The sequence below is a fragment of the Falco peregrinus genome, chromosome 2, assembly GCF_023634155.1.
Source record: "Falco peregrinus isolate bFalPer1 chromosome 2, bFalPer1.pri, whole genome shotgun sequence".
In the NCBI taxonomy this organism is placed as follows: Eukaryota; Metazoa; Chordata; class Aves; order Falconiformes; family Falconidae; genus Falco; species Falco peregrinus.
Window position 1 is genome coordinate 89,411,312 of NC_073722.1, and position 63,182 is coordinate 89,474,493.

The 63,182-nt window shown below is 40.1% G+C and overlaps 3 protein-coding genes across 4 annotated transcripts in view; 1 reads left to right on the plus strand and 2 right to left on the minus strand.

Moving 5' to 3' along the window:
- GNAZ (G protein subunit alpha z) overlaps window positions 1-3,370 on the minus strand; it is a 71,935-nt gene extending 68,565 nt beyond the window's left edge. Inside the window, exon 1 of the mRNA XM_055797463.1 lies at window positions 1-3,370. This exon is cut by the window's left edge and continues 3,320 nt beyond it. The gene's annotated coding sequence lies outside the window, so the exon portion shown is untranslated.
- Window positions 1-15,242, plus strand: part of RSPH14 (radial spoke head 14 homolog) — a 94,087-nt gene extending 78,845 nt beyond the window's left edge. Inside the window, exons 4-6 of the mRNA XM_005233249.2 lie at window positions 10,324-10,549; window positions 11,839-11,972; window positions 12,925-15,242. Coding sequence (XP_005233306.1) covers window positions 10,324-10,549; window positions 11,839-11,972; window positions 12,925-13,166 — 602 coding nt within the window. The 3' untranslated portion in view covers window positions 13,167-15,242. The remainder of the gene's footprint in view (window positions 1-10,323; window positions 10,550-11,838; window positions 11,973-12,924) is intronic.
- Window positions 15,243-21,280: 6,038 nt separating this feature from the next.
- On the minus strand, window positions 21,281-52,971 carry SLC5A1 (solute carrier family 5 member 1). 2 transcript variants are annotated; one of them, XM_055797715.1, is made up of 16 exons: window positions 52,812-52,971; window positions 52,196-52,320; window positions 48,389-48,460; window positions 40,293-40,397; window positions 37,849-37,908; window positions 37,389-37,493; window positions 32,439-32,544; window positions 32,130-32,210; window positions 30,783-31,003; window positions 29,684-29,819; window positions 28,800-28,907; window positions 27,577-27,727; window positions 26,806-26,974; window positions 24,554-24,769; window positions 24,142-24,244; window positions 21,281-23,286 (listed from the first exon to the last, which is right to left on the minus strand). In XM_055797715.1, the coding sequence occupies exons 3-16, from the start codon at window positions 48,455-48,457 to the stop codon at window positions 23,063-23,065; spliced, it is 1,854 nt and encodes a 617-aa protein (XP_055653690.1). In that variant the 5' UTR covers window positions 48,458-48,460; window positions 52,196-52,320; window positions 52,812-52,971; the 3' UTR covers window positions 21,281-23,062. The 2 variants fall into 2 exon arrangements, with proteins under 2 accessions (XP_055653690.1, XP_005233304.1); XM_005233247.3 differs by lacking the exons at window positions 52,196-52,320; window positions 52,812-52,971 and adding an exon at window positions 50,625-51,483.
- Window positions 52,972-63,182: the final 10,211 nt, after the last annotated feature.

Genomic DNA, 63,182 nt, shown 5'->3' on the forward strand with positions numbered 1-63,182 from the left:
CAGACCCCAGCTCCTTCAGAGTTCCCATGGGAAGAAAGCTACAGAGATACCATGAAATAAGATAAAGGAATGTAGTTCTTTGTAAAAGACCCATGCTTCAGGACCACATTATTATTAAAAAAAAATTTTAAAAAGGAGAATTAAAGTATTCTTTCCTCATTCTTCAATATTAAGGGCAAAGGAATGGGGAAAACAAAACAAAACAAAACCCCGCTCATAACCCAAAATGAAAGCAGGGATCATTTAGTAAAGCATACAGCAAAAGACCTATGAAGTGTGAACAACTGACAAAATCACTTGAGATCAAAATACACAGATTCTTTTGGAATTATACCCAAGGAGATGCAATTGAACAGACCCAGGAAATTTTTGAAATCCAAGTTAAAAACAAAAAGTATCAGCTTCAGATCTCCTAGTAAAGTGGTCTGAGCAACAGCGGCTATTGGTTACTCTTGGGATGCCCTCTTCCCTCCTACAGTCTTCTTGTTTGAAGGTTTTCCACTTTGCAAGAAGGATTAAATATTCATTGAAGCAGTGAGCTGAAAGTAGGTCTCTCCCACTTGAGGATACAGGTAGGCATTTAGGTTTTGTTTAATTTTTGCAGTAACAAACAAACAAAAAGAAGAAATGTATTTATTTTAAGTATTTTTTGGTTTTGTTATTGATGTTCTTGCCAGCCGAAGAAGTATCAAATTGGGGCCTCAAAAGAATTATAAATATTTTTAACAGGTACTGAGAAAAAGATGTTATAATAAGATTTCACATTTCCTTGTATCCTTTACGCATGATAATTCTGCTTCATGTAAGAACCATGAGATACAGCTACAGTTTCAGCAGGCACTATTATTTGTCCCTTTTATTACCCTGTAGTGTCTAATTAACAGGAATAAGAAATCGATAGTTTAAAAAAAAAGACTGAAAAGTTTGTTTGAGGACACAAAGGTAATTCTGGGAAGCTATGGAAGACAAGCTGGGGACATTCAGGTAGTTTTATTATGGAGGCTTTAGATGCCAGAGCAGTTCTGTAAAAAATTGGAATACTAAGGTCAGGTCTAAGTAATTAGTTCAGATAATTGTACACCCATTCCATGTCAGGCCTGTGGCTAATTTTGTATCTACGTAATGTAAACTACATACATACATCTACCAACTAGTCATCATTTATGAAGTAAAAAATAGGTATACAAAGTGGTAGCTTTAGCCATTGTAACTGATCACTGCCTCTTTTGTGAAGCATTTTTAGACAGAGGGCTGAAAAATCATACTGTGTGGTCTGTGACTACATTAGTGATAAACTAATAGAAAACTACATAAATGTGACTGCTGGTCGTGATCTACCACTCCTCTTTTTTTAAAGTTTTTGCTCTGTCAATGACATGCACAAGATCAAATAACAAATGGAAGTGACTTAGGAAGCAATTCAGCCTCCAGACAAAAAGTCTTTAAGACAAAAAAAGTCTTTAAGACCTTTTTCAGCTTCCAAGGGTACCCCATCTGGCCTCCAGCTGCACCCTAGAAATGTCCAAGTGTCCTGTAAATCATACCTGACAGCCCCAAGCACACCTGAGATACTAAAATGACATTAGAAACCTACATTTAGCCATCTGAATCACTGTTTTACTAACTGGGTGATGGAATCAACAAAATGGGCAAAGTACATTATGCTAACTTTGCCTAACAAATGTACTGATTAAATTGATAAACACTTTATCAGATTTTTCAATTAATGTAGTTTTCAGACTTACTTATAACAATGTTATTTTTAAAAGCATCTTCAAACGGCAGTAATTTCTATCAGCTGATTAAATAGTTTCTGGTATCTGTTAGAATTGTTGCAAATATGTTTCTTCGTTTCTGTTTAACAATGTTTTTGAATACTCTGTATATAATGTTCTTAAAGATAAGCACATTAGTAGCACTGTTGAAATACCAATGTTTAATCTGGCATGTTTACAGAAGCTAGACCTAATATTTTAGTCTAATATTTAGGTTAAGTAACAGTTTTATTTCACTGTTGCCGTGCCTTAGGTCCTACTGCACTAGGTGTTTTCCAAATAAATGATACAACAGGTCTTTTTGCAAGAACACCTTCATTTATTCAGGAATGCACCTCTAATCAGAAAATATGTATGCTGTTAAGACCTATGCCTATTTGCAATAGACTCCTTTCAGGCAGCATCTGTGCTTTACAGCTTACTGGAGGAATAAGGCTGTCAACCCAGGAGTAACACTTATTGGGGAGGCACTTCAAAAATCATCCTCAGAGCAGCCCACAACTTTGCAGTCTTGTATTCAATGAAGATTTAGGAACTTTTCACTGCTAGAAATAAAATATAGGCTAAAACATACTGGAAAGCACTATTGGAGAGCCTCTTTCAGATCGGAATGCAATTTTCATTTGGTAGTATAAGTACTTTTATTTAAGAACATGGCTTCCCATGGAGAACGTGGAATCTGCAAAGTAGCAGGTCTGAGTGGAAAGTGGAGAATCGGTCTGCCTTTCTGTACAGCTCCACTCATGTTGTGCAGCCATCTGGGCCTGTGGTTCTAATCAAGATGTGTTTCTTCTAATCTCATTTCAAACAAAATTGCCAAGCCAGACCATCTGAAGCAGAGAAGGATTTCACCCGCCTATAGTACTGTATTCTTCTTTTCCTAGAGGTTTTATCAGTTCTGACCATTCAGTTGTGCTCGTCCTGGCACCAGTGTAAGCTGTGTGAACTGTAGGATAAAATTGACTTACTGCAGCTTTGCCAGCATACTAGACCAGCAAGCGTGAGTAGTGGATTTGTCAACACTACAATTTCTCCAGTTTCTTCCTCTTTGAAATTTCTATTAGGTCACTTTTTAAAGTAGCAAGAAAAATAAATCTCCCACCAAAAGGAAGTGCTCATACAATTAATTAATGAATTAATGTTCCCTTTAACCTCCCCCTGTTGTCTTCTACCACTATTTGCAGTCTGTTCCATTCTGTCTGTGCAATGATTCATATATTCAAAGCAAGTTTATGCTAATTTTAAAGATTAAATTCCTCGGTATCTGACACATAATTGATTCTAGATATTTTGTTCGTTTAAGCCTTTCATTTTTATTTATTGTTTGACAGGTCTATAATCAAATCTATACAGGAAACTTTCTCTTTCATATAAATCTCTTTCTGATTGATTGTAGTTCTGTTATACTATAGAAGTTCAGATTTCACCATCTCAATTATATATTTCTTCAAAGGAACAAAAGTGAAGAAATGACTGCTCTTTTATGTCTGAGCACGTGTGAGGTTAATTCACTAATTGCAAAAAGTAAATGTTAAAGCTAGCCAAAATGTTATAATAGCCATTTTGCTATGTAATGCCATTATGTAATACAGGATTCATTTCCACAGATAGAGCTTCCAGATATAGAAAATTAAGATATTTAACAAACTATTTCTTGAATTTGCTTCACGTTGCTTTAATTTTTTGGCCTTCTACTCAAAAAAAAAAAAAAAAAAATCTGTTCTTCCAGCAGTTCTGAAAACTGAAAATTTGCAATTATACATTTCTTTCACATTAAGGGCTTGTAAGGCAGTTTAACTTACAGGTTTCAAACTTTTTATTAGTGTAAAATATTGCCATAGTCCCCTGAAGGCTATCTCTCCAAATGGTCAGGCATTTTTAGACACCATAGTAATATAAGAGCAAGACATATCCATGCCTCTGAGGAAGCTGTCTGCTCTCATACGGCTTCCCACAGAGGAAGCTTCCCTCATCCCACCGAGCCTCCAGCCTGGCCCACCTCTCTGTTCCTCTCTCCTGTGAAAGCAGGGCAGAGGCCATGGGTGTGCAGGGGGCAGGAGGGTTAACAGCCTCAGCCTTCCCTTCTGAGCATGGTAGTCTTGCCACTACGGCCACCAGCTGAGAGCAACAGCACCTGGGGATGTGGTGGTGAACTGGCTCTTAATGATTTCTCAACTGTTCAGCTGACCTGAAGAATTACTTCACACAATATTTTGCCTCTTTCCTTCCCATCCAACCCTAAAGCCCCATCCATCTAGACAATAATCTCTGTAGGAAGTGAGCTGTCTCTCACACATCTTTACAAGAAGCCTCTGTGACAGAGCACACCTTCTTTCTCCATAGGAATCTTTACGATTTACTACAATGTCAGTAATAATCACATGAACTTTTGTCAAACTGGTAACGTGTTCACCTTACAGTATCAATTTCTCTGTGACTGAAACTTGCTATAGTAATTGTTAATATTTTCTGCACTCTAAATGTACATGCTTGGTATAAAGTATAAAATCCAATACTTAAGTTAATGTTTGCAAATGTGCTGGCCCAGGTTCTTTTTTGAACGTATTCTTTGTGTTATGCACGTTAAATTCGCTGTTTTCTGTGAATGCTGTATGTCACAACAAGTGCTCGTGAAAGCAGAATGTCAGCAGAGTCCCATATGGTTAAGGGTACACTAGTCCCTTTTAGTCTCATCTTATAACTACAAGTCTCCATTGATGACCAGCAGAAAAAAAGGACAAATTCTGACCTGGAAAATCTGAAGTGGGGGTAGCAACTCAGCGGCTCAGCTTTTTGGAAGTAGTTGTTTCAAGGCTTTAATTTTCTCTACAGTAATTGATCTGAGGACTTTGGCACAACTAGTACATATGTCAGATTGTTTTCCTTCCTTCATGCATTTTGGCAAAGTCTTCCCTGTAGAGGAAATTAATAAATTTCAGGATGACATTTCCTTCTTCATCCAAAAGAACAAGAAAAAAACCCCCAACAACCTCTGGGTTATTTTCAGTCTTTAATTTTCACGTTTAAAAAAAAAAATTCTCTGAATAAAGGAGAGGTACTTCGTCAGAGAAATAAAAGCCAAGAAATTTCCTAATTTGTGTGACCAATATGCACGCAAGATCAGTTCAATGCACATTATACATATGCATTCACACACTTAGGTATATAGGATGATCGTGAGTACACCTATACATTAAGTTACAAATTGAGAAAATGTAAAGAATATTCATTACATGGGAGGTGCAAGCAGCTAGAATTCTGAAGGGCAAAATAAAAACATTGCAAAAGATATCAGTGCTTATACTTCAATGTGCAAGCAGACTATCAACAATTACAGCCAAGAAAAAATTTATAAGCTAACATTACTTCTATTTCACCTTCATTTTGATTGTTTCCTTTCTTGTATATGATAATAAAACTGTATTCATACATTAAAAGAAGGAAAAATTGCTTTCATTTTGGAGACTATCTTCCGATGCCATATGAACGACCATCAATCCACAGTTCATAGATTACGCACTACTACAACAGAGAGCATATTCCATTATTTCCACTATAATGTTTTTGGTGATTTTACACTAAAGGATCTGACACTGACATCAATGAGAACTAAGGTACTTGTCTTGGTCAATTATTGATCTTACACTGCAGATAATTCTTGTACAAAAACAGAACCCAAAATTTATTTTTCATGTTGGAAACTGACTCTATGTGAAACACAGGTCTACTCTAATTCATCCCCAGAGTTGCTAGAGATGCTATGATAAAAGATATTCTGCAGCCCAGAATATTTAAGTTTTTTAAATACTACTCTTTTCATAGGGCATAAATGATTTAGACAGATAGACCCATTGCTTTCAAGCAGAGGGTCACAGGCAGTCTTATTTACTACCAAAATGACATTGGGGTTTTTTTTAAATTAATCTGTTTCTTGCGTTTCTAAATTATACTAGAGAAGCTAATGCAGATATATCAGATGTAGTTTCTCTAGTTAATTATTTTCAGAGGGGCTTTGATATTACAATGGCACACATGCTAAAGCGAAGTTTCTATAAACAAAATCAAGATATGTAGGAGTCTCAGTCTTTACTGAGGATTAGGAACATCTTGTTTATTAAAACAATCTTTCCTGTTCCTTGTTAATGCTGGAAACATTTTTGATTTTTAAAGGATCCCCAGAGGCAGCCACATTGTGTGTTTCTCCAGTGTACTGCTGACTTTTAATATTTTCATAACCTTAATTTCTGTTATGTCTTTCATTCAGATAACATCCCAAAATCCTCAGTACTGGAAAAATTCTCAGTGGCTTCAAAAGCAGATCCCATAATGCTTTTATAAAGTTTATAGCTACTGTATTTTTAGTGAGGATATGACAGACACCACTCTTGAGGTTGTGATTTTATACCTGGTAAATCCCTAGGGTTATCATAAGATAAATGCATTTAGCATTTATGCACAGATTTGAAATGGTTTGAAATAGAGTTGTTTAAGATTTCTAGTCTGATACCAGTGTTTGCAGTGTTTTCCTGAATTCTTTTAATATCCCAGTAGCTCTTCAGTTCCTTTAAACAGAGACTTTCCACCTCTCAGTCCTTTAAGATAAGAGATGCTCTTTGTCTCTAGCATAGACATCCTTTGGGACACTACCGTTTATTCCTGTTAAATTATCATTGAAAGACAGAGATGTATTGTTGCAAAGAAGAAAAAAATATTCTGTCTTTCAAAGATGTCAGCAGAATTTTCCTCTTCAGTTAGAGGACTTGATAAAGCTGACAGGGTATAGACCATTTAACGTGGTCTACGTCCTGCCCCAAACTTACCAGAAAGAAATTTCAGCCCAGTTTTATAGCAGTATATTTAATCTACTCTCTGACACAGCCTTAATGCTGGAAGCACTGAGATTCAAAATGCTGAATCTTAATGTTAAATTAGCTGCTATGGGGTTCTCAAATTGTGCTCTTGTGATTGGTGACTCAGAAACCTTCTCAGTGAGTCTAAAGAACAAATTTTTTTTTCCCCAATTTAAACAGTAGTGAGCAAGGAGTTACTAAGGAATGTGTGCCGGGGAAGGATCTTCTGCAGTCATCTTGTCAACTCAGAAAGGAAACCTTATACGAGCACTGCATTTTTAAATGCATATAATAGATGCTAGCACTCATCAGTTTGATAAACACTTTGTTACCTCTGAAATGGTGCTAATCTATTGCAGTGCTAGCAAGAAAGCTGCTAGGTCTAGAAATTTTGTCAGGATCATTTGGCTATTCACAGTTAGTGAGCTCCCACGCTGGGATTTCACAGCTGCTCTGTACTGGATGTGTTGGTAGCACACCATGATGCTAGGCAGCATTTTTCCCTCTGATTGTGTCTGCGTCTGCTCCTCTTTTCCTTGTGTGCCCCTTCCTAAATAGATATGCTGTTACTAAGCATCTCAAATAGTTGTGTGAACTTCACAGAGAGACATCTGAGGTGTTAACAAAACATTCATATTATATAGAATCTGTGTTTACATATTATTTTACTATGTTATACTACACTGTACCTCACTTCGTGGCCATGCTTGAGGCACATGCTCCATACCAAAACAAACATTCAAATGGCTTTGAGTTGGAAACCGACATCTGTAAGGAAAAGGAATTGTAATGTGATTTAATTGATTTATGTAATTGAAAACCAAAACAAACCACCACTGTTATGTACTATAAATGACTCCTTTTGTCTGCTACAAAATTTAATTTGTTTACATGCCCTGCAGCCATACTGAGAGAATAGAATAAATGACAACTCCTCTTTGGGCCTATTTGAGAAAGAGTCAGGAAAGGGAGGATGAGAGTGGCCAGAGGGTTATGAGAAGGAAGAGATGAGTGCTGAGATATAAAGCAGCCCAAGGGAAGATTACAAGTTCTCAGAAAAACAGATCAATAATGATATTAACTATGCAGCTGCAAATGCAACTATTTGCATTTTGAAAACATTTTTCCTACTACTGCACTATGCCCAGGGTCTAGAACACTCTCTGAAGTACATAAATCACCTTTGAAAGGGCAGTATTTTAATGAAAAGTCTAGATCCAAAGTATGCTGCTGTATTTTTCAGTATAGGACTACTAGAAACACCAGCTTACCTTCCCTCCTATTGATGGCTCAAGTAAGATGCAAGGATCTGAGACTGCTCCAGTTTACAAGTAACTCTCAAACAACTTCCCACTGATTCTGTCTCCTCCCTTTTCCCTTTTACCTCCCTAGACCTTTCACCCTTTGGTTCCCTTGGGAAAACCATGACGAATTTCCACCTGGAAATTTCAGTCTCAAGGTTAGGTAGTCCCGTTTTGTTGTTGTTTGATGGCCTTTCCTCTCCACCCTCTTTCTCTTCACCACATTGAGACTTTTGACAAGGTCAAACAATTAATCTTTGTTTCTATATTTATATCTGGGAAGCTCCCTTTATTAGCACGATAGCTTTTCAGATAGGACAGCTTGACAAAATCAGTAGATAAGAAAGCTCCTGCTAACAGAGACCTGGCCTGGTAAAATAAAACATATTTAAAAAAAAAAAATTAAAACATCCTGAGATGTTAATACAAAATAAGCACCCACTACACAGGTTTTTCTAACCATAGAATAAATGCTACTTAATGACTCCACAAAATAAAAGCTATCCTAGACAATGCTCTGTACATTATCTTGCCAGCTTATGAAACAGAAAGACACAAAGTGGCTGTGTTGTGTATTTTGCACTCAGGACTGCAGCGCAATTGTAAAGGCTAGCACCAAAGGAAGACACGAAGTGCAAACGCAATGAATGAGGGATGACTGAGTCAAAGAAATTCAATAAACATTAACTGGAAGGAATAAACTCAAGGGCCAATGAAAGCAGTCCTGTCTAGTTGAATACATTGGTTGAACATATTAGAAGATAAGTGAAAGACACAGACACAAAGAAAGGAAACCTGAATGCTTATAGTACTTACTGGCAATAAGATAATAAAGCGATCAAGCAGTAAGTTAGCAAGGAAATCCTGAAAAAGAGGGAGTTGCTGGAAACTAAAAATGGAAGTGAAGATGATGGGTTAAAAAATGGCTATTAAGTATTTGAAAGCAAGTACAAAAAATAGTAATGAAAATCTGTTCAGAAGGAAAAAAATACATCTACCAGCATGAGAGAGATAGAAAGCTATAGCAAGCTTTTTGTTCCTCCAAAGGACATATTTGTATGGTTGGGCTGTTGTTTTTTCTTTACTAAGAAGCCACAGCTTCAAAGGTAACTTTTTTTCCCCCTCTTTTCCTGCTTCGCCTTTCTGGCACAAGGAGAAATCTTTGCTTTCAAAATGCTGTTAGCCTTCAAGGGTGAATTGTCTCAATCTGTTTTTCCTTATTATTTATTTGAATTCTCACAGCAACTGACCTCCAAATGTAGTACAGGTAATAAAAGCTGTAATAACATCACCCATAAGCGTTTCTTTGCATTTGCATTAGTAAAGTGGATCCTAATAAGTTAGTAACATAAGAAGTTACTCCATGTCAGCCTCACGAAAAAAACTCAGAAATATGTACAACACAATAACCTCTAGATTAGAATCATGGTTTTGATCTGGTTGTCAAGTTGAGGGATTTCTCCTGTGCGCTACCAAGGGCCATTAAAATCTCTTTCCCACTTGTCCTTTTATCCCTGTGGAGATTCATTTGAAAATACCTTGATGACTCTTATCCACAAAACTTCCTTATCTAAGCATATATATGAATCACTTTGAAAGGAGCCACATTTCTCTTAGCAACCAAAGAATCAGTCTTAGCAACAAGACAGCTGGATAATTTTGTTTTCACATAGTTACTCGTGGACAGTACGTTCTGCTTTCTGCTTTCCCATGGCATTGCTGTTTCAGTATTAACTTAGTAAAGTGTAAGAAATGGTACAAATCAAACACTTGCTCATAGCAAAGACATCACTTGCAGGGCAAATGACGATCTTTCTACCTTTGATTCTATTTCCTTTAGGAGATAGTGCAAGAATAATGACTGCTGGAAAGCTCAAAATTCAAGTTTTCCCCATGACAGAACTACTACAAAGAAATGTGTGCAGACAGTTTGCAAAATCTTTATTTCCTTCACAGAAAGCACAGTGGAGAATCAAAGTATTAACTCTAAAGGCTCACATGTCAGCCTCTCTTAGCATCTGTTCATGTTGAGAACAGTTAGAAAGACTGGATATAAAGTGACTTTTAGATATATTTCCTATATTTTTTTAGCAAGGATAATTTTGGGAGAAATATTATAGTGGGGAAAACTGGGAACATCGGGGCAATCGCCATTTCGGTTATTACCTGGGATGATGTCTTTAGAGGACTGTTGGGGAAGCTTCCCAAGGAAGCAATGCTAAGATAGCATTTATGAACAGAGTAATGTTGTAGTAGTTTCCATCTCTCAATCCTGCATCTGTATGAGGAAATGAGTTACCATATGTATTTTGGTCATATTAAGAAATTCAAAGTACAGGTAGAAATAGTAAATGCCCTCGCATCTCACCCATGTTCCTTCTCTGTCTCCTCCTGTAGGGGCTGTTGGCATACTACATGCCGGTTTGATTCCCTTACTTGTATTCAAACTGAAGACTGAGTCTGATGAAATCCAGGAGCTAATCCTTGATACACTCTCCAACTGTCTGCATGTGGAGGCTTCTGAAGCTCTGGCAACTAGTGCCATCACTATCCTGAAGGAAAAGCTCACACACTCATCAGCAGCCATCAGAAGCAAAGCAGCTTGCGTCCTGTCAGAAATTAGGTAGAGATCTGTCTATAATACTTAAGCCCAAGAAAATACTCATTTCAGGAGTAAATCAATGTCATTAGTTTACAGTTCTGTTCCACTACACATTGAAGCTGTCACATTTCACATGTAAAGCAATATCAGCCTGAACACACACATAGGTAGAAGACTTCTAAAAATTGTAACTGCTATAAACCACTCAAGAAGATGTTGATCAGGAAATGTCATTCCTTCTATTTGTCTCTGGTATTGGCAGTGAAATCAGGATTTGTTCCTGGTACAGCACTGCTGAGAAAAAATTATTGCATAAGAAATCGTGCAAAAACAAGATTATGACCACTATTGCAGGTAGGGAGAAGCTCCCTCATTTTTTTGGACAACTGCTGCCTCTCAAAAAATTAAAAGGTCCTGGGAAATTTTCAGTGTGATTGAGGACAGAAATAGTTTTCTGACACAGGCTGCTGCATACGTCAGTGATGAATCAGAAAAAGCAATCTTTATATTAAATTTGTGTATCAAACACTGGATGAAAGGAACAGCTTAAGTCCACTGTCCTGCAATCACAAAATGTAATAACAGTGCTCAACAGATGTCTAGTTCAAGAAGGTCTGCAGATCATGCAGTTTACTTACCTATTAGCACAAAACATTTCCTCATGTCCTATAATAAAGCGAGGTCATATGGGAAAAGAAGGAGAGTATAGATAACATAAGTCATAGAAAGAAAGCAGAAATGCAATTAGAGTACGGACATCAGCTACATTCTAGGTCCCTGCAGTAGGCTGGGCCATGTTAAATACTCCCCTTGTTAGAGAGGCTAGAAAGAGAGAAAATTGACCTGGGAGAAGAACTAATTGCAGACCCCTAATTTAGCAGGTTTTAAAATCTGTATAGGGTTCAACAGACCACCAGCACACTTAATCCTACATCCTGTTACATGCTGCTGCCCATCAATCTCCAGTATACCACAGAAAGTAAAAAAAAATCCAAACATCACCTAAAAAAAGTTGTTAAGTCCTCACACATAGGTTAATATGATATCATCAGCATTGTACCAGCAAGGAGATTTAATAGACACGAGGCACAAACAGACATCCCCTTTCTTTCCTTTGTGGCTGGACAGTGGTGCTTGCCATCTGTCTAACAGTCAGAACATTGTGACTCCAAAGAGAACAGAGAGGACTGTGTCAGCACTGTTGTCATGAAATGAAGGAAGGCTGCAGGCGTCCAGGCATGGGGAGAAGCTGTGGGTAGCTGCATGGTTAGCAGACACATGAAAGCAACTTAGCCATCTTTTCTGCACAGTACTCATCCAGAGGGAAAAAGCGTGGTATGCGAAGAGATTATTCCTGTGCTGGTGAGCCTGCTGGAAGATACAGATCCTGAAGTCCAAGCTAGTGCAACAGGAGCACTGATGTTCGCTACTGTTAAACCTGCGGGTAAGAGAGGCAGTTAGGTTAGGATACTTTCTGAAAATCCTGTTCTAAGGCAATGCGGTAACAAAACTTTTGCCCCCACAAATCCTCAGTTTCTGATAGTGTTAAAGCTCTTCAAGAAACTGTAAGATGGGGACATTTCTTTATAACTGTCTCAAGCCACTACTGTTGCTCCCTGACAGTGTCAAGGGGGAGACAGTATATTTCACATCACTCACCTGAAGTAGGTCAACAAGTTATTCATCTACCCCGCCTGCATCATTTCCCTCCAGAGGGAAACATTTCCCATTCACGTCCAGACCACACAGAAATACACACACTCTGAATGACCAGTCCTCAACAGGGGCACACTGACTTCTGGGAACTCTTTTTGAGGTTAGAGGCAGTTTCTCTCTCACTTCTCACTGGGAAAAGAATGTGTATTAATAAGGTCTGTCGCTCTCCCAAGTAACTTACATGACACTGAAAACACTAACTGCTGAATTTTCAGTGTGATGAATGACTAGACGTTAAAAACTCAATAACAGCAGTTGTGTTTCAGTCCTCCTCTGCAACTGTCCCCCTGACTTCTAAAGACAACACAGGCCTGGATCTCAGTGTTTGAAGTGTCTTTAAAAATAATAGAATCGAGGATGTTCTTAAGGGCATCTAAATCCCCACATTCAAAAAACCCAGTTTATCTTATAATTTGGTACCTCATGTATCTTAGATAATTTGTTGCAAATTAAATAATAATGTGTAAGGCAGATAAAGTTAACTAAAAAGATCTATTTTCTTAAAAATAAATAGCTGGCAGCAAGCCTTGGTCTTCAAAAGAAAAGCATATCCTACCTCTTTGCACTGCACCCTCTGGGGCGCTCAGAGCTGTAGCTGGGCAGGGAATAGAAAGCAGCAGTTCAAAAGCACGTTGATTATATGTAATAACACATCTCAAAGACAGTTTATTTCTCTACAGGGAGATTCTCAGCCCTAGGTGCTGAAGCCATTCCACCTTTACTGAAGTTGGTTGCTGAGGAAACCAGCAAAGCCCGTCTGAGTGCAATCAAAACCCTCACCATGCTGGCTGAGCTACCAGAGGGCCGCAAGACACTGCTAGATCATACAGATACATTTCAGCAGTGTCTGAATGATCCCTGTGAGGCAGTAAAAAGAGCTGCCAAAATTGCCATCAGTGTCATCAAATGGAAACCTTTCTGAAGACAGTGACGTTTCGTAGAGATCTATTGCCCTCTGTTGTTGTCTGGCTGTAAAAGTTGCATGATTATATGAGACCTTCAAAAACAACTCTCTTCCTCGGTTACTCTGGATCAGTTCCTTCTGAGAAGTCATTTGTCAACGGTTTCACATCTATACTACAGGTCACGAGCAGAATAATGGGGAAAAAGAGAAGTTAGGAAGTCTAGAATTTTCCACTAGGAGTTATTTTCTGAGTTACCAAGATTTTCCTGTGATACAAGAAACCAATGCTTTTTGTTTTCTTCATCACGTTCTCTTCTTTTCCTTTTTTTAAACCTTAGCCTGTCAAACATTAATTAATAATTATATTAGAAAGAAAGGTTCATAATTAACCTCTTCAGCAGTCTTGTCTATGCTGAGTTTTGCTGCAAACATTAGTCGAACATGGAATTAGAACCATTTAGAGCATCATCACAGAAAAAGCAACAGCGATGCCATAGAAGGGTTTCCCCAAGAAAATTATGAGCTTTTCCCAGCCTAAAATACAACCAAGTACTTAGCAGCACCCTTCTAACATACGGAGTTGCTGACCAGACTTGCCAGCAGCGAATCTAGTGAAGAGGGACCCTGCTGCCCTGGGCTAAGAGCACCCCAGCCTAACCCTGTCCCTGTGACGAGATTTATCCATGTGATACTCCAATATCCCCAGCTAATGATTTCTCAAAGTAAGTTTTAGTACCGGCGCTCGCTTTACTCGGCAGCCCCTTCCGAGCACTGCTGCTGCTGTATGTGTCAGCAGCCTCACCCTCGGCCTTAGCTGCCGTGATGGCTCCTGTAGTATTAAGCTGGTGAGGATCTCAACAAGCAGGTTTTTCTCCTTCTGTGTGCTTGGATCCAGGCTCAGGGCTGCCATGTGCAGTTGTCCAAGCTTAGGGTAAAAGGAAAATAAGTCAGAAAGACTTTACCAGGGAAGCCCTTGGTAAGGCTCTGCTAGGGACCAACCCTGCTGCCTCTAAGAGAAGAGGGATCTGACCCCTCTCTGAAATTGGTTATGGTACGGAACAAAAGTGCCTCTGTGTTTGTGCTAGTACTTGGTATTTTGTAGTGTTGTACAGCTGTAATTTATCCTTTGAGTATAAAAACTAACAAATATAACAGAAGTGGAAGTGTTGTGCCAGAACTGAAGAGTTTTGCCATTGTAGCTCACTTTTGGGGGAGAATGAGGGGGCGGGAGGAAAGCTGACCCTAATGTTACAGTCCTGTCCAACAGGAGTTGGACAAGGCAGTCTCCCAGAGGTCCCTTTCCAGCCTCGCGTATTCTATGATTAACAGCTGTCTAAACAAAGAGATGAGGAGAGAACAGAGAACTGAAAATGCCAATTCCCTATTTTGGAAAAATGTGGTGGTTTGCATTTTTTTCTTTAAAAAGCTCAACAGTTTTTGTTTTTTTTAAAAAGAAACTTTTACTTCATAGAGTTGAGAATAACAGAGACAGTTCAAGCTGTTTGTAGAAGCCAACCTATCCAATGAGATATAAATTGCCTGAAAGAAAGAAGGTAGTTGCTGTGTTTAGAGCTGATGGGTAGTTGAAGTGACGGGAAGTTCAGCAGTGTTTTACTCATGGTGTAGTCAAGGCAGGTCACTACAGAGATGTTGCAAATTTCTCTGCCTGCAGTTGCAAATGTGCAATTTAAGAGACATAAGCAGAAGGCCCAGGCAAAGAAATAAAAGCAAGCTAGCAGGACAACTCCTGGCCATTCTCAGTGACCAAGAAAGGCGTGATAGTGCAGCTGGCTCAGCTTCACAGAGAGTCCTATTTGTTTTCACTCAGGCTTGGCTCTCACGTGGTATTTTTCTATCTAGAAGTTACCAAGTTGTAGCTACAAAGAAGCTGCATCATCTGTATAAAGGGGTTATTTGTCAGGGCTGCATTTCTATTGTGGAAACCCACTGTCACACTGCAAACCTACCCTTATACAAAGGGTAAACTTGTCCTGTAGGAGTGATCAAGGATAAAATATTTCTCTTCCATAACCTAACCAAAAGGCGAATTTCCTCTCCTGTAAAGATAGGATTTGAAGTATTGAGTCACTTGGATTAATCCCACCTGGGCAGGACCTTGGAGGAACTCTGCCTTTTAAGCACACTTTACATACATAAGGCACGCATACATAGCGTTGATGCCAGAGTGCATCCCAAGCAGCTTGATAACATGCTGAATGTTCAGGAAGGGCGAGGGAACCACAGAGAACGGTAGGCTCATCGGCACGTGCAAAACTTCTGTGGGAAAATGCAGTAACAATGATCATTTAGCTCAGTTCCAAACTTCTGTCACAGCCTTTCCAGGTAATTCAGGTATCACAATTCAAGGAGTTTGCAAAATAATTGGCTTGTTTAGAGATGGAAATAAGATCATTCAGACTGACCTGCTCTGACTAGAAAAAATCTAGCTGACTTGGACCTTAAGCACTGCATTCTGAGCATCTGCCTGATCATTGCTTTAAAGACAATATAAACTGTTTCCAAATAAGGCTCTATATGGTATCAATGTTCTTGTCTTACGTACATGCACAATATAAAAATGGACCAAAGTCTTAATTGAACTCTGAAGTACAGGTGAGAGTGGTACCGCTTCTACATGTCAGCTTTTCTCTCAGCAAGTCTTTGGCATTATTATATCTGACAAGACATTTCAATCACAACAGTAATTCCATTGGGCTATATTGACCAGGTATTGCCTATATAAACATTGGAATGCAAAGACTGCATATAGAACAGCCATGAACCATTATTAATTATTTTTTTTACTTATAAAGCTGCATTTACTGATGAAAAGGTTGCAGATATTATAATTCAAATTCATATGCTCTGGCGTGGTGCAGTTTGCTGCAATTTACTGGAAGGACTGCAGATGATAAACATTTGCAGGAGCACAGCACAACGTATCACCACAGTGTCAGGGTTACACAGCCTGTGTGAAGCAAAGGATGCTACAGAGATCACGAGCTAGTGCAGAAATAATCCTATTTGTTGCAGAACGCTCTTTTGTAATCTGTGGCATTTCCAGAGCTGTATTATCTTGGTGTCCAAACATTTGGTGCCTCATACTGGGTTACACTGCAGGAGGCCAGTGCAGGAGTGCACAGCACAAGCACGCGACGTTTGACAAGGGAAGGTGCACAGATCTACCTGATATCACAGAGAAATATCACACTATCTCCTCTGTAATCCTGACCATACGGAACCTGAATTAAGATCTAAGGTTTTATTCTACAAAATCATTTTTCAGGGTATATTAAAACACAACACGTAATAGCTTCCACAGTAATATGTTGATTCCTAAATCTCCTTCCTAAAATGAGTTTCTCAGCCACAATCCGACACCTGAAATGACCCTTCACATTCTTCATAAAGACCTTTGAGCTCTCAAATATAATTTAAATCAGTCAATAGGTAAAATCCCTAACTTGATGTGGGGTTTTTTTCCTCCAGGAAAATGAAGACACACTTTCTTTTTGTTATTTTGCAGGAAAAAACATACCCTGTTTTATTAGAAGACACAACAAAAAAGGAAGAAATATAATTCTATAAGGCTTATACTATAGGCCACCCATATATTTATTAACAAGGCATAAAACCAGCATGTAGATATCAACATGATCTACCAATGTTGTTACTGAGTTGTCTAGTAATTTTTTAGGGTATGTTTCAGTGTATTTCTGAATTCCGCTATTAAAACAGTGACTGTAAGATGGGAGATTACAGCTCTGAAATAGTAGTTGGGAAATCAAAGGAATCAAGAATAAGTCCTTGAAAAAGTTTTCACAAATAGAGAAACTGATGGCAAAAAAAAGGAAATATCCAAGTTGGCCCAAAATACATGGAGGAGAGACAAAAACCAACCCAGCAGCACGAACAGAAATTGTAGATTAAAAAGAATTGAGTAGAGAATATACAGCACAAGCCTGGATTTTTATGTTGGGAATTCTCAGTACTCTTACTCAAACTGCCTTTGATTCTGTAATTTAGCAAATAATCATTTAATTAATTTTCATAAATCCTTATGATTAAGGATTTTCTTCTGAGGTACACCAAGTCTTGAAACAAAGGAGAACAAGATGTACTGAAGTTACAGTAACAGTGATTTATAGATCAGGCTGGAGTTCAGCCAAGATATGCTTTGGCCTTAGCAGTATTTTGACTTCTGTCAGTTACTAGTTAACTGCTGAGTACAGTGTTGCCCTTAAGACCGTGCACAAAACAAAAAAATGCATCCTTAAAGTCTTCTTGTACTGACATTCTGATGAAAAGAAAAGGTCACCTGTCCTAGCAAGTCCAAGGGCAGGAGCAGTTCAGGTCATGCTTCCCATGAACTTCACCAACAAGATGACAATGCTGATGCTACATGATGCTAAATGGGAACCTGCAGTATTGATGGTTTTCTTTGGGCATTCTCTCCTTCCTCAAATTAGGACATGTTTTCTGACCCATGCCACAGATTTCATCCTAGAGACATGCTCGAGGGCTCTGCCATTGTCTTGGTATTGAACGTTCATTCAACATGCAGCTAAGGACCAGGGGAAGTACTGAAATGTTAACGCATATGGGGAGAGCCTTGGCTAGCTGTAGCTAACTTCCCACTTTGGAATGAGACACAATGGCTCCTGATTTGTGAGGCTAGGAAATTAATTAGCACTCTAGGTATCAGTAAAACAATTAGCTGGATCAAAGAAACACAGCTGATGAATGCTTCCCCTTGGACTGACTTAGCTTTCAGTCAAGTATACTCCATAATAAAGCTGCCACAGACTTGGTCAAGGAAACACTAAAAATCCTTTTGAATTGCTTCATACACATTACAAATACTTAAATTAACATGTCAGGATCTGGCACTCTTCATACACTATAATTAATCTCATTGTTTCAAAAGAAATGCTGTGTGTACAGCAAGTCTCTGGTTTTAGCACTATGTGCTCCACAGCGCTCTGTGCTACAATGACATTAGCACCATTAGATTTTTGACATCAATGAAAAATGATTTATCTTTTTAGCTTGAAGCCAACAATGACATAATTAACGTGGTCCTAGGTCAATGCTGAAATTAATGCAGTTACACTCTGCACAGACCAAGTTTTCAAATCAGCTGCCTAACAGTTCTCCACGATATCAGAAGACAAGAGAGCTGCATTCATGGGAAACAAGACCTCCTCATATAAACCCTGTGTCCCACCCAGACAGAGCTCATTTTGAATGCACAAAGGTTTACATTAGTTTTTTCTAACCGCTTCCAGAAGATTAAGACTATTACAGCTCTTTGTTCTTACAACTACAAACTCACTTCCCTGTCCCCATTTGCTTTCAGAAGTTCACGAGTTGGAAACCATCCTGTCATGCTCTAGAAAGTGGCAGCTTTTAATTCTGTCTCTTCATGTTCCAAAGCAGAGAGTATTTTTGCTTCCCACCACTACGTTTTCTATTTTTAAAATAATAATCATATTAAAAATGCATAGAAGTGAGAGATTTGTCTAAGAACAAAATAAAGATTCTGGGAAAGTCAAATTTGGCTAATTATATTAAACCAGAAAAGCAGAATATCTTTTCTGTGGCTACACACAAAACTAACAGGCTGAAAAGTTCAAGCGCCGGAGCTATTCTTAACAGGACAAAATTTGCAATTTCAATGAACGAAGACCGTTCTGAGAATTTGTTTAGATACTTTGAATACAAGCAAAGTTGTTGAAGTCATAGGCCCTGATACCGTAAATAAAAATGCTGCACAGAGTAAGAATGGCTCATGCTTACCTCAGCTTGAAGTTCTTCCAGGTACCTTCAGAAAAGTAGAGGAGCTGCTGGTACAGGCAGGCAGAGCTGCTCTAGCCTTCAGCGCTGCCAGGTGAGGAGAGGGTGGACACAAGAGCTCCAGGGGAATTCCTTTTCACAGCTTCCCATGATAGGTAACAAGACTGAGTGTTCCTCGGGCAGGACAAAAAAAAAAGCAACCTATTTTGTTAATAAGAAGGGTAATCACCTGAGGCACTCGTTATACTGTCTGTCATCAGAACAGCTAGCAGAGATCGGAGGGAGTGTGCGTTCACTCCATCTAGCTCTCTAGCATAGACCTGCGATGCACACTCCGTGAAAAAATACCATGAATCATTAAGTAAAAAACGGGGTGTTTTTACATTTCTTATCTTTCTCAATGATGTGTCGCCCTCTGTGGTTAAATCAGTGATACTGTAGTTTAAGTCAAACAGAAGGGAAGCTCTCCCTAATCACTGCTCTCTTCCCTCGCTTTCTCGCTACCACATAGTAACACCACAGGTGCAGGACACAGACACCTGCAGCTAGGACACAGGAGCATTACATAAATTTTAAAAACCTGGCAGCCTCCCTTAGAAGAGCTTTGCTGTGACCCCACGGCTTGTGAACAACCCTTGTCTGCACAGTGTGACAGTCTGGCCCCAGGAACATCACCTTTAAACTCTCCAGCTCAAGGCTTCAAACCAGTGAATTCAAGTGGTCTCCAAAGACAATAACTAAGGCTCTGTAGCTTTTCTGCCAAATGCCAGTCACCATTGGTGATGCATGTATTTATCATTCTACTTTACTCCTCATCTTTGTGTCAGCTTTTACTTCATATAAACATTCCTAATTTGGGCAATTAAGAAAGTGATCTGAGCAGTTGAGCCAATTGGCAGTCACAGCTGCTGATGGTACTCTGATCACAATGGCCACTTGCACCTGAAGAATTCAGCCTTGTGCTATATCCTAATTCACCATGGGCTGACATTTTGGTTAAAACCAAACCCTGGTTGCTGCAGAAGTACTCCAAATTAAGCCACAGACCTTTCCTGCCCCAGAATTTCAGTGCATAAGCTTTTTCAATAACAAATAAGCATAAAACCAAATTCTGAGTTCTAAGAACAGTGTTCTTGTGACCATCAATATGATGATGCGAGAAACTTGGATACATTTGTTATGGGGTGACACAGAAAAATGAAAACATAAATGAAGCATGGTTACCCTTTGTCAGGACTTGGCCTGAAATTACGTAGTTATCCTTAAATGGAAGTTCCGACTTGTTTAGTGTGTGCTCTTTATGGATCAGTGTTATAATTGCCTTACAGTACTACTAGGTGAATTTTTAAATTTTATTGTATTTTATTTTGTGCAGTTAATTTGAAGTAATTAAGTATCTCTAACTAAAGTCCACTAAAATAAGCTGTAACCCTGTATCCTACTTGAGAGAATAAGCTGGGATGTCTCAGGATCGCCTGAAACAGTTGTACTGTGCTGTACAGGCCATGCACATCCATTGTGCTATTAGCCAGAGGTATGTCTGGGGCCTCTCCACAAACCAGCAGCATTTCAAACATGGGGAAGAAGCATGTGCTCACTGTTCCCGTTTCTAAAGCATGAGAATGCCCAGGACAGTGTGAGCTTCTTTTCAGGTTTTGTCTGACAGTGTCACACAACAGTAGCTGCCACACGGGCAGAGTTCCCCTGAGAACTGAAAAAAGGTCACTCTCTTCCTCAAGATCATGAAACTCCCCTTGAATGCAATAGCCACCAACTGAGGTAGCATTTAACCGTTAATCTAAACACAAAGTTCTATCAGCTGTCCACAATATCAGGCAATTTTTCTATGAAATTCTACAAAATTAGAGAGGTACTCTAAGCAGCAGCCAAACTTTATGTATACATTCGATCTACAACATCCAGTTTTCAGACTGGAATGAAAACAGGTTGCTGAGGACAAACAGTGAATGTCCCTGGGAAACTGAGTTAGTTTTGCAAAATTCTTTAATCCTGGGAAGGAAAATGAAGTGACAGTGCCTGATTAACCAAGAGGCCGTATAAAGGTTGCTCAGCCTCCCAGCAAACCATTTGTGCTATTTCTTTATCTAAATGGCTGTATAATTCCACCATATTTTTCTTTTTGTAACAGAACATGACAAAGAGGGATCTGGGCAATCCCCATTAAAGTCTTGTTTGCCTGTCACACATTACTACTACCCAGAGCCAAAACCTAGACAGAAAATTAAGTTTGTCTCCCATCATATTACATAAAAATCCCACCATTCTGTGAACACCAAATACTTCAAAATATACAAATACTTTAATACATACAAGTCTTCATAGCCCATTAAATATAATTAATACCATGGTCTTTAAAACACTCTTTTCACTGTAAGAAAAATTTTTGCACTGGTATTTATACGTATTGATTTGGCCTAAGCAAAACCTTTCAGTATACTGCAGGGATTACACTGAAGAGCAGCAATTCTACTAGAATCCAGAGCGTTCTGGTTTAGATCCAAATGAAGAAAAGGTACTGTCAGAAAATGATGCAGTGAGTGATTAAAGCTGCAGGAGCTAGCAGCAGCGTGGCGTAGCACACACAGAGGGACTACACAGGCTTTGTACTTCAATGCACTTATTGCAAGTCTGGTGCATCTTGGTGTAGAGTTGCACTGAAATGCTTTGAGACAACGCAGCATCCCATGATAGGTGTGCAACAGGAACAAGGAATTGTGGTGCAGCTCAACTACAGCAGTGTCTTGGTTCCCCAGGAAGCTGAATTACATGATAAGAAGGTCTATTGCTTTTTGCTTTGAAGTGTTAAATCTATCTTTTCCAGTATCTCCAGCTGGTATCAAACTTACCAAGTGGAGACAATCAGACTGGTTTAGCTGATATCCCACAGCTGTGACTATTCTCCTTCATGAACTGTTAACTCATACTGTCACACAGCATGAATTCCATTTCACAATTAAATCCTCAGAAGAAAGATGACAGCTTTGCAGAAAAGCAGTACAGAGCCCTCAAATGTGCTTGAAAGAAAAATGCACACCCGGCATTCCGATGCTTTGAACTTCTAACCATGTGCGTGGATTGTTCTGTAGTACAGTCCGTAGGCGATACATTGACACCAACCCCACCAGGAAGAAAGAGGTCCTAGTAACTGCGTGCAGACATTCACTTTGACATACCAAGATGGGAATTGATCAGTAAGAAATAAATATATATACACACACACATACATATGTATTTCAAATATATATAATATATATAGTGCATATATATAATCTATTGCGTGTGTATATATAATATATGTGTTTTGTATAAAAAAGCTTCACATTCAAGTAACGATACATATTAAAATATAAAGAGAGGGGGACCTTTTAAAGTTAACCTTAAACAGAGAACCTATCGTAAGCAGAATTCTTATTAGGATCATTGAGACAAGTTTTCCCTAATTTCAAAATGCAATCAACTGAGATGGTTAGTGTTCTGCTGATTACTGAGAAACACAATCCAATGAAAAGCGAGGAAAAGGGGAAAAAAGTGATAATGTTAAGTTAGATATAGTGTCAAATACATCAAATATACATAAATCCTTTACGTAAGATACCTCATGCTTGGAGGGAACAAAAGTGATTTTTTAATTTGCATTCATATGATCCCTCAGTTGTTGTGGGGGTTTTGTAATCAAATTATCGTATCCAAAGGAAAAAGGAATTTGAATGAAGAGAAGAAGAAGGGTTAAAAATCAAACTAGTATCATCAACCCTAAAAGGTAGTTCACAAACCCTGGTATGAAATACGGCTCATGCAGCCTTGTTCTGAACCTAAAATATGAAATGTATCACAAGTAGAGAGACTATTGGATGGAAATCCTGAACTTCAATTATCCCCGGATTGATTCAACATCTAAACACAAATTCTCTCTCTTGAAATCCCAGTAGCCTTCATCTTTAAATTGTTGAAATTATGGTCACAAAATCAGCGAGAAAATCACCCTGATTTTTTTCCAAATGTAGACAATGAAAATACTAAGTGTATCTAACTGTAAATCTACCCATCATTGGGTTTGCTTGACAATACAGTACAATTTCAGAAATGTAATCAGAGGTTTATGCAAAGAAGGCATGGCAAAATACAGCCACAGCCAACAGGATGATGCCATTGATATTCACAACATTTCTCCAAAGTGGCACTTCGCTTGTGTCTGTCAATTTCTTCTTCAGTGCTTCTTCTTCCTCCTTGCTCAGTTTGGGTCCTTTTTGTTGATCTAAGCCACAGAACCAGTTGTACGCTTTCCTAAAGCATCCCGGTTCTTCTTCACTTTCCTCATTAACTGGAAGGAATAACACACTGGTCATGAAATGTAAGCATGGGCCACTGCATGTGCTAGAATATCTCTGTGACTAAAGACATTCATATATTTAATATAGCAGTTCTGATTTACGGTTACAGTTACGTGGAAACATTTCAGTACAAGGCAGTACCAGAAACAAGTTAATATCATGTTTTCACAGCTCACCTGGAAAAAGAGTGATTTTCTACATGCTGCAAGAGAGCCTTCTGCAGAAGACACTTGCGCCTTTTGCAGCCTACAGACTTGGTCTGGTATCACAAAAGCAAACCATGCTGCAAACTCTAACTCCATTTTTTCAATACTTTCTACACTTTTAATTAAAAGACAAATAAATTAATTTGAAGATACTTATGAAAAGGAACTTGGAAGCAGAACCAGAAACCCAGCAAAGAGGGGAGGTGGGTTTACCCAGATGGATGTCTGGCAATTTGCTGTCATGGCACTTTGCACCAGATCCTTGGTCCTTCAATCCTGGCCACCACCCACTATTTCCCAGTGAATTCTCATCGTTTCACTCCAGGTGCTAGAGTCGCATGCAGTTCTGCCAGTGCACACCACCTCAGACCTAAAGCATCTCCATTGCTTTAGTCCCAGAGCTGCTACCTAGCTACCTAGAGAACAAGATTTTCTCCCTTCAAACCCACTTCACTTCTGATTTACACTAAGCTTGATAGATTGGTAAAAGGCAGTTTACTAGCCATTAAAATATGCGGGGTTTGAGGCTTTGTTGTTGGCAGGGAGGGAGGATGTCTTTGAATAACAAGCATGTTTCTTCAGGAATGAAATAGGAATACTCAAATATATTGATAGAATCTGTAGATATTCAACAGTTACCTGATTCCTCATCTTTTTCATCAGCTTTGTCCTGCTCCTCATCTGCATCAAGATCAATACGTTCTTCTTTGCTGTTCCGCAAAGACCAGCACAAGCGGTAAAGCTGCCACAAAACAAAATGAGCGTATAAATCTACAGCCTTACCACACAGAGACAAATCAGTCTGGCCAGTACATGAACAAGCTGTAAGACCGTGGCACCCCAAACATCTGTTTGGTCAATGTCTAAGATTATTAGGAGTCACTGAAGATTTGTGACAGATAAATGAAGACTATTTCCTTTGCTTTCTTGCAAGGACTATATGATGTGGGTAGCTGGAATGTCAGGAGGTGATATACCAAGTACCAGTGTTTCAAACTAGTGGTTTCATTGGGTTCCTTTTCTTGAGGAGCAGGACTGCAATATTACTCACATGTACATCAGGAATGGGCTTAGTCATGAAGGAGACTCCCAGGATGACGATGGCGGAAACCCCAAAAAGAATCATCGCAAAATAAAGGTAGTGAATCCCACAGATGATGAATGGGCAGTTGGAAGGGTTCACACAGCTGCCAGTTCCATAGGCAAACTCTGCAATCATCCTACTGAGTCCAGCTAGCAGCCCAACCATCAGGCCCCAGAAGGCACCCTGCAGACAAGGTGACAGAAGTTATCAAAATGAGTAAGCTCTGAGCTCTGAATAGTCACTGGAGGAAACACGGAAGTAGTTATGTGTGACATTGGCTTTGGCACATGGGTTTTAACCCACATACTTTCAGCAACTGTATTCACAGCTCAGTGTATTAATACAGCTGAAACGGATGATGATCAACAGCTCAGAGAAGGAATATGGAGGACACCTTAACCAGCTCATTTCTCAAAGTTCATCTGTCTCCAGACAACACACTCCTTATACAGGACAGGCTCCAGCCACAGACTACATATCCCAGGTGTTGTTCTCACGTCTTTTTATCCTTGAGGGCTAAATCCATGATGGTTCTAGCATGACAGAACCAGCTAGCAAGTGTGTGTCATTCCTCCTGGAATACGTATCTGGTTTATCTTCTAATGACCCTATTAGTAATTAGTGAAAAGTTTATTCTCGATACTTTTGGTGGATATTTTGCTGCTAGATATGTATTACTCTAGCCCAGAGTATAAAAGAAGCATAGGTATGTCAGGGCACAAACTGAAATATGGGAAATTCTGTTTAAAGGTAAATTTTGTTTGTTTTACTGTGAGGGGCATTGAACATTGGAACAGGTTGCCTAGAGACATTGTGGAGTCTTCATCCCTGGAGATATTCAAAACCCAGCGGGACAAGGAACTGAGCATCCTGCTCTTGTTAGCCCTACTTTGAGGGGGGGTGGGTGGGTTTGCACTATTCCAGAGGTGCCTTCCAATCTCAGCTGTTCTCTGAATTTGTGAAGTTGAAAAACTAATGGTGGTAACACACATTTATAAATCCTGATTAAAAAATATTCTAGGTTTAATGCCGGGTTTAAGAACAAAACCATTTTAATTATTCAGTGGTCAAAGTTACAAAAAGGCTTTGGAGTAGGACAAGATAGTTAATCCCATTTCTGGCAGAAAGAAGACTGATTCTGAGCAAGAAACGCTGATAAAATATACAAGTAATTACAATATTGGAGTTTATCTTATGCAAGGCTCCAATTCTCAGAAGCTTTGACTCTTGTCTTCCTTATTTACCCAAATTTAAATTGTGCAACATACACAAACCCCCAAAGACTATACTGAATTCTTACTCAGGTAAAATTCCAGCTAAAGCCAATGACAGGTTTCCATGAAGGACACAAAGATTTAATCCATCTGTGAGACTTAGCCATATTGGGATAGGAAATGAAACATCCCTTGTGTATAAAACAGGCTTTTCTCGAATATACGCACAAATAACCACCAAACTGGTCTCAAGAGAAAATAGTGAGAAGAAAGTTTAAGTGATATTCAAAACCCTTCTCTCTCTCTCTCTAGGTTTTCGCATTGAACTCATCCTCCTTGGAGCAAACCTGAGCAATAGGAAAGTATTGATATTCCCAGTATTATAGAAAGGAAACTGAATTCCTGAATATTGAGTTTTCAGAATGTCTGAAACCCCTGTTACCATGACTGGCCTGTGGTCCCATCAAAGCGTGTGACAGCCCTCAGGGCTTCTGAGTTATTTACTAAGGCTTAAGTACGATATTTCTCAGTCCACTGCTCTATGAATCAAAATCAGCGATTCCCAGGCTGGGAAACAATGTGTGAAAAAACAGTATGTTTATTTAAAAGAGCATTGACGAAATATATAGTGGTGAAGAGGATGGTGAAAGGTGGTATGTTTAGTAAAGCAGGTTGGTGACTAGTATCTTAAAAGATTACTTGCAAATATGCCTCCATAGATTATCCATTTGACACAGTTCTTGGCAAAGAAATAGATAAGCTAGGTTTCAGAGATGTCTAGGAATTCCTAGGTGGCCGTTTATTTATCAGATTAGCAAAGAACTTTTTCAAACTCATCTCTGAAACCTCAGGCCCTGGGATATGGAAACACAAAATCATCCCTGGGCTACAGCAGGATTAAAATAAAAATGAAGAAGTTGCTAATAAAAGACACTGAAACAAAAAAGCAGTTCTCCCAGTGCCTGAAGGAACATGCAGCGTACCTGTTTCCAAATTTGTACTTACCTCCTCATTGACCCGCTTGCAGAAGACGGCAAGCAGGAAGACAGCAGCAATGGGAGGTCCCAGGTAGCTAGTAACTGACTGAATATAATCGAAGAGCTGCCCACTTTGAGCTGACTGCACCACAGGAACCCAGGCAATGCTGATGCCAATTAAAAGTAACATAAATGCCCTGTAAACATAGCCAGATATTCAATTAGCCATCTGCTTAGAAGTATCTATTAGAAAGAAGCAGCAGCAATTAATCAATAATTTAAATGTCCATTTTGTATTTCAACCAGCAAGATCAATTATAATGGCCAATCACCATTGAACAAACAAAAGAAATCCAAGTTAGATAATGTGTCTGTCAAATATCGGTCAGCATACAGCTAAACATGCAGTCAAAACACAGAAAATCATTTTTCCTTTGCTTGTTAAGTCTAGAGACAAATCAATATCAGATCAACTAGAAGAACCAGCTCACCAGCGCTGTAGTATGGGGTAGCATAAAGCCTGTGAAGATTTTTAAATAGTTCCCTTTGAATAGCAGTAGGAAGTGCTGAGAATTAGATCAGCTACTTCATGCACCACGGCCAAATAAATTGGAAGCACAGTCTTTTTTTGTTTTTCCACAAGGGAAGCGTGCGGTGGGACAGCCTGTCTGGCCACAGGAGGCCACTGCTTCCACTGCCCGCGCCCTGCAAAAGCGGGGTTTCACCCAGGCTCTCAGTGCTTCTTTTGGAGGGCTGCAGGCTGCCGTGCAGCCAGTGCTCGCTTCTCGGCGGCACTCACCTTCCAGCTAACATGAGCTCCTTCTCAGATGGTCGCGACCGAATTTTGGTGTAAATGTCCATAGTGAACAAAGTACTAGCACTGTTAAAAATGGAAGTCAGGGAGCTCATAAGGGAGGCCAACATGACTGACAACATCAGACCCCGCAGACCTGAAATACAAAGATAGGCGAACTGGGATGAGCATTCCATGAAGAGTCGCAGCACGTGGCACCACCCACAGTGCTGTCTGACCCTTTCCAGCCAGCCCGCTAGAAGGGTGTCTGGCATATTTATGTGCTGATGCCTGCCTGATGTTCTCTTGCAATGCAGACTAAGTCTGCTGAGCTTTGGAAAAGCTATTTACAGCAGTAACAGGGCAACTCTTGAGCTTTTAGAACATAGGTACTTCTTTTGTGAATCCTGTCTGATTAAATGCTGAAATAAAAAGAAAAAAATACTAAGCAGACTTTCCCCAACAGTTACAAAAATAATTTCTCTTGTTTGCAGGCAAGTGCTCACTTGCTTGCAGTATATTTGCAAACCACCTGTTTGGGAAAAAAAAAAAAAAAGTTTCTCTTACTGTTTGAAAATCAGAGTAAGGCACTTTTCCAGATGGTATGACCTAGTCAACACAGTATGGGGAATTACTGTAGCATTTGAGTAATACTATGCACAACAGTTATAATATGATGGTTAAGTACTAAAGATACCAAGGAAGTACCATGGTCTGTATAATATCATAATCTGTCTTTCCAGCCTGATGAACTAGCTGTGTGGTTTTCTGCAGAAATTTATCTTCTGTGTATACATTGTCCTCTCCAGAGCGGTACCTTATTTTCTCACTGAACAGGTGTCCTATGCGACAGTGTGTATGTAGAATATTTTCCTCTCACCTCAGTGGGTTTAGCAGGACTGCAGGTGTATGCCTCCAACTCAGAAATCAGAAACAGAGACAGTCTTTTCTAAATCATTGGCAAAGTAGGTTATTTTTTACCTTCACAGAAAAGGAGCTCAGTTACCATTTCATCACCCAGTATTTGCCAGCTAAGAGCTGATGTCACCATGTAGCTATTCTAGACCTACAGCTACAACTAATACAGACTACCCATTTGATTAATAGTACCTAGTTCTAGCAAGAATTTTTGAACTAAGTATGGGACTTGGGTTCCCTCTATCACCTGTTTTTGCCATCTGGCAGCATCGCCTTTCCTAAAACAAACAAATAGACAGACAGTGTCTTACCATCTGGCATAAGCTCTACTACTAGTTTTGGATAAGCAATATTTGTACAGCCAACTGCAGTGCCACAGTACTGCTGACAGACTTCAGGCACAACACAAGCCACCACATCTGAGGAGAGAATAATGAGACAGGGTTAGAGAAGGTCATACAAACAACAGATTGCTCCTAAACTACTAAGGCTTCTAAAATTTATCTCTGTGTCAAACCACTGGATTGACATGCTTGATATCATCCTTAGGTCTGTTGGCAGGGAGGAAGGTGATTCTAAGCCTCTACCCTTCCTTTCATTTCTAAAAGCATATTGAAAAGTGCTACAGGTAAAAAAAAGATAAATATTTCAGCATTAATTTGTCAGACCAGAACTGAACAACATAGACAGTAAGTTGAAAAACAAGAAGAGGAACACAAGACGCCTCCTCCTTCAACCTGAACATCTCTCCTCTGGCTGCTGCTAAACATACCGATGGTTAGAAAGAAGGATGATTGGCATCTCCCCCACACTGCACCTGGGACCCAAAATGGCCCAAAATATTGCTGTCTGTGACTCTTCCTCTGCATGCCAGCACAGTATCAGTCCCAGACAGCATTTTCCATTCATTCAGCCAGAGCGGGGCTGTAACAGACAGACAACTGGGAAGGGACACTGGAATTTCTCTCCCCTAAAATAGACAGCAATAGCATTAGCAGAAAGAGGGAAAAGAGGAAGGGAAGACCTGTGGCTTCAGTGTAGTTAGGTTTTGTGCATACATGCGTCTGGACAATTTGGATGACGATGACAATCTAACAGGTATTTTGGAAGGGACAGAGAACAGGAAATTGAGAGAGATTGACAGTAAAATACAAGCAGCAAGAAGAAATTTGCATTTCTGTATACACATGCATACCTGTATACAAAATTCGGCTGATCATTCCAGGCATCACTATAATAAACATGGGCAAGAGTTTCAGGTAGCCACACATGATACAACCAGCCTTCACATGGGACATGTTCTTGCCAGAGAGACATCTTTGGACAATAACCTGTCAATGAGACATGGCAAACATGCATGACTCAACCACGAACAGCATTTCCATGAACACACCATGCCAAGTTCCAGACACCTGGTACTTCTTAACCTCTGTGATAGTGAAAAACCCTATTTACCATTTCTGTCACTAGGAAGAATAACAACTACATGAAAAACAAAGGATATATTTGAAATAAGCCAAGGAAAATATTTATCCAGTGGATGTTTAAAAGGTAAGACTTTTTGTCACAAGATGTTCTTAAAGTAGACAGAGTAAAAAGCCAAAAAGGAATAAAATATTTACCTGAGGAATAGATTCAATTACATTGGGGTTTTTGTTAATTTGTTTACTAATTGTGAAGATTATCTTTCTCACAATTCAGCATGCAGGTAGATCACTTGCTAGAGGTTGGACACATTCACATGCCGCAGTGACAGGAGCACACTTTCCTCTACTCCTGTCAGTGTGACCTCTCAGGGAAACTGGATGGTAGATTTTAGGGAGCAGGAAGGAGGACTGGGGAAGAGTCTCCAGACTGCAAGACCCATCACATAAAGAACATCTTCCCAAGACTGTGCATGCGAAGATGAAAGCCGCACAAATATGAAACAAACTATTACTGAATGGGGAATAATACCTAGAGCCAGTCTATCAAGTATCATGTGATGCATGGTTTCCTAAGTAAATGTTCACATTACAGCCTCTCTGTCTTTTTACACATGGTCACATACAGGAATTATACCCAGTATCTGCTGGGCACAGTGTATAAGAAGAATTGAAAGAACATCCGTTCCATTTTCTTATATGTGAAAGGGGTTTAGAAACCAGAAACTGAAAAGTTACTGACCACTCTTGAAATAACTGCCATTTTTGTGACCCAGCTTTGAATTACAGTGGGGGAAGAGCACCCCTAGATCACACTAGATTGCAGAGTTTTGTGTTTGGCATTTCCAAGGCATGTGGCTTCCACCCTACCTGATCGGTGCACCAGTACCACAAAGCAATGATGCTCAAACCAAAGACGAGCCCTGGCCATGGCAAATCTCCAGTGACGGCATCTCGGAAGATGTGAAAGGCATCCTGCCGAGGAGTGTAGCATTCTGAATTAATTGTAATATTCCCATAGGAGATATTGGATGGAATTGATTCCATGTACTTCTTCATGAAAGCATCATACCCCCCTACTTCAACAAATGCTGAAAAATAGAAAGTAAAAGTAGTAATAAAATATTTAATACTGAAATCTCAAATAGAGCTAAAGAAAGTGAGAAGAAAAACCTCCTTAGTATGGATGTAAAAAACCCCTAGCCAGTATATATCAACATTTCCAGAAAACAGTACACAGTGTTTTGTAAGTATCCACCCACTCTAAGTGCCGAAGTGACCTTTATTTTTAGGTTTCTGTTCAACTCACAAATGTTGGTTTAGGCTCCCCTGTCTCAACATCTCTTCTACATGCCTTGCCAAGAAGTGAGATGAAGATACATTATTTCCACATATTGTTAACCTAGGGAGAACCTAAGGCAGGGTCTTACCAGGTCAGGTCAGTCTGGAGTTATTTCGGTTGTAACAATGGTGGAAACATTTAATTTCAGTGAAAGAGCTAGCTAGAGGAAAACCAAGCGCTGAGGAACGGGAAGGATAACAAAGACACTACAGATTCATGGAATCTTGTCGCTACATTCTTTCTTATGATCCTTTCCTATTAATCCTGTTTCACAGCATGATTTCCGTTGTAAAATGCATATGGTCTTCTGGACACACACGTTGTCCTATTCATAAGCATTCAGTTTGTATCTTTTGTCCAGCAACGTAATGACATCCACAGATCAACTACAAGCTTTACTTAAAACGCTAATGTGTTAGGGTTGATTTAACACAAGCTAGCAGCTAGAAACAAGGGAAAACCATGCAATGTGACCAATAGCTCTTCACTTTGAATCAGAAATTTTCATGCATAAACATCTGAATATCTATGAAATCATGATCTTCTTAAAACAAGATACTCTCTGAACTTAAGAGTATCATCATCACCTGCAAACAATTCTGCTTTTACCTCATTAGCCATCACAAGTCCTATTCTGTCATGGGATGCTACATATTATGTCACATATTCAACAGTGCTTTGGAGATGGAGTTACTAAAAGGTTTGGCAATACGCCTATTCTTTGGAAACATGTCTGTTTTCTTCCCTGATAAACAGGTATATGAACCAAAACCTGCTGGTTAAGAAAACAGAGTTGCACACTGCAGGATCCACTTCCATAGCCACTGTGGGATTTGTAGTTGAACATTCCAGTTTAATTCATCTGATTTACTTACCAAATCCCATGAGAATAAAGGATCCCACTACCATGATAAATGTTTGTAAGGTGTCAGTGTAAATCACAGCTGCAAGGCCACCTAATGGCAAAGAAAAGTCAAGACAAATAGGTTAGCCCCTCTGCAAATGCCTCAGTGGAAATACTTTTTTTTTTTTACTTTTCTCACCACCTCTCTCTTTCAAAGAAAGACCATTGTAAATATTTCCCCTTTCAGGTTTTCATTTCTCCCTTCTTACCCACCTCCCCTCCTCTCTTTTTTCTGGCTCCCCCAACTTTTTTGACGTATCAGACTGCTCTGCAGACTCACCCGTGATGGTGTAAAGAGCAGTAATAGCAAGCAGGATGATTATGGCCAAATAAAGATTCAGCCCTATGGCCAGCTGTATAAATACAGCTCCAGAGAATATGTCTGCCTATAAAAGAAAAAATGATAGATTAAGCAATGTTTAAATTCATTATGACGGCATATTACACATTCATGATGAAGGTACTGAAATACACAACTCCACCCCTTACAATACTGCACACACACACACACAAAAAAAAAAAAAAAAATTGAGACCAAAATAGCAAAATAGAGGCCATTTTAGCACAACAGCCAGTTTCCTCTCAGTGCTGTGGTGCTTTCAATACAAGAATTGTAACTACTCAAAGAATTTCCAGGTCATTTTCAATGGATTGTTTTAGATAGACACAGAGTCACCTCACTACTTTGAGCTTACATACTGAAAAACAGCTTAATAACAAAATAACTAAAACTCAAGTTACACTTCCTTCTGTGTGCAGGGATGGACTCTGTGACGGCTCCAAGATGCAGAACAGTTTCTTCATTTAATGCTACTCTATAAATCTCTTACTTTTTCTTTACTCTTGTATACATGTAGTATTGCTAGTCTTGCTGGTTCAGGACAAAGGGTGATTAAAGGCAAACATCCTATATTATCTCTACTTTTAAGCTCCTGTCAGAATAATTTACATTAGCTGGCTAGCAGAAGGAAACCTTTAGCTCTTGCATAAGAAAGGAATTGTTCAGATTTCAGTGTAACGCTCCGGGATTTTAATCGTATTAAATCAGTTCCTGATTTAGAGCTAATTTCCATCAATGTTAGTTATCCAAGTTTGCAATCAGAATAATCTGCCCCAGTGCACTTGTAACGCATTACTGTGAATTGTGCTTTAATTAGAGGTTTGCATCTGTACCTATCCTTGCTCCTGAGCATCTAGTTCAGGAGCTCATCTCCAAGCCCACCTGCATACCTCCTTTCTGGATACCACACCACCTATACAAGGGCTCTACACAGGGAGTTCCATCCTCATCTAACAGTACAAGTCCTAGTGGTGTTCAGCAAACTCAGGAGCTGCGAAATGCTGCAGGAACAGCGCATATGCAGAGTCTGAGAGACATAAACAGCGCTGCCTATGCCCCGAGGTAAAGCCTGCACACACAGTTACTGCAGGGCAGCTGCTAGGCTGCAGCTGGCTGGAGGAGCAGGAGGGTCCACAGGTCAGGCTGCAGGACAGCCAGAGCCTGAGATCACCAACAGGCACTCGCACCACTTTTGCCCACGGCTAGGCTGAAGTAAGGCAGGGCAGGTGTACTAATAGCAGTTCTGCAGCCTGGCTAGCTGGGAGATGCTGGATGAAGAACCCCTCTTCATTCCAGAGACACTGAAACCGAGATTCCAGGGTATGATCTCACCCTTAGTTCACTCTAGAGAATGAGGAAAAGATACGGACCTCTGCAGCAAAAGGTCCTCTGACCCTACTGCCCTGACGAGAAGAAAAAAACCTGAAGCAGAGCGTGAATCACAACAGAGGTGCCACTCCCAAAACTCCTCCACTGAGGCAGCTTGAGATGATTCGATTTCTTACAGGTTTTAGTTTGGAACTGGGAGCCAGGACTTCCAGCTCTTATCCCCAGTGGCTGTTAGACCACATCCTTTGTCGCTTTTGTCTATGATAATATTTTTTTCCTATCTTTTCACACCACTGATCAGTTTATGTCCCAGATCTATCTTTTGTTGTTCTTGGCTAGTTTAGCCTACCTATCATCAAATATTAACAGTCCTAAAAAGAACCCCAGAAAGAAACGTATAAATTATTTAGCATCCTGAGCAATCTATCAGCTTCTTCAGATTGCTTTTACCTTCCAACTTCACTGCTCCTCCTTTCTGATAAGATTATTGCCTTTCAATATTTCCTTGTTTCTCCATTTTTATTCTTTTATGGACACTGATTAATCTCTGTCTTATCTCTGAATAGACTAAATCTTTGCATTGCAATGTATCTGTCCAAGCCATGTACAGAACATGCAGGAACAACTGGCAGAACATGTTCCAATTGAGTGAATCCAGCTGCAATGTTAACGTGGGAGTCAGGGCAGTGGCCCATGCTCTTTACCCCTACACCACGCAGTCCTAAAAGCAGGTTGTCCTTCTCCCTCCTCTTCGCCCAGTAAGTTTACGCCCATACATTTACTACTGAAATGATGTACAACAAATGTAAAGAAAATTATGTAACCCATTTAGACACTCCAGTTTACAATTTCTGATTTCCTCAAAGGCACTCGGGTCTTAATTCCTTTTTGTCTTGTCATAATTTAGTCAATTACTCTCCCTCAGGCTTTTATTTTTACTAGGCCATTTTCTTCGGTACAATGACCAATATCAGCAACACCAGTGGCTAGCGAGCCCACGAAAGCTGCTATGGGCGTTACTCACAAAGCAGTGCATGCTTAGGAAGCGCATACACCTGTGCAACAGAAATCCTTCGGGCTCAAAACCCACCTGTGTCCTGATCCCAAAGATCAACACCTTGCAGCATGGCCTTGTCTGGCAAGTGGTTGATTCACCACAAAACAAGGTAAGAAGTCAAAAAATACACAGAAAATGGGCAGGAGAAGAGAAATGGTAACAACCTTGTACAGAGGTGTACAAAGGGAATCTGAGCATCACATCATGGTGGGCACTGGGCCAGAAAGAGCACGCCAGGAGTTACAAGACCTGACATATTATGTTGTTCATTAGAAAACACTGTAATAATTATAGTATTAACAGCATTAGATAACATGTTAACGTATCAAGGAAGCAGCACATGAAATCACCACCCAAGAAACAAAATGCCACTCTTCCACAAGGATAAGTGGCAGTAAGTATCACTGCCAGTCAAACTGCTAGGCGTGACTGCCCGTTAAGGGCAGGGCAGAAACCCATCCTTCTATATCAAATCTCAGTACGCCAAAGATCACAAGACAGTGTTTGCAAAGGCAGCAGTCAAGGAAGTAAAATGCAAATCTCCAAGCTGGCTGTGGCATGGATTGTCAACACATGGGCATGTCTGGATACACAAAGTGCCTCTAGGAAGAGAGACCTGTGCTAGCTTGACATAGCATGCATATGTCCACACAGCACAAAGAAGTTACCTACCATCCAGGAAGGAACAGGCCTTCCCTTTCTGCCTCAGGAGCTGGTTCATCTGGAGACAATTTGGGCATGGTGCTGCATATCATGGTATAGAAAAACCTACTCTGACATCCTCCAACAGTACCTGAAACCTCCAATGACCCTGACTGTTCTGCCTATTCTGAATAAGATACGGCAAGTAAATCAGACCTGGGCAAATCCTGCCCTGCTGAATACAGTGGCCTAAGACAACAACGCAGAAGACATTGTTTTACACTACAGAAATCTGAGCCAGATTTCTACATGGGACAGCACAGTCAGAGTTGTTCTGGGCAGATGGGGGAAACAAAGGAAATGGTTAGAGGAAATTGTGCGCCAGATTTTTTCCCCTGCATGGCACAGAGACATGAGCTCCACAGCAATTTCCCACACACATCTGGAATAATCGGGTTGATGGGAAGCTGGGATGGGCCACTGGTAGAGTGGGATTCAGGTAATCTGCTGCTGTATGGCTCTCTTGACTATTGCTTTGCTCCCTGCTCCCCGGTAAGACCTGGCCACAAGAGCAGAAGAGCGTGTTTCAGCCTCATCACCCCAGTGGAAGCTTATAAGGAAAACCTGTCTTGCCTGGAAGCAAGACACTCCAACTGAAATGGGGTGGAATCCCATGACCAGATCCTTAGGCATGACAGAGGCTGGAAATAAAAGACAGGTAGTAAATTCAGAACCTGCATAACACCTTGATGGGCTCATTATAAACATGTGTTGCAGAATAGAACTGTGAGTCATCTGACTAGAAGAGTTTCTCAGCTGCTAGAGCTGCCAAAACTCTGTCACACCTGGGATTTCTGGTTATAGTAGTTAAGCACAATGGCAGCAAATTAACTAATCCTTTTGAAACACATGGAAATCCAACTCTGAGGCCAGCTCCACAGTACCAACCTGTTTAATTTATAACCTTCCTAAGGATCAGTTATCGTGAAGATGTGAGAATGAGAGCAAAAGGCCAATCTTTTAGCTTAAATTGCACTATTATCACTCAGCTCCGATTCAGAGGGCAAAGAGTAATTTGCCATGGCAACTTCTGCAAAACAACAGATTGAGGTATGCCTGAACTGTGGACTTCTTTAGAGGCTTGGTAGTTTGAAGATATATGGAAAACACCAGCTGCCTTCACTACTTCACAGCAACACAACCACTTACTTAATAAACATTAACTTCATAGCACCTTAAACTTTATACCAACCACTTGCCCATTCAAAGAATCTCTCCACTTCTTTTCTTTCAGCTCAGCTGTTGTAATTTCTCTCCTTTGCATTTCCCCACTCCCTTATTTTTTAATACCTATTATTCTCCTTTTCTCCATAGTCTCTTCCTCTTTTCCCTCATCTACTATTACCGAGGGCTTGTTCACCAGAGGATGCTCAAAGAGATACATATGAAGTTTGGGAACAAAAATTGCTGCTACACGTTTCACGGATCCCGAAGATAATAGACTGTAATGCAATACAGTTTCCCTCCACTCCGACTTGTTCTAGAGGAAAGCATAAGCAGAAGTAAACCTTAAAACCTATTTAAAAAAAAAAAAAAAAGCAGAAAGTACAGCAAGCATCAAGAGGCATCGCTAGGAAGGAAAAAACTTGGATTGCAGAACAGAGATTGCAGAACAGATCTGGATACACAATCTCACTAGACAGAATGAAGAAAACACAACATCATATTTTTACAGTGCTTAATTCAACCAAAGGCTCCAAATCAGCATAAATTGACCAGCTGTGTGAGCAATACTGTAAATGGGAATTTGTTTTCTTTACGTCAAGGTAGGATGGAAGAAATACTGTAAAAGTGTTACTTACTGAGATCTTTGTGAAAACATACAGGATCAGAGAAAGGACTGACAGGTAGACCTGAATCCGTTTCCCACCAAAACGCTTCTTCAGATACTCTGGCATTGTCACCACCTGCAGTGGGGGCAGATAAGGTTTCAGGTAATGGGGAACAGATACAAAGCAAATTAGAGGAAGTTTTTTTGCTACTCAGATACTGTATGAGTGGAGACAAAGGGAGGGAAGATGCAAACACAGTTACAAGGAAGAGCAGCTCCAGGAATCGAAGGAGAACAAGGAGAGAGTACCAAGCACTTCTCATCACAGGTCTCAGAACAAAGAACCCTCACTTGTCAAATACATACAGACATCATATAGTACAATTCTAGCACACTTGATCTCCTGCCATTCACAATGGCTTTGCAATATTCAAGACCTGGTCCACAAACATGAGCAGCAAAGAAAAGCATCACGTACTGTTTTCACTTACCCCAGCTTTGATGTAGATGGGCACAAACAGCCATCCTAGAACAACCACAAATATCAGAGCCTGCAGCCAAGACAAGATCAGCTGAGTTAGCCTCCTCTAGACAGCACCCCCACAGAGCATTTATCAAACCCAACAGCAACCAGAGAACACTGAAATCACATAAACCTGGGTACTGTAGGGGTGACAAGGGAGGAGGGACTGCTCTGTCCTTTGATTTACAGTTGAAAATTTGGGAATGAAATCTTGGCCAAAAACTTGTGTCAGGTTTTATACAGCCTGGATCTCAGGCTACACTCCCAGAGAAGCACACATGATAATACATATTCTGGAAAGACAATTGATTTCTGCTCACAGACTTGCCCTCTAGTATCACAGCACCACTCCAGCAGCAGCACCAGGCTATCCTAGCCCTGTCCAGGGCAAGCTCAGGGAGCCTGCTTTAATAATGGTTAAAATGCAACCAGCCCAAAAGACTATAATTTCTGGGAAATATTAAGGAAGGTGAGGTTTGCTGCCTGAGACCTATTTGCTAACAACTTGCTCCCAGAGCCACTAATGCAGGTTGCTTTCCCACTCAGAATCAGGCACGCTGTAACGGTATGCTGTGACATCTGCAAAGTACTGGGGAGAGTAGCACTTCTGATGATTATTTTGATCATTGACTGCCTTCTGCACTGTGTCTGTGTGAGATTGTTGTAAAACATATGGCCATCTCACATTCTGTACAGGATGTGCCTCATGCATTTTGTAAAATATTTTGTATTTCAACATTACCATTCCATAGTATAATGTGTGTTACCATGCGTATTTTGCAAACTATAGATCTTAGTGTATTGCAGCGTCACAGTTTTCTGACTTATAATGGCTAGGAAATGCTGTCTGATACAGAGTTGTACATATTTAAATAGACAAACACAGAACAAAAACCTGCTCTCAGAGCTGCACTCTGAATTCATTCTGTTGGCAGGACTTAGAGGGCTGTCCTAACTGTTATCTTTTAAGTTCTGCCCTTAGATCAAAACCATAAAGATGGACAAGAAATACTGGGCCAGCTTCTGCTGTCATACTAATACAACTTAGAAATTATTTCAGTGGAATAATAGTGAACACAAGGATGATAACAGTCAAAGTTAGTATTTCTTTCAAGAGGAGAGTCAGATTATACAGCCAAGAGCAATATTTCCACCATGTCTATTAACCTGTACACTAGTCCCTCTATGTCATAACTAATGAACTATATAGTATATCTGCTCAAATACACAGATGCATCATTGCTTCTTCCTAAACAACAATTGTTGTACCCTGTGTATTGATATTAGTCCACAAACAAGGTCCCAGGAGATGAAGTGTTAGAGGTGGATACGGCTGAAGAAGGATACGGGTCCTAGAGATTTGAATACCATGAAATTTCAAGCAGTGATCGTTCTATTTTGTTTTACTTAGTTTTAGTATAAAGAGAAGGGCATTCAGGTTTGTTACAGGACTAGTGTAATCAAATAGAGAAAAATGTCAGATTAATTATGCATGTCTCATAGAATTCATTTTAGCCTTTATCCTTCTCCTTAAATATGTATATCATATGAATACTCGACTATCTGCAGCAACCATGCACTTGCTATAGAAAAAAGCCAAATCCCTCAGGGTGGTATGCTTCTTTCACTGAGCAAAATTGAATGTAGAGAAACTGTTGACCTATGTATGCTCATTAAGTCCTTTGTGTTATGGTATAATCCCTTCCATGAAGGTGAATTCAGCAGAACAAGGGCATTACTACCCACACCCACAGAGCCTGAGAATACAAGGAAATGGACTGTTTTAGCTCACGTGAAACTCCATGCTGTTGCAGTTAACACTACTTATGGTACTTCAAGTAGTTCATTTAAAGTCAGCTTGGGTATCTCTACCCTATACTTCAACCATAAGCAAAACACGCATAATTAGAGGAAGGAGAAAGTAAAGAAGAAAAGTTACTTGGAATGCAGGTGGTTGTGAAGGATGCCCAAAATTTCTTATAGCCTGTGAAGAAACCAAAGCCCCTTCAACAATTCCTACACAGCAAAATGCTGTAAAAAATACTATGGATTACAAAATTAACTGATAAATTCTTCCCAACATCCTGCAGTCTGAAAGTGCTCTTTATAAATATCTTAAAAGTATTCAAAAGAGATGTACAAAGAGAATACATCAGGTTATTTGGTTCAAGTGCTCTCTAAAAAGCTTCATCCAACAGAAGCAGGTCATGTGCTCCCAAGTGTCTTGGACAAGGAGCAAGGAAGATGAGCTAAATAGTGGATTGTGTTGGCACTTACTGGTCTGTACAGAAAACAGGTGTTGCCAAGCACAAACTTTAACAGTCCTAAATTATTTAGGCAGTGTTATTTTGATTAATCTCTGTAGATAATTTTGATGACATAAATATATTCACTTAAATGCATGCCACTTACATTCCATTCATATCCTCCAATGGCAATTCCTCCAGCTGCTGCTGTTCCTGCTATTCCCACAAAATGTCCACTGCCAATGTTACTGGCAAACAGAGAAGCACCAATCTGGAAACAGAAAGAACAATATTTGGCTCTTAGGCCCTGTTCATAGCAACTTGAAAAAATCATGTTCATTTGGCAATTTGAACTCATGCCTATCTATCATCATAAGATAAGAATGATTGACAACTAACTTCCCTGACAACTTTCAGGACTCCCTTTTATTGCTCCCCCTCAAACCTGAGACTCCAGCCATTACATCTACAACAATGAGAAAGGATAGGATGTTGCATAGTAGATCTTCTTCCAATTGAGTCAGTTTATTACACCAATATAGATTTTAAAATATTTGCAAAACTTGGCTAACTGACATTTGGATGACGTCCAAACCATTAGGGAAGATGACTGTGATCTGTCTTGCTCAAGGAGGAAACAGTTAGTGCATACCCACTTGTCAAAGTGGCCCTCCCTACTTCATATTCCACAGTCTTTTGAACTAAATGTATCATCGGTGAGAGCTGTACAGACCTTTTACTTGATTTCACTTTTATTCAAAAGATATTTGATTATTGAATTAAATTCTGTAAGCTGCACGGCAGAAATACCTGTTGAGAAAGTGCTTCTGTTAGATACAAACAACAGGAAATCAAGGAGTTATATTTCAGAAGTGCTGGGTGTCTAAGACCCCCAAATATTGCACTGAACGTACAAACAGAACAGTGTGGAGAACATAGGAATTGATGAACAGGGAGGCATTTTAAAAAAATGAAAGGTTTAGGTTGGATTACAGACAAGCAGGAGCTGTTCACATAAGACAGATGTGCCAAAGGATCTAATTCTTTATCAAATAGCTCAGACAACAGAAAAGATGACAGAAAAGGTATGAGCTTCATTTCCTCAAAATAAAACCATTAAAGGCAGCAGAAATGCCTAGTGATAATTTACAAGGTCAGATGTTAAAGGACACAGGGTGAGAACTCAAGCATGAAAAAGGTTGGATTGGGTATCGCAAGCAAAGATGTGAGCTGGATGTTCTGAGATGAAGCAATGTGAGTGAACATTTTTAATTTTTCTTTTATTTTTTTCTACAAAGAAGAAAAGCAAATGGTTAAAAATCAAAGCATATAGAAAGTAGGCAAAAGAACCTCTGTGACCAGCCTGTAATGCTCTCATTTGAGGCAGACCTCTTGTGTTGAAAGATCTCAAGGTGCTGAAAAATGGGGTTTTAGACATATGAACCTAGGACCTGCAGCTGGCACATTCTCCTTATGTAGTTCCCAAGTACAGGTGGCTGGAATATGCTCAGAGTCCCCTTACAAAAGGGAGAAATATTCCTTGTCTGCAATTCACTTGGAGATTTTTAGGGTCCTAAAATGTACATAAAGGGAACAGTTACAAATTTTCAGGTCTGCAGTCACTGCAGTGAGTAGCAGTAAAAACTGAGTCAATCTTTCTGAGAGCACAGGGACAACTGACTGAGATTCAGGAGGGCAAAAGGGATTTCATCACAGAGACCCACTTCTGCAGATCAGATTTATTCTATAGAGCTATGCCACAGCCAGGAACAGCAACCATGCTCTTTAACTCACAAACCTAATGTCTAATCACAAAATAGATTTTCCTCCCCCATTTTTTATATGCAACATACAAACAAATTCATCAGAGGATTCCATTATTTCTTTTCTCCTTTGCTCAGTTTCATCTCCTGATTTCTTCTAGTCTTTTTGCAGACTGTTCTTTTGCTGTGACAGGACACATACGTCTCTAAGTTCACTCAGTTCTGGATTTTTTAAAATATTTTTTTCTTTTATTACACATTTCTAGAAGTCAGTTGGGCCCTACAGAAGTGTAACCAGTTTGTCAGATGACAGATATTTGTACAGGAATTATAAGTGTTGCAACAAGCATTAGCAAATAAGCCAGAGAGATCACTGGTAAGAATGAAAACTTTTTCTTCTAACCTCTCTGTGACAGTAACGGTGTTTTCCCAGCAATGATCATGAAGAAACAAATACCATTTATAGCAAGCATGAGCACTGTTGTCCAGTGCTTTCCCTTGGAGATGAATAATTAAACTTAAATCTAGGTTACTAGAAATGCAATCACCAGAAAAGATTAACCACATCAATCTCTGATTTCATTTGATGTGTTCCCTCTCCTGTTTCAAAAGCTTAAAATGTGCTGCAAGCAGATCCAAGTAACAAAAGCAGCTAATGAAGAACTGACAGCTATAGCAAGCTTTAGCTCCTTGCCTAAAACCCCGGGACATACTGTAGCACTCATTGACAATCCTGTGTTCCCAACTTTTCGCAGAGCACACTTGTATGGCAAGAAAAATACAAACCCAAACCAAAACAACACAAAATTACCACATATTTAGGGCCAGCGCAAGGACAAAGCAGTGTGAATGCAGGTACCACCTTCACTTTCTAGATTTTCTTCTCTGAATCCCTACAAACACCCAGTGCAGCAGAGCTGTAAGATCAGCACATTCTAGTAACGGATGCAATTTTAAAAATGGGGTTTAATGTTATGTACACATGGAAAGGTAGAACATGGCTTCATAGCTGGGAAAACACATATTACTCTGAAAACTGCAGTGTGGTTAAAGCCGGAGGAACGTTTACCAAACATACTTGCACTCTGTTAGCTGCTGATGCCAGAGGGGAAAGACAAATTTCCAACCTGCCACGGCAGTACTTTGAGGATGAAGGAAGAATGCAGGTGAGCTCTGGGCCCAAGCTTTCCTGGTGAAGTACTTACTGCTGTGGTATTTGTGTTATAAATTGTGTATATAAAGGCTGATTACTGGAACTGCTCCATTTACCATGGGTAGATGCTGCAGTACACCTATGTGTGCCCTAAAGAACGCTGTGCTGAACCGGGGATGGGGTGGTGGCGATGACAGAAGGAAACAATTTTCTAGAAGTGTTAACTTCTCAGCGAATGTGTTCATGAGTTGATTTTAAAAACAGATCTAGGAGGAAAAGCAAAGAAGAAAGTTGATTGAAAGGAACAAAAGCTGTTAAGAGGGAAAGAGAGGACAAACAACTGAACTAACCTGAGGCAAAGGTGGAACATTAACTCTCTTAAAATCTTTTAAGAGGTCAGGTTTTAACAAAAGTACTCTGTTCAGGAAAAGTACCACCACACTGCAGATAGATGATGATCGCTCTGTTTTTTCCAAGTTATTCATTAACCATTTCACCTTGCTCTTTTCATTAACTTGAGGATGCACTGACATCCCAGCACTCGCTGTTCCAAATCATATACAATGTACTTTACAAACCAGTGACCACTGCAGCGACAGCGTGCAGGCTTCACAGCTTACAGCTTTTCTCCCTCCCAGGACCTGCTAATACGTATCCTACACCCCTAATGTCCGCTTTCCTGCTTGAAAGTGTTAGCTTGGCATCAAACCCTTTTCCTTGATCCCAACCATGCCCTGCCTATGGCCTTTTAGCCCCTTTACAGAGATCAGCATGAGGTCGTGAGGTGTCTCTCCTCCCAGGGGTCACCTGCAGAAGTTGCTTCCTAAACTGCTCTTCCCTGGACAAATGTCTCATTCCCTTCTTTGAGAACTGCTCCTTGACAGTGTCCATGCTTTTCTTTAACTCACAACTCTTCCCTGCAACATGTGACTGTACGTTGATGGAAGGCCATCATTTTTTCCTACCTCAGTTTTTTGGTATCACTCTTATAAAACTTTGGAAAAATCGGTATGCTGCTTATAATGGAATAAGCCGCCCTTCCAAGGCTCTGACACCTAAAGAAAAACGTGTAGTTTTTTATTCTGCTTTCAAAATTACTCTGCAAACTCTATGTATTGCATTCTTGCCAAATTAAACATTTATGTACTTCCCAATTCACTAAGCAAGAAAGATGGACATACAAACACATCAAATATATCTCTGACTTCTGAAGTTGGAACAGCCCAGTTGCAAGCAGGCTGATCTGATACCTTTCCACCTTTGTCCTGTGAGGCAGAAACACCACCTCCCAGCCAGCTGGAAAATTCTGACGGATTCTACAGAAATCTGTTTCACTGAACTTTTCCTTTTCTACCAGCACTTCGCTTTGATTACTTTATTATTCTTTTTACTCTGAAAACTTCACACTATTCTTTGCATGGAACTTGACAAAATAATTTAATGTTTTATTCCACTTTACCCAACAAAAAAGGAAATAACAAATCTTATTCTACCAGAGTTGTCTTTCCTGGCTCCTCCTAGCAGCATCAGATTCAGCAAGTGGGGAGAATTCTGAGAATATGAAAAACTTAACTGGATGGAGAGGTCAGAGGAGGCATGCCAGTGGTCAGTTTTGACGGGTATCAAAATAAGCCATGCAGAACCAAAGCAAAAATATGTTGGCTTTTTTTCCTTAATTCTTACCTGTCTTACAAAGATCAACATGTGACAACAAACAAGCTGAGTTACATTTCTGTTTAAAGCGTAGTGTGTCCTTGACTCTGCATGTTTCCTACTTGCTGCTCAGTAAATCTTTCTAACCATGACAGCCGGATTTCAGATGCCCAGCAGATACTTTGTCCTATTAGCGTTTATGCCTCAGGCACTGAGGTACACGAGGTAACCCATACTTTTGTGCAGACAGCTCTGTCTGCAAAACTACAGAACCTGAAGAACAAAATTCAAAAGCAGGAAAGCTTCAAAATTGAAGGGTTGTTTTTTTCAATTGTGCATGAAACCCTGTTAATCCTGTAAGAGTGGCTGTTAGCGAAGCTGACTCTTCTCTGGGAACAGATACTTCATTTCCACGGTAGAAAGCATTTGGCTGAACCTAACTGGTCCAGCTAACAAAAGAAGCTAAAGTTGGTTTGCAAGACCTACTGTTACAAATCCGTCACTTCCCTCAAGCTTCTTTGTGTCTTTTTGGAAAGAGCAGAGCTAGTTATGAGTATTTAAAGAGCCATATGTGTCTTCCCTGAAGACATTTCCTTCAAAGCCCAAGAGACCAAAACCAGTTTCTTGAAGATTCTTCTCTCAGTTCCTGTAAAAAGAGCGTGGAAAGGGCACAGCATTTCATACCATTAGGATTAACCAATGACGGATTTCAATTTCTGGCAATAGTGAGAATGTAATTATATACCTTGATCCCTAATTAACTACTGTCACTACTGAATTGGCTCATCTACTGCATAAGAGCAGTGATTTCAGTGAACAAACACTGAAGGACCTATTACCTCAGCAGAAGAGTCAGAAAAGCCTAACCATGGGCTTGGTTCTGCAAAACACGAAGCGACGTTCACGGATCCTGCTGCAGCCAACACTCGGAGCCTGGCCCAGGAGAACTGTGTTGCCTCTACTTTATACACAGTGAAACTGAATCACAATCAGGCAAAGTGACTGACAAACACTATAAAAAAAAAAAAAACAAAAAAACAAAAAAACAAACCCTATCAAAAGTGGAACTAACCTCCAGCCCTTGATTACCAGGGTCTGCTCTAGTCTACTAAACCACAGCTACTCCATCGTTTAAGTGAACAGAATCCCTTTCCCAGGCTTGTCAGTAAGAGATCCCATCACACTGCTAATGAGCCTTTTCCCTTGTGCTCTCAGAAAAGCCACTTACGGCTGCCCTGTGTAGAACATATCACAAGCACTGACAAACACAGTTTAAGGGAATTAAGTTTATAACAAGTTTGTGGAAGGGTTTTGTGTTCTGGGTGGGTTTATGTTTCGTTTTTCTCTGTTCCAGAAAGCAATTATAGGGCAAGGGTCACTATGCTGAAATGGCAGGGAAGAAATCTGATAAATAAAGAGTTCGCATAGAAAAAAACTTCCCCCACCCTGCATCTTACGTGCAGACTGTGGAAATCACATCCGCAAACCTGCTGAGAGTATACTCTGTCCCCTCACGCCACTGATGAGTAAGCTGAACAAGACTGGACCCAGAAGTGACCCCAGAGTACTTCAGCTACACGCCCCCAGCTAGGCTGTGCCGCTGATCACAGCCCTCACAATCCGCCTCACTGGCCACACTTCCTGAGCTCACTATGAGGATGTTATCAGATGTTATGTATCAGAGCTTTCCAGAACTACACCAGGTTAGTCCTGATGTGGCACAAAAGACTAGTCAAAGCACGGGAAAAGTAAAAAAACCCACACAGCATTAGCTGTTGCAGAACCGAGATCACATCTTGGACTGAACTTTCTATACTTTCATTGGTTTCCTAGTCGTTTCAGCCCAGTTTGCACCAGGTGATGGACATCCTATCTACCTGCTGAACTGTGGGGAATAGGTGTTTTGGAATCTCTTGTTATCCAAGGCAAACTTTCCAAGGTGGTGCTGCTGACATGGTATTTAGTTTGTGGTTTGAGTGCTTCTCATTTGTTTATTTTGTGTGATACCAGGATGAATAGCAAGAAGGGTCTGTTTTTATGGTGCAGGAAGACACTCCTGACATTCCAAAGGGAAGTATTGAAGGGGTGGTCTACAACTCCACTGACAACTAGCACTTCATCCATGCTGAGCTTGCAGTGTTTGGGAAGGAGGGATGACCCTACCAGCAACCACTGCGATGTTGGGTCATCCCTTTTGTCTTCCCGCTGGAGGACGGGAGCTTGCTGAATCTGTCAGGTTAGTGTTGGCAGAGAACTTGGAGTTAGATAATCTTCCCAGGGGTTCAGGGAAAGCATTAGGAGTTCTCAGTGGCACCAAAGCAAGACAGAAGTTTTTTACAGTGAGTCTTTCCTGCCTTGCTGCTTCCACCTTCATTTGCATCTGCACAAAAGGGTATTCATATTCACCCCTGACAGGCATACAGAATTGCACAAGGTTAAAACCAGCCCACTGATCAAAGTGACAGTTAAGCAAAGTAATCTCTCCCCCTAGAATGATGGGATTTATCTTAAAATAACTTGGAAACTTTCTCTTTCCTCAGTCTTCCAATGGAACTTGAATTTTCTTAGATCTACTATACCAAACGAAGAAACCTTTTGCTGTCATTGGCATTTAATCTTTCTATGTCATTAAAGAGGCAGTCCCAATGCCTTCTGAAGGCAGAGAGCAGGCTCCCTGAAGCACAAGAAGACTGAAAGATATGTAGGTATTTCTGCATCTTACTTCAAGAAAATTCCTACCTTTTTAGACAACAAATACTTACTGTCACTCTCCCTAATCCTGTAGCTGAATCCATGTGGGTGGAATCTTGAATCAAAAGTCTTAATTAGGTGCAAAAACATTTTTGGAGACTGAATGCAAGGTCAGGAATGTTGAGGATTTCCATTCAGGCACAGGGAAGCATGTACAACTCAAGTAATACAGAAAATGCAGGTTTGATTAAGTCTCCTGCTTTTCCAAGAAGTCACACTAAATAGAATCTATGATCTGGAAGAAATAGATAATTGTTTCTAATATCATTTCTGCCAAAGGCCTGATGGATAGCTATGAACTCGTTTTGTGTCTGTGACCCCTTTTCTCCACCTTGGAAGAGAACACAGATCCACAGAAGACAAACAATGTAAGTCACAGATAATCTTTAAAAAAATGTAAACTACATTTTACCAATAACTTATCATAATGTTTTCAGGATTTTATCCTTGTACAGACCAGAACTTGTTACTAAAAGTGGAAACAACAGAGCAATATGAGGAAAAAGTTCAGTAAATTAACTCTTCTCTGCGATGATCTCAAAACGAGCCAGCTTGTTTGAGTGCAGTGAAAGTAAAAAATTCAAACTATTGAAAAGTTTTAAAGTGGGCTGAAAAGCAAAGCACTGGATTTGTCTACACTGACATGACCAATGTACCTAAGTTCAAACAAGTTGGTCTCATAATGAAGACAGCTCAGAGCTCAACAGGGACAACTTCCCCAACACTTTTCCCTGCCTGTCAGGTGGCTTTTGTTGTGCAGTTTGCCCTGTGCCACCATGGCTAGAGAAAGAGTTCGAACTGTGCCTACACAACATAGCCATCACAGTCTCAACAGCATTGTAGGGATACTTAATATTTAAGGACTAGATACAGTCATATGGAAGTGGATGCACACACACATATGTATGTTTTATATACACACACAATATATATAGCACTCACCGGCCACCAAACCATGCTTCGTCCAGCCAGGAAGAATCCACCTACTGTCCCACGGTTGGTTGAGTACATAGCCTGGAGAAAAGCAAGCAAGCAAGCAAGCAAGATTGAATCATATTTTAAGTATAACAGGCAAGATAAACCCAGACTAAAAACAAACAGCTAGAATTAAGCGATAATATGTATGGGGAGAGTAAAGTGGAAGAAATAAAAAGAGAGTGGTTAAAAAGAAAAAGTTTATGATGAAGAAAATAATACAACTGAATAATGATTCTTGCATCTAGGTCTACATTAACCATTCACACTTCATAGCTTCACCTTTCATTACAGTGCAAAATATTAAAATAAAATTTAATTTAACTAAAAATGATCAAATAAAAGCTCATATGAACACATCAGGTATGCAATGTCTTTGACTTCAGGCATCAAAAAAGACTGTAAGTTGCAACTTCATTAACAGAAAGTGTGCAGCTTTTTTATTCAATATTATCCAACCCCAGAAAATACCTACAAAAATCTATTTTCTTGTTGTGATATCAGCATTGTACCCACTTCTCTCAAGTTCAAAAAAAGAGAAGCCAACTAAAATTTCCTTTTTAGGTACTCGTTTTGTATTTTTCAAGGGATGGGCTTCAGAAGGAAGCTTTGTCCAATTTCCATTAATGACCCTGATCCAAATATTGGATTCCCATTGTCTCCTCTGGTGGACTTTGAACAGGCAAATAAAGTAAGAAGACTCAGGAAAATTATCCAGATCTTTTCTTCTGATGCAGAAGAAAGGAAGTAACTTACACTTAACTACACACAGCAACTGAGTATTTGTCCAATAAAGACAACACTGGTGCTGTAAAGAAATGGTTCCAGGAATTACTCAGCAGACAATAGCCTGACAAGCCACAAATCAGCTCCTTTTTGTCACAGATGGTTAATGCAAAGTTCAACAGCAGCACCAGCCAGACCTCCCTGGCAAGGACCCCGCTCCTTCCCACAGGACAGCAAGGTGCTCAGGTATACTGGGGGCTCCAGAGTTTTTCTTATGGTTTTGGCATCTACTACTGCGATGAAGAGGTAAAGAAAAGGTTGTGTCCACTTTGTGTCCACCCTAACTTTTTGGTACTCTTCAAAACATTGCCAGGCTGCTAGAAAGGGAGGTTTGTTTTGCAGCCAACTTCTCTGCCTTCAAAATGGACCCCTGGGATGCTCCTGGCAAGGAGAGGATTATTGAGGGACAATGCCTCCCATCCGCTTGTTAATGGTCAGGTGTTCAGGTGACCAGGAGAGCTTGCCCTAAGGAAACCAAAATTGAGTGACATTCCACTGTTTACAGCTTTGTAGCTCACAGTATTGGCCTATTATCTTCAAACCCTTCAGCACTGAGGTTACACCAACAGAATGGTATCTGCCTTGCCCCATTAGCCATGAAAGCACTGCACTTGGGTTGCAGATGAGGCAGGAGTTTCCCTGGCAGCCCTCAGCGCAGTCAGGATTGCCGGGCAGAGGGCAAGAGGCTCCGCTCTTCGAGGGCCATGAACAGAGTCATTGCCAGCACCTGCCACCCCCAAAACTGTTCCCTCCTCATCGTTTCAATGGCACTGCAACCTGGAGCCAAGGTCCTGCTGGCAAAAAAAAGCCACGATAATACAGCCCATAAGCGGCACCTACAATCCTGAGCACCTCACTCCTTTGCAGAGTGATCTAGAGCCCCGGGGGGTGGGGGTGGAGGGGTAGGTGTCCTGCAGTGCTCCTGTTGCACCCCACACTGCCTCCCCACACAGTGACTTCACCTCCGTTCTTCTCCCTGCAACTCCCTCTTCTCACCATTTCCCACAGCATCACCTTACACCCCCAGTTCCCACTGGAGTCCCAATGCCAAACCCCATCCATTCACCTCCCACCTGCTTTCTAACAGGGACCCCAGCTGGCCTGAGCCTCACTGAGCAGATCTCTCTGCTCCTTCCCACACAAACTTCATTACTCCACCTTCCCCACTAGTTCCATTCATCCACCTAAATGGATGCCTCCGCAGCTCACCATCCACTCTCCAGTAAATAATCACATTTCCCCCACCATACACTTATTAACTATCTCAATTAAGCACCAAAATCTTCATACAATTATACATTTTCATTTACTAAGCCATTTTCCCAAGACACTGCAAACTACCTGCTCATTAAATAAAATAATATAATATAAAATAATAAAACAAAACAAAATAAAATAAAATAAACCCCCAACCTACCCATAGTCCCACTGCCAGGACTACCACAAAATAGATGACAATAACAGAGATGTCTGCAGGATTGTTGATCCTTATGTTGGGTTCCATCCTGGCTGTTTCTCTGGCTTTCTTCTTCTTTATCTCCTTATGTGCTTCTTGCAGAGTTCAGGTTAATGATAAACTGCTGTCATCCCCTACGTCTTATATAATATATAACTTCAGATTCACTTGTCTCCCATGGGACACAAGTTGAAGCTGCTGCTTTTCCTTGGGAAACAAATTCTTCCCAAATATTGCTCCTCTGTTACAGGTGCTGCAGATTTCAGAGTTCAGTTCCCCTGCCAAAGGTGCTCAGGGTTTTAACATCCAGGAGCAGATGTCTGAGAAGGAATGAGCATGGAAAGGAGTGGCTTGGCTGCAATAAACCCACATATTTACCTCACTGTGTGAATACTTTTTTTTTTTTTTTTAAGTGGTTGTACCTGTAAATCTAGTCATGGAAGATGTAGTTCTTTTAGACGATTATGGTAAGCAATTATCTGTGAGGAGGAGTGAGTGACCTGATACCTGGGGAAAACCCAGGGGTCCAGACCTGGGACATCTTCTGTGTCATCTGTCAACTCAGCAGCATTATTCAGTGGAGCAACAGCCCTGCACTTCTGGGAAGGATACAACTTGAAGCTGTTTACATCTCTCACAAGGATACAGGTAAAGATGCATGTGCACCACAGGACTGAGATCCAGGAGCTTACTGTGCCGAATTCCAGAATGTTTAGGCGGTGGTGGTGGTTCTCTCTATTGTAGCTAATCAGCTTCACATTCAAGTAAGTTCAAAGTTCACCAGAGCTTGGGTCTGCTCTCCCTTTATTTGTTCCTCTGACTTCAGAATCAAGCTAAGCAAAATAACTGGTCACAAAGATGTGGAACACTCTGATTATAGAAAGATCTTCAAGCTCTTAACAAGGAAGCTTCCCCAAAGAAAAATCCAGGACATTTAGAACACGAGACACAGGTGCCAGGCATACTTCTGGGCTCTAAGTATACCTGAAAGTCCTATTGTCTGCTTGATACTAGGGAATCATTATCCATTTACAGCTGATTAGGCTGCCCTTTGGGAGTAAAATGTTACCCTGAAGTTACGCAGAGTAGAACAAGCAGTACAGTACACAGAAAGCACAGCAGGTCTGACCATCTTGCAGTGGTTATTTCCTTGGGAGCTGAAATTGAGGTCTGGCTCTCTGTTCATTGGCAAAGAATTTTTCTTAGGTAAACTACCCTTTGGTAATTGTGGCTAATAAAAAGCACCAAAATCTAAGAAGCTATAATAAAGTGTGATAGCTTATAAGAATAAAATAAAAATATCACTATTGTTTGAGCACCTATTCTCTTATAAAATAGTCGTGTCCTCTGATAGTTTAGGCATCTCTCCCAACAAACATTCTTCAGTTTGTCCTACAGGACTGTGAAATGTTAGCTTTAAATCCAACAGAGAAAAAATTAACCCTGGAAGCTGCTGAGCATCCAAAATTCCCATTAGCTGCAACCTTCCCTGCTGTGTATTTCAGAGGAAAATAAAAGACTTATTTACTAACCTTAATTATCAGGAAACAGTTTGCCTAAGATAGGCTGTAGATGGCACTTCTTTACAAAGATTGACATAGTTTCCCATGGGTCCTTGCAACTAGCAAAAAGGCTAGAACTCCATTTCTGCATCAGTCTACAGAGGCAAAGCAAAGAAAAATTAGACAGGAATTTATCTACTATAACGTGTCTCATCCAGACCTCTGCACAAAAGAGCTCAGAAGCTAAGAAAAGCTACAGCCTCCTGTCCACAGCTGCTAGCACAGCCACACCAACAAGACAGCAAGGTTTGAGACTGTAACAGAGAATCAGTGTCTAAAAAATAATAATCATGCAATTCCTTTCTTTATATACAGTGGAAACAAACTTTATTCTGTTTTTGTTCCTGAAGGTCACAAACCCAAACCAAACATTCTCTACAAGACTGTTAAAAAAGGCAGGCAGCTTTGTCGAGGCTCTTAATATCTCACCTCCACATCCTCGTATCTGCAGTCAAAGAGAAACCTAGAAGCATTACATTCAGCAGATTGTTGGTGTACTACATTAACCACTTCATGAACTGAATGCTTATAAATGGTCTCTGAAAGGTCAGCCAAGTTTCCAGATTTGAAAAGAAGCTGAACCTACCTTTGTATTAAAGTTTTCAAAGATAAGCATTGAGTAAACCTCCTGATGTGAAGTGTGAGGAGACAGGAGACAATTAACCTCTTTTTCTCACACTCAGCTAGCAATGTGCTTCAGTAGGTGCTCTCATCATCCTGAAGTGTCTGGTCAGGCAAGTATAGGGCTCCAATACTAGAAAGAATGACAAATAATTTGATATATTGGGGAAATTTCTCTATTTTTTCCTTTGAGCCAGGCTAATTCATTGAAGTAAGAGAGATTTTAATGGGAGCAGGAAAAACAACTAGTCTAAGTAGCGTAACACAGCAACTGTGATCCACATCTGTAATGACTGCTCCCTCTGGATCAAGTCTGATAACATTCAGCTTATCACGAATATGTTCATACTTGAACAGAGAAATAAGACAACGGATGAAAGCACCAACAGCTACAGAATGCTGGAGTCATTTACTCAAAATCACACACCAGACTACTGATGGAGATCAAACAGAACGGTATCATGGATCTGTATACCCAACCGTGTAACTGCAAGGGCTGGCAGGGGCACCACTGTCTTATGGGGCACAGAGCAGGTACATGAGCTATGTAGAAGCCACAATTGCCCTGTTGTCATTGGAAAATCGGGCTGTAGCACAGAAAAATTGAGATTTATAGTCCTTGCTGCCACTTAGCCTAGTCTTTTAGAAACTTAGTGTAAGTCTTCCTCCTGAAGATGGCAAATGATTAAAAAAAAAGGAAAACAAACTACAAAGAGAAAGATGTATTAGTATGCAAACTACCTCCCACAGAGGAACTCCTCTAATCTTTTCTCTGACATTCCTCCACAGTTCTTTATAAAGCAAGCAGATTTCTTTTGGAGATGATCCTCAGAAATGCTAATTTATACACGAGATCCTTTGTACAATTAATAAAGGACAAAACTAGGCAAAAATGTGCAGTTATTTTACTTGTGGAAGGCCATATACTATGTTAGTAAAGCCTCTTCCCTCTTTTTCTAGTTTCCTAGCCATGTAGTACCAACTTGGTGAGAAAAGATATTATATTTGCAATGGTCCTAATAACAGAGGATGGCAGTTTGAGTAAGAGACAGGAGGATTATTTAGCACCTTTTGTTTGATGCCACAAGTCCTTTTTCTCTTTGTGCAAGCTTGCTTAAGTGAGCAAAACCTGGGTCTAATTAGAAGAATTAGTCACAGAAGGATGACAAAAATGTTAGAAACTAAAAAGTGGAATCCATAAAAGAGGAATTATGTCAAGGCAAAAATATCCAAACTCCAGTAGGTATGATGTAGATAAAAGAAAAAAAATCAGTAGGAAAAGGGATGCCTTCTTAAAAGCTTATCAGAAAGCAAGCAAGGTTATTCTGTTCTCATTCTGAAGATCAGATCAAGAAACATGAAAAACCCCATGTGTTTATCAACAGACAAAAAAGGTAACAAAAATAAAATGAGCTCTTTCTAGACTTATTTTCTTATTAGTATATATCTACAGAGAAGAAATATCAGAGGACATAAAAACAGATTTATATGCTGATAGACAGAATTGAAGCAAGGAAATACATTCAGTTCTTCAGCAACTGATTAAATTCTCTCTGTATGATCTGTAAGTACACCCAGGCCGGCAGTGTCTAAGCCCTGCCAATGTTATAAAAACAACAGTCCAAGGACTGCACTCTTCCGGCAATATAGACTAGGATAGCAAATAAAGTAACCTGAATTTATTTTTATTTTACTAATGTTTGATTCTTTCTTCTAATTCAGGAGATTAACAGGGGAGGATTAATGGCAAGAGACTGATTTGAAATTTCCATTGGGAATAATAAAGTTGAATAACAGATTAAAAAATACTCCCCCAAACCGATGCAGACTGTCACCAGATTTAGCCACCTGACAGCGAGGCAGATAAGAAGTTGCTTGTGGGGAGCAATCTAACTGAGTAGCATTCTCATTAAAAGAGAAGTACAATTATTATCCCATAAACTATATAACCCAAAATATATTTATTATCCTTATGATCTAATCCATCGCATTTTGTATATGTTAGAGGCTTGCTAATCCTTCTCAGGAGCTTCCTACCTTTCTCCTAAAACAATGTTTCCATAAAAATACTTTTTAGAGATGCCGATTTGCCACTTCTACTATACCTAAAATTAAATAATATAAGAAATTGTCCAGAGTGGCTGCATAATCATGATCACAGCTCTCAGAAATATTTTTACTACTCATACCCTGGAGATGCTTTACAGAAAATAATATCTCCACCGCATAAAACACAGGAGAGAAATGAACAGGAGATGATCTGCTGACACCCCTTCCACTGAAATAATTCTTCAGTTTTTCAGGTGAACTAATGAAAACCCTAGTTGCTCATACTCTGTTTTTTTTTAAATAAATGTAATCACTCTTGAAAAATGGATATCCTCAGCCCTTGTAGATGTTTTCATTGCCCTACAGCAATAAGCAGCAACAAATTTATTAATATTTATTGATTTGACAGGTCAATTTGATTAAAGAAATCTAAGTGGAGGAGGGAAAAGATCATAATCTACTAATGTAATAGCCTAATATATATTCCAATTTGCTCTACAGCATCCCAGGGGCTCATAGTTAAGCCTCTTGTTTGCAGCGTGTTTGGCTGCAAAATTAAACGAGGAAAAAATCTGAGTAATACTGTACAAAATACAATATAATACTGGAAAACCAATAAGAAGAGAAAGAACCCAGAGGAAACATTCTTTAAGGAATCTGGGCTGAAACAGGTAGTATTCACCTTTGGCACACACTCTTTTTTGCTATTGGAGCAATAATTTGTTCAGAAATAGGGAAGAGTGAGACATGGCAATCCCTGGTCAGGATAAAAATGAAAAGAATTGCCTGGAAACACTTCCCAGTGAGGGGGAAGGAAAAGCTAACAAACCAACCAACCCCAACCAACAACAAAAAAGATCATACACAAGCAACAGTTGAAAAAAATAAAGAAATGGAAATACTGAAGAGTGTGAAAAGTACGCTAATATTACCTGAAAACGAAGAATATTGATAAATTAATTTACGCAGAGGTATCGTTTGATCAGACTTTGAGTTCTGACAGATTCTAGAACAGAACAAAGGACACAAAGTGTTATATTGGTATGAAATGGAGATCCCTTCTACAGTGAGATCTTATTCATCTGCCAACTTAGAAAATCTCAAAACCAAAAAATACTTGTTCTATAGTTTCAGTCTTTTTAATCAACTTAATGCTAATTATTGAAGTTATTACAAAACTATTTCTTTGATATTAAGGCAGTAGCCTGCATCCATTTCCAGGAGAAAAGCTAGCCTAGTCCTCTGTCTCAAAAAGTCTGTGAACTTCCCCAGCAGATGCGGAAAGTAGCCTAGTCCTGAGCTGCGTATACTGAACTAAAAGAACACGTGTTATAAACTAATGACATATTTTCTTACTTTAGTAATCATTGAGGGCAAGACGTGGGCAGAACTTGAAAACTTCACAAAATGTTATGATCATGGGAATCATTGTAACCATGTATCAGATCTGGTATATCAGATTCTTGTGCCTGTAATTAAACTCCTAGGACAACATGAACGGAAGGAATATTACATTGACTGCTAGTGTGAAGCAATAAAACAATTCCAAAGCAACCATGCCCTTCCTTTTAAAAGACTCATCCCTCAATTTCTAAGTTCTGTGGATAGCAGAACTTAAAACGTTAATTAAACTATAATCCAGAATGACAAAAGAGGCTCATGACTATGCACAATAAAGTTAAATAGCTCAGTAGCTGTAACAAAGTTATCACTCATTCATTTTCAAAACTTTGATTTAGATTATTGCTTCACAGTATGGTTTTGCTAGCATATTCTTTTTATTCCAATCATAATTTTAATGACTGTACATACCCTGATTAAAGCTACATCTGGTCCTGAGTTTTATAGCTACCATGGTGAACAATCCAATCCAAGCAGCTACATACATTCCATTTAAAACACTTCATGAAGCCTTCTGATATTGCGTGATGTGTCAGCACCTCGATAGGCATGAATTTTATAAACTTTCTTTGCCCTGCCAAAATAGATGTGAAGATTACAGAATGAATCTAATACTAGACACTCATCATTTAAATCTCCCCCGTCATCAGTGTGATGTAGTCTTTGGATAGATTTTAATTGTTATTTTGTCAAAAGCTGAACATTTCTAGAAGGAATTTTAGTTCATGTGCCTCACAGATTAAATCGTTTTATATTATACATCAGATCTGTGTTATTTCAGTCTGTGGTATACATGTTTACCAGTACACGTAATGTGTCTATTTACGTGAGGGGTTTTCTCTGTGTATCAGAGCGTCAGTGCAGGATGTAAAGATGGCATACCGATGGGTGTGGGTATTGCCGGGATTCTGACTGAGGCATAAGATGAGTGTTTGATGACACCAACCAGCACATAAAGAAAATAACCAACCCACAAACAAAAACCCGCTTGATCTTCGCAGGTGCTAGGAAATTTGTTTGCTCACATTGTGATGTGAGGAGCTGCACTAGAGCGACAGGCAAACTGATAATTAAACCTAATAGCCTCCTGACAGTAAAGGAACTCTTCAAAATGTCTATAGCTCTTGCTAAAACAAATCAGCTCGCCCGATTTTGACACTGCTAAATCCCTCGGGTAGACAGGTTGCTGATGGTTTAGGCATCGCGTTTAAAACTGCGCTGAGAGCGCTCTGCTGAGAGCGCTCGCTCTTCGTTTGAAACAGTGCTTCAAGCAGAGGCAGCAGGCAAGACATCAGCATTCCCAATGTTATCGACACTCACTGTCTTCTTTGTTATAGGGAACAGAGGGCGATTACCACTCAGAATGCACTACGCAGACACAAGAAGGCTTCAAAAGCCCTATCTTCCCTGTTATCTGACAACTCAAAACACCAGAAAGCCTGCCAAACTGGATGAGCAGGTATTCCCCAAACCGCTACCGAAGGTAGAGAATACAGAGGATGAAAGTGATACTCAGTTATAGATGTTCTCCACCAGAAGAAATGTTCTTCAGCAGAAAACCTCCTGGATATGCTCTGCGCATTCCTGAAACAGCCATCCCAGGATTAGCATAATGTAACTAAAAAATCAGCACTGTGTTCTTTCTTTTTTTTTTTCTCTTCAGTGGTGTCAGGCTCTTCAGGATTCGATGAAAAATTGACGCTTCTACCAAAAAACAGTCAGAGTAATATTTTCATTCATCCAATCCACTGCACAACCTGCAGCTGAAATCTAAAATGCACATTTAGTATCATGTACCAAATTATGCAATTTAACAGTGTTAAATGGGAACACTAACACATCCATGTACAGGATAATCACACTGATACTGAAAGGAGGTGAGAAAAACCTCCTGGAATGCTTCACACACACCCCGAAAAAAACCCAAACAACATCATAAAAGTTGTCATGTTGATTCTATGGGGATTCAACATCTCCAGTTTTCTTCTTTAAAGCCAGGGAAGGATACTAGTGGCAATTAGGAGCGGGAAATCAGTAAGAGCCTAATAAAGAATACTTTCAGCAGTAAGACATAGCAAGTTCAGCAATTTTTCAAGTAATACTGCTGAAAGAAAAAACTCCTGTAGACTTTGATAGCTTTTGACAGCCTATTGAACTGCCAGAAAGCTCAGGATCCAGCGTGACCTGTAATGGATACCTAGAATAGGTCATAACTAAATCCACTTTATTCTGCAGCTACACTTGTTCTATTACTTGTACTTGCAGTAACAATTTCTGTGCTTTCTCCCCACAACCTCGCTACATTAATGCAGTGTGTAAAATCTACATGTGTTAATCTATTAGAAATAAGGACCATTGAAGAAAGCTTTTGATAGCCTAGGACACGCTAAAGATTGTTAAAGTGGACTGGGTGGTAACTGGGCAAGGAAGCTAAGCATTGATGACAGGTTCTCAATACGTGCTTACAGCAAGAGAAGGTGGTTGGCTTTAAATTACCCTTTATTTCACAATACTTCAGGTGTGGAACATTTGTGATTCAGGTGCAGTTGCAAAGTGCAGTACACTATGGTTAAGAAGGGTGTGTAAAATTTGGAACGTATTTTTCAACGTCAGGTAAGAAGTTTCGTATCATCAGGACGTTGCTTACTGCAAACTGTGTTGGACTGTAAGGCTTACCTATGTAGATCAGGCTGAGAACTGAAGTCATCCCAGATAAGAATGTGGCTTCCATTGCCATCCAAACCGATCACATCCAGAGGGACTACATAACACTGGAATACCAATTTACAACCTACTCTCAGAGATTAGTCCCAGAATAGCAAAAAACTCTTCTAACTCCTCAAATGTCTGTGATCCTCCTTTAAGCTCATGCAAAAGAAGTGCAAATGTTTTGGGAACATCATGCAAAGATCACTGATAGAAGGAGAGATTCACATTCCAGGATGCTCTGGGTGTAGCCCAGAGGGACAATTTGAGTTTCCACTTGTGCTCACAGATAAAATTTGATCTGAACACTTTAGAGAGTAAGCAAACCACTTATTTATAAAAAAAAAATATTTAGAAGACTACACAAATTAGGCCTCTTGGTTGTCAGGAGAAATAGCAAGTGTGTGAATAAACACGTATGTTTGCTGGAAAACTGTAGATTTGTAACTTGTTGGAATTCTTTCCACATCTAGAAACATTCATTTTTACACTGTATTGCCACTTTGAAAAATTCTGAGAGATCTCCTGCATATCAGTAACAGGATTTTCTATAAGGAAGCTTAGTCTCCAAACTAGGAAACACATAAAAATTTTTATGTGTTCGTTCATCAGAAGTGACTTCACTTGACTGAATTAGTACTTAAAACATACCCTTCCTCTCAGAGATCACAAGGGGTAGAGAAAAATGTTCTTGTACAATCACAGGACATCAAACTGATTAAGAGTGGCTATTATTTTACTACTTGTTAATGATTCCTTAGAAGTCCAGAACAACTGGCAGTAACAGAAAGGAGACTCATTTTACCATGTAAGACTCTTTCCATCATGATCAGATGCTTCAGTGAATCTGAACATAGGGTACCTTAGACCATGTCAGAACTGGGGTGACCCTTACAAGCAAATCACTGTTAAACAAAATCCATCAAGACATACTTGTTCAACATTCTGGGGACAGGACAGGACAACTTTCATTGTCAGAGGTGACAACAGTAAAGTCACGTCCCTACAGCTACACAAAGGAAGCCTGCTACTAATAAATGTGCATCCATAACGACTGGCCAAGAAATTTCCACCTAGCTGGGGTCACCTACCAAATTGTGACGGCAGGTTTTAACCCCCAAACTATCTGAAGAGAGAGCAACAGCAGTCCCAGATCGCAAGGCTTCCTTTCTCACTGCCAGTGCCTGCTCCATGCTGGTTGCTGCTCTGCCAAATAAGCACTGAGCTCCCCACACAGGAACATGAAGTTGTCTCTCCCATTCCAAAAATCTTGCTTCCACTGGTAGTTTCTGTACACTTGCAGAACAATGCTCCTGTCAGACCAAGACACTGTTCAGATGGACAAATTAAAGCCCTTTAGGCTTGATTTGCATGTCTTGTCAGCATCTGAAAAAAGGTCTAGTAGTGCTGCCTTTTCTATCTGCTGGACCTCCCCTTCTGCCTTTTTTCCCTAGATGTATTCCGTGATGAGCAGGGACTGGCATTCTCAGCAAGGGCAGTCTGCGGCATCGCTGTTGCTAGCCTTCAAAGGAGAAGAGCAGCTTGCAGGACAGCTGCTAGGCCGTTTCAGGCTGCTTTTTGCTACAGCCTGGCAAATCATGTTTGAATGGTAGATCAAAAATGGCACAGTATCCAGGCACTCGTGAAGCACAAGCACCCTCACAGTAGCCCAGTGTTTTCCCTGACACAGAACCTGGAAGAAGCTAACCTCAAAGAATAAATTTCTCCACAGGCTCCCACATTATATAATGTGTCCCGATTTCTTTATAGAGGAAAGCACATGGATATCAGGACACGGCACACCTGAGGACATCCTTTGGCAAACTGTGCTAACAGCTAGCATGAATACCGTACCTGTGCTCTGTCAGATATGTACAGCTGTGAGATGGTGGCCACATGCCAGAGTCACATCAGATGAGCTGCTAGCGATCCAGCCTTCCTGCAGACCACACTCACAAGAGGGGTAAATCTTTCTTAGGATAACAAGACAGAATTTTCTAAGTCTTTGACCAACTTGCTGCTGTAGCTTTCATTTCTGCTACTGAAAATGGCTAGGAGCACACTGTAAAACATAGGAATTTTCCTTATTTGAAGGGGAACAAGTCCTCCCAGAAGTCATTTCCAGGCACACAAGGGACAAAAAAGGTGACTGGGAATAGGTGTTGCAGATTTACCACGGGAAAATTTTGTATAATAAACCCAACTACCTTCTACAATAAAGTAACTGGTTCCATGGGCATGGATTAGCAGGCTTTTGACATGGTCTCCCACACATCATTGTAGCCAAACTGGCAAGGTATGGACTGGGTGAGGGAGCTTAAAAAGTGGGTGAAAACCTGGCTGCACCATCAGGCTCAAAGGTCAACGGTTCAAAAGTCTAAGTGAAAGCTGTTTACAAGTTATATCAGGTTCAATCCTGTTGAATATCTTCATCAATGTCCTGGACCTTGACAATAAGACAGAATGCACCTTCATCAACTTCACAGGTGACATCAAATGCAAGACACCAGTTCACACACTGGAAGTCAGAGCTGCCATTCAGAAAGACCTCAACAAGCTACAGGAACAGAGTAGAGTGAAGGGTCACTAAAACAGTTTAAAGCCTGGACCACAGGACATATGAGGGGAGCCTGAGGGACTGTGTTTGTTTAGCCTCAGGAAGAGAAGGTTTGGGAGAGGAATCCAATTGTCATCGTCAAATATCTAAAGGGCACTTAACATGGAAGACAGAGCCACTCTTTGTGGAGGTACACAGTGCAAGGACAAGAAGCAATAGTCACAGACTGCAGCAGGAGAAATCGTGACTGGATATAGGGGGGAACAATTCAGCGTAAGTGGCTAAGCCCTGAAATAGGTTGCACAAAAAGACAGAGAAATACCTGTTCTTGGAGATTTTCAAAGCCTGACTGGACAGGGTCCTGAGCAATTTGATCTAACTTTGACATGAGCTTAGCCCTGCCCTTCATGGTCTCTGGAAGCCCATTTCTAACTATATTAAGTCATCTGGAGATCTCTGACTTGTTTCCTGTCCTTCAAAGGCCATCTTGCTGCACAAGGCTGCTTGACAAGCTTCTCTCTGCATTCAGGTATGCTGTCATAGGCTCGCAAACCAGTTTTGATGCATGTTCTCACAATTATGCCACTAAAAAAGTCAATAGTGTCATATGCTCATTTCTTAGTACTCACTTACTGCCAAATCCTTGAGGTTGCTATCAGGCAAAGTCCCATAAAACCCTGGAGAAAGCAGAGTACTGCAGTGCCTGTACTTCATTGTGACTTATCTGGACACAAACTGCACGAGAGCTAACTGAAACTACATCGGGGCTGTGGGGGCAAAGTCTGGAAGCTGCTAATCAGAATTTATCCAGTTCTTACACAGACCTTTTTTTGGAGTTGCACGTATGGTGCCTGGATAAAGTCTGAGCAAAGCTGACAACGAACTTCACCAATTGACTACAACTGATTTATTACACTAAACTGTTGGTGGGTGACTTGGAGCCCGAGTATCCCAGTATTTCATTAGTATCCCAGTATTTCATTAGTCTTCACACCACTATAGTAAAATCAGGACTTTTTTTTTTTCAGACAGCAATGTTAATTCTCCTCTCAAATACAGAAAGGATGGTTCAAAATCAGTGGAACAGCTGAGAGTAAAAGGCAGTAATGACTTTGGGATTGGGAAGTCAAAGCTGAACAAGGGTGAACACAAGGTACCAACAATAACGTGGGTCCCTGACTGTGGTCCTGGATAGCGCTTAGGCGTGGCAACTGTTTAGGCCAGTCAAAAATTGAGCCAGATTCACTTCCCTCCTTATTTTTTTTGCTAGAAATATTTCCTAGAATACAAGCACAATGGAAGTTTGGCAGTTTCCATTCCAAGAAGTTTCCAGGTGCTTTGCAGTATTAGTATGAAAAAAAAAGAAATTAATCCAATGTAATTACTACAGAGTGAAGGGTGAAGAAAACAGCTTCTAGATTTTAAGAGCAAACTGAGATTGACCAAAACACAAAAATAAAAAAAATGTTATCTATAAACCCCACTTTGTGTTAAACTCACTGTGAATTAGCTAACTACAATGAAATACATATATCAAATCCATAGAAGTCAAATTTAAAATTATTAAGATATTTAAACTTAAACCAATAGAAAATACTTTACCATTCCCTTTCCCCACTCCTA

Excerpts from the sequence above, each read along its gene's own strand:
- SLC5A1 (XM_005233247.3), bottom strand. The coding sequence starts at position 50,711 with ATGGAACCCAACATAAGGATCAACAATCCTGCAGACATCTCTGTTATT. Across the intron at positions 40,398-48,388 it reads GAAGCATGGTTTGGTGGCCG|ATTGGTGCTTCTCTGTTTGC; the intron begins GTGAGTGCTATA and ends TTCTGTTTCCAG. Across the intron at positions 31,004-32,129 it reads CTTTATTCTCATGGGATTTG|CATTTGTTGAAGTAGGGGGG; the intron begins GTAAGTAAATCA and ends TCTATTTTTCAG.